At 37.8% G+C, this 72089-nt stretch overlaps 1 protein-coding gene and 1 pseudogene across 1 annotated transcript; both read left to right on the forward strand.

Annotated features, from left to right (window-relative positions):
• The first annotated feature begins 475 nt into the window (after positions 1 to 475).
• LOC131062333 (histone H2B-like) lies at positions 476 to 19563 on the forward strand (annotated as a pseudogene).
• Positions 19564 to 21867: 2304 nt separating this feature from the next.
• Positions 21868 to 30491, forward strand: LOC131076866 (enoyl-[acyl-carrier-protein] reductase [NADH], chloroplastic). Its single transcript, XM_058014202.2, has 12 exons — positions 21868 to 22275; positions 27224 to 27333; positions 27558 to 27613; positions 27745 to 27829; positions 27947 to 27994; positions 28161 to 28235; positions 28353 to 28464; positions 29124 to 29175; positions 29284 to 29335; positions 29523 to 29580; positions 29711 to 29809; positions 29965 to 30491. Exons 1-12 carry the CDS (start codon positions 21972 to 21974, stop codon positions 30132 to 30134), a joined length of 1221 nt encoding a protein of 406 aa, XP_057870185.2. The 5' UTR covers positions 21868 to 21971; the 3' UTR covers positions 30135 to 30491.
• Positions 30492 to 72089: the final 41598 nt, after the last annotated feature.

Genomic DNA, 72089 nt, shown 5'->3' on the forward strand with positions numbered 1-72089 from the left:
ATACTTGGGAGGATTATGATGAAATCCTTCAGAAGTTTCCCTATCTATTTAAAAACCACTGAGTTATTGTAATGAGAACTAAATGGATTTATTTATATGTTTGAAATTTCAAGAGCCGAAGACTGCAGTAACGATGTAGTAAGATGAGGATGTAGACATTGGTGGAGACACTGAGTCTATCAGTAGTGAGGATAGCGATGATTCTTTTGAATCATTGAGCAGCGAAAATGGGGATGATGGTGATGAGGATATACCGGAGTTGGAGGATGTACCTGCTGCGGAGGGTGGGATGGGACAGGTGGGTGAGGGGGATGAGCTGCAGACTCTTAAAGCGCAGGTCCAGAGCTTGGAGGATGAGGTCGCTAGATGAGATGTCGAGCGGGAGACCTACCGTGTAGATTACGGTGTCATCGAGGCTGAGAGAGATCATCTCCAGAGGGAGAGAGATGAGGTCGTGCATAGAGTTCAGATTACCATGAATGCCTTTGATCGGCTTTTTAGAGCAGGTACTGATGCACGCGACCAGGCAAAGAGATACTTCATTGCTACGCAGGAGGCTACTTATTATAGACAGGCCTACGAGAGAGCTGTCCCTAAGGGTCAAAGAGAGCCTAGCTTCAGTGCGTTCATGGGGAGGAGATCGAGTAGATCTACTTCATGGTGGACTAGCAGTGGTGGCATTATGGGACCACCTCGACATCGTGGGGCAGGATCTAGTGGACAGGATCCACCTGCCGACAGAGGCAGTGTTGGTTGATCATGTTATCTGAACCTTCGGGCTTATTGATTGTACACATTATCATTTTTGAGTTATATATATATGATATGCAGGTTTTGATGGTGGTCTATTTATGCTTTTCTTTTCCATGTACTCTTATATGATGCTATGAGTTTTATGATGCTTATCTATTTGATTCTATATGATTTTGAGATGTAATGGTAGTGTATGCATGTATTAATGATGCTAATGAAATTTATATGAATGCAAATGAATCTATAATGAATGTTTTCTTTTTTTTGATAATGGTTGAACCAACCTTAACTCAGATACACCTTGAAGAAATATTAGTTAGATGATAGAGGGAGAAATTGATGACAGAAAGAATGTTAAAAAGAATGTTAGAAAGAATATGATTTAGACCAAAGATGAAAAAAGAAGAATGTGAGATGAAAGATAGAAGAATGGTTAGTTGATTAGAGATAGAGATAGGTGATGTGAAGAGAACATTGAGATAGAATATGAGAGAATGGATTGATGAAATAAAATAATGAGAATTAGAAGCAATTGAAATGATTTAGAAAGAGATGATGAGAGAAAAATCAGCAAACTAGCAATAAGAAAATGAGAATGAAGATGAAAATGAAATTGAATGAATCACAAACTTGTGTCATTATTTATTGCGCAATTTATATTCATCACTGAGCCTTATTATTGAACAATGAATCTTAGGACATCAAGGTATAAGGAACCAAGATGCAAAGATATCTCATTGTAAAAACAAATACGTAGCAGACAAGCAACAAACAAAGAAAAAGATAATGCCCATCATAGCTTCTCTAGTCACTTGTAGACATCCTTGAGTGGCATAGGAACATAATCTATCACCAAATGATAAAAAGATAAAGACTGACCCAGACAAAATTCAGCAGCTATACTGACCTTGTGCCTTCGTTCTTAGTTGCTTGATGTGATGGTTGATAATGTCTGATCTTAGAAAGTTGCAGACCCCGTTTAAGACTGACCTATCTGATTTCGAGTGTATCCTCTTCTGTTTAAGACAATATAATGATCATGTTGATATGGATATGATACAATTGATAAGGTAGTTTGATCAGTTGATTGCAGATGTTTGACTGGATAGTCGTATCCTTTGTTAATTTCATGCGAAGTGTTTGTTGGATATTTGCTAGGGTATTTGTTTCTTACAAGACATTTTATTGCAAGTTTTTGATTGATTGTTTTTCAATTTTTAGTTCTTTTCCAAGAGCTTTTCTGATGTTTTTGGATTATGTAGATCGATATTTGAATGTTTTTTATTGTTATTTTCAGGACTTTTTCAAATGTTTTTGGTTGATTTTTTGAGTTTTCATTGTTTTTGGATATTTTCAGGACTTTATATGGATGTTTTTGGTATTTTTTGAGTTTTCATTGTTTTTGGATTTTGAGTTTTCCATTGTTTTTGGATTTTTTCAGGACTTTATATGGATGTTTTAAGGATTTTTTTTCAGGACTTTATCCGATTTTTAGGATTTTTTCAATTATGCCCCCAGTGTGCAAACCTGTATGACATGATGATCTGCAGAATGCATGTGGAGACAAATGAATTTTTGACATGACCTATGTGAATGCAATATGCATGATGAAGATGCATTTCCTATTTGAACAAGGTTGATTGTGTTTGTTTTTGCATTTGTAATACACCAATTGACTTGGAGGTGCAAAATGTTTCATAGATAAGCGATCAATCGATCCCTAAGATCCCTTGGAACATTCAAACCAACACACTTAGTGACTAGGATTTACAAATGGAGGGGCAAAAAACTTTTCCATTGGTTCTTGAAACTTTGATCTTCTTTTGCCCATGTGTGTGCATATGAGTTAGTTCCTTCTCTTGTGTTCACTAAAGATCCTTAGCATCCTATATGACTAGCTACATGGATTATCCTAACTTCAAAAGCATCTTGAATAGAGCCTCACTGCCAGCAAGCCTTGAGAGCTCTGACGAGGTTATAGACTGTAATTTCTCAAATATCACTCCATTGCCAGTAGGCATTCATAGCCCTGATGGAGTTACTTGCATGTTCCCATAGTCAAGATTTTTTATCACATTTGTATACATGATATTTTAGTTATATATCATTGCTCTTGTGCCTTGAGATGGATATTTGGCATAGCTATTATTTTTTTCTTTTTCTTTTCGTGCCTTGACTTGTAAGTAATGAAACCTACTTGGGTATGACCATTACAGTGCCACTGAAGTAGAATTTTAGATTTTTCACTAGTCATATGATCAACTAGGTGCCTAGAATGAATTAGAGATTTATTGTGTTTGAGATATAGCAATTGATAGATTTTGGGTTAACAAGTCTCAAATAGTGAAATCACTACCCAACCATAAGTAAAGCATCATCACAGGGTAATGTTGAAAATGAATGACCTTAGAACCCTAAAGACTTCATGTTTGAATATTTGAGAAAGGAGATGACCCTTGTTCCTCTTGAGTGCAAACAAATGATAAAAATAAACAGTTGTCTTGTTTTATTGATGTTGCAATATGAAAATGCCAAAACTTTTGTGAATGTGATGCATTTAAAAAAGACACTATATGTAATACAGTGTTTTGAATGATATGATATGCAATGCGGAAAGTAAAGCCTAAACTATACAGCCCTTAGGTATAATATCATTTAAGGTGCATTTTGTTCATAGGGTTAGAGAGTGGATCTCCCTCCATGGTAGCCAAATTATATGCTCCATTGCCTATGACCCTAGTTATGATGAAAGGACCTAGCCAGTTAGGTTCAAATTTCCTCGGCTTTTCTCATTCCGCTAGGTTCCTTTGATTCTCTTTAAGCACAAGATCTCCCACTTGAAAAGTTCATGGGCGGACTCTTTTATTATAACTTCATCTCAATCTATTTTGATATCCTTGCAGATGGTTGAGCATTGTTTGTCTTTTTTCATCAAGGGTCTTGAGTTATTGTAACCTTGCTACCCTGTAGTCTTCCTCTGATATGATGTTTTGTAAGGAAACCCTTAGAGATGGTATTTCTACTTCAATAGGGAGTATTGCTTATGTACCATAAACCAAGGAATATGGTGTTGCTCCTATAGGTGTGAGTACTCCTGTTCTATAAGCCCAAAGAGCGGGATTTAACTGGAGATGCCAGTCCCATCATGTATCAGTGAAAACCTTCTTGAGAATTTTCAATATTGTTTTATTTGTAGCCTTTGCTTGTTCGTTACTTTGTGGGTAGTATGGTGTGTCAAATCTCTATTGTATGTGAAACTTGTCACATATTTCCTTCACTTCCTGGTTTTTAAATGGATGCCCATTGTCTATTACAAAGCATATTGGAACTCCGTATCTGCATATAATGTAGTTGAGCATGAATTTTGATATTTTCTTTCCAGTAGTGCATGTAAGAGGAATTGCCTCAACCCATTTGGTAAAGTACTCAGTAGCTGTTAATATGAACTTGTGACCATTGGAAGAAGCGGGGTTGATTTTACCCACTAGATCTAATCCCCATTGTGAAAATGACCATGGTGATGTAATGGGTTGAAGATCTTGTGCTGGTGCATGAATGAGGTCTCCATGCATTTGGCATTGTTTACACTTCTGCACATATTTATAAGCATCTTTTTCCATGGTTGGCCAATAATAACCCATTCTCAACAATTTCTTTGACAATGGCGGACCACTTTGGTGATCCCCACAGATTCCATCATGGACTTCTTTTAAAGCAAGGTGTGCCTCATTTTCATCTAGGCATCGGAGAAGAGTTCCATCGAAACCTTTTCTGTACAAAGTATCAGCCATAATGGTATATCTAGATGCCTGACGAATAAATGTCTTCTTTTGATTCCTGGACAGATCCGATGACATGTATTGAATTTGTAAATATGTATATATCTCATTATACCAAGGTGATTGTGGACCTACAATTGTACACACATGTTCTGCTGAAGGAGTCTCATAAGTCGGTAGCATCAACTATTCTATGATAAACTCAGACCAAGTTTCATTAGTAGGCATATTGATTAAAGATCCTATGGTAGCCATTGCATCTGCTACCTTATTTTGTATCCTTGGGATTTGTTCAAAGGTGATTTTGTCGAAGTGCTCTTTGTAATCTTCCACTAGCTTCTTATAAGGCATGAGTTTGTCATCTTTCATGTTATAATCATCATTGACTTGGTTTACAATCAACTATGAATCACCATAGACCTATAATTCTTGTATTCTCCATTGTATAGCTGTACGAAGTCCTATGAGGAGAGATTCATATTCGGCTATATTGTTTGTGCATGGAAAATTTATCCTAGATGATTTAGGTATAAAATCTCCTTGAGGAGTAATGAAGAGAATCCCTGCTCCAAATCCGTGACTTGTATATGACCCATCAAATTATAATTTCCACATTAGGGATGTTGTCAATGTAAATACTGATTCGTCTGGAAAATCTATGAGTAATGGGTGACTGTCTTGTAACGGAGCCTCTGCTAACTAATCTGCTATGATTTGTCCTTTAATAGCCTTTCTGTCTATGTACTCTATGTCAAACTCACTCAAGATCATGACCCACTTAGCCAATCGCCCGGTCAATGTTGCTCTGCTTAATAGGTACTTGAGTAGATCAAAGTGTGCAATGAGTTGTACCTTATGACTTAGCATGTAATGTCTAAGCTTTTGGGATGCAAATATTACTGCTAAACATGCTTGTTCTATAGGGGTATAATTAAGCTCATAGCCAATCAAAGTCCTACTTATATAATAAATGGCTCTTTCTTTTCCTTTATCATCATGCTATGCCAGCAAAGCTCCTAGAGCTGAGTTTGTTGCTGATATGTATAACAATAGAGGCTTTCCTGGAGTTGGTGATATTAACACTGGTGTGTTTACAAGATAATCTTTCAAAGCTTGGAAGGCTTCCTGGCATTGTTCTGTCCATTTAAAAGTAACTCCTTTCCTGAGTAAATGTTGGAATGCATGGCACTTATCTGCCAACTGTGCTATGAATCTCCTTATGGATTGCAGTCTTCCTTGTAACCCTATGAGTTGTTTAAGTGTTGACAGGGGTGGCATATCAATGATTGCCTTGACCTTGGCAGGGTCTACTTCAATTCCTCTATTTGATACTATGAACCCCAACAGTTTACCTACTGTTACACCGAACACACATTTCTTCGGGTGTAATCTGACATTATACTGCTCCAACCGATCAAATATCTATGCAAGGACCATGAGGTGACCTTCTCTTGTTTGTGATTTAGCCAATATGTCATCCACATAATCTTCCATTATGTTGTGGATCATGTCATGAAACAATGTTGTCATGGCTCTTTGGTATGTTGCTCAGACGTTTTTAAGACCAAATGGCATGACATTCCAACAGTATGTTCCCCATGGGCATGTAAAGGCCATTTTATGTTGATCTTCTAGTGCAATTTTAATCTGGTTATACCCTGAGAAACCATCCATTAAGGATAGCATTTCTTTTCCAGTTGTTAGGTCCATTATCATATCAATATTGGGTAGCGGGAAGTCATCCTTAGGACAAGCTTTATTTAGATCCCAAAAGTCTGTAAAGATTCTTATTCCTCCCGTGGGTTTAGTCACAGGTACCAGGTTGGATATCCATTCTGCATAATCAATAGGTCTTATGAAGCCTACATCCAGCAACTTTTGTAGTTCTATTTTAACCAGTAATGCAATACTTGGATGCATTTTTCTCAACTTTTGCTTGTAAGGTTTAACTCCTGGTATTAGAGGTAAATGATGCAACACTAACTCAGGGTCTAAGCCAGGTATATCTAAATAGGACCAAGAAAAATTGATAGGTTGTTGCTTGAAAAAATGAATGAATTTGTCTTTTTCTTCTTTGCTTAGTGATTTTGCCAGATGGATGTTGTGTACAACCTCCCCTTCTACTATGTTTACTTCTTTTGTTTCCTCCATAAGCAATGTTGAACTTTCTCTTTCAAATTGGAAGGTTACCCAACTCACTCTTGCCATTATGGGTAGTTTGATCCTTATCTTCTATTGTAGAAGTACTTTCTTCTCCAAAGTATGTCATTCTATTCAGGTCTATAGCAAACCCTGCTTTATGGTCACCTTGTGGAAATCCTTCTCTGACCTCGAGAAATTCTATAATTGCTTCGTCATTTTCAAACCAATCCAGCATTGGTTTCCCTTCTTGCCCCCAATCAATCAAGTGTGAATGCAGTAGGGGTAAATCATTACTCCCTTCTTTAGTAGACTCTGATAGAATGAAGACTTGATTGTTTGACTGGCTTTATGTATCTTCATCCTGTATAAGCCTATTTGATTCCTTAATATTACACTTTCTTGTGGGCTAGAATCATGGAGTGATAAGAGCTCGTAGTCATGAGAGTCTGTCTCACTTTCCATATAGGTTTCATCATGTTAGCTATCATCACTAATTTCTTCTTGTTCCTACCTCTGATTCTGTTGTAGATGGACTGGTCTTCTTTGCATATTAGTTACCCTTCTTAAGCCTGGTATAAGCCTCTGTAATCTTTCTTCATCTGTTTCATTAGGTTGAGCCTGAGTTGTTTCTCATGGTAGAAGTAGTGACAATAACCATGGATGGGATGAGGGTGGGGGTGGTAAACCTGCATCTGTTGCAACATTAGCCTGTACTGTTGTGTCAATGACTGCATCATTTTGTAACTCAATGGTAGGTTCTTGCAAGAGTCATCTCATGTCTTCTCCATCTGATTCTGCACTAGGTGATGTAGGTACCTCATTGCTTGTTTGTGATGTAGATGGAAGTGCCCTTATGGACAGATCCCTTTGTGTTATATAGTCTGACGGTTTCCTTGGTCGATTTAATATATCAAGGGTACGTTGTCTTGCTTCTATGATCGGTTGTACATGATTGTATCCCAATCCTTGATTCCCTAGATTATCATTAGGAACAACAGATTTTATTCTTCCTTGTTTATGTGACCCAAGGCCTGTGGTATCATCATATCCATATCTTTGGAGTATTCTAGGTAGTGCCATATGATCTTCTTTTCTATATATCCAATGGTTAACATCTTCGTTTAGGGATTCATCTTGTAAGTCACCCCACCTAATGAAAGAGCATGAGTCTGTATATCTGACAATTTCTTTTCCTTTGTCCTACTTTTGCACTGTATTTTGAGATTTCCCAAAGGACTTAGGAGAAAGAGACAATTGTTTTCCATTTAAAGTATTTGCAATAGAATACTCTCCACAACCCATATCTTTTATTTGTAAGGAGGATGTTGTAGGGATATCCTTTTTTGTTTCTGTGATTTTTAATGCCTCCATTTGTGTAGTGAGAGGTGTTGCCTGATTGATAGGTACCTGATTATCGACACTTTCTTTCAAGAAATTGCAATGTTGGATGGGATTTGGATCACCCTTTATGGTGATTTCAATTCCATTGTATGGAAATTTGACACACTGATGAAATGTGGATGGTACTTCTTGCATGGTGTGGATCCATGGATGACCCAATAGCATGTTATATCCTAGTTCTCTATCCAAGACTTGAAAAGTGACCTTTGTTGTAATGGGTCCCACTTGTACAGGTAATGTTACAGTTCCTTTTGATGGATGTTCTTCGTCATCATATGCCTTGATGTTTATCCTCTTGGAAGAATCAATATGAAGTTCAAAATGTCCTAGTGCCTTAACCAGTTTTAAAGTATAAATGTTGAGACCAACTCCTCCATCTATGAGTACTCTTTTGATTCATCTCTTATGAATGTAAGCTTCCGGATGTAGTGGGTCATTATGAAGTAGTCTATCACTAGGAATGTCTTGTTCTTTGAATGCAATACGTGTGCCTTGTGTCAAATTCCCCACCATAGATTGGAAAGCATTTTCGTCTATATCTTTGTCCACTACTGAATCTTGAAGCGCTTTATCCAGTATAGCTCTGTGAGTGGGTGAGATACACAATAGTTCAAATAATGATATATGTGCTGGAGTTTTCTTGAGTTGTTCAACAACGTTGTAAGTCCCTACTACTAGTGGGTGATTTGGTGGTACCCCTTGTAAAGTTACCTTTGATCTGTGAGTAACCACTGCACAGTCTCTGCCTCTAGGAGTTATGATGATTGTAGCAATTGTATCGTTTGACATGCAAGATTTGCCTGTATCATAAGCCATTTTATCCAGATTTATGTTAAATCCCTCTTCATAGTCTTTATGTGAATATTTGACATCCATAATGTGTTCTATGATTTCATCTTCAAACCATCCGGAGTGATATGGTTGATCATGCCCCCAATCTCTGAGACAAAGATTTATGTCATCATTATACTTTGGTGCCTCTGATATCATGCAAACTTGATTACTATCTGTGTGAGTGTCTTGATATCGTTCATTTTGCTCAAATGTTTCTTGTGAATCATTGTTTGTTATTTCTCCTGAGCTAATAGCATGAATAGTGTAGTCATATGAGACTTTTGTGTAGTTAGCTGTATTGTCTTGGTTACCTGATGTGGTAGCTTTTCCTTTGTCATGCTTAACAAAAGGATCCTTAAAAATTGTATGGTTTGTGTTTGCTGAGGTTTTATCGGAATCAATTGTGATGTCCCCTTGGTCTATCATATCTTGGACCAAGTTTTTCAGTTTGTAGCAACTTGTTGTTTTATGACCTTTAGTCCGATGATAATCATAGAAGTCATTATCATTCCACCAAGTGGGTCTGAAAGGACCTGGTTCATACACTCTTACTTCAGGCAAAGTGATCATATTTGTCTGTATTAACTTTTTGAGTGCTGACTCAATAGGTTCTCCTAGAGGTGTGTAATTTCTTCTTGGAGCATTCACCCTAGGATATCTTGTGTTCATGTTTTGTGTTGCATTGACATTTGTGGAGGTCATGTTGTTCCCTATATGAGGATTAGATGACTGACTTGTTCCCAAAGATAAAATGGGTTGAGTTTTGTTTATTGTTCTAGCGTCCACAATACCATCATTGGTCACATTTTTGTTTTTCGACCAAAACTTAGATTTATCATTGTTATTGGTGTTGCCATACTTAATAAGTCCTTGTTCTATTAGTCCCTTCTCACATTTGAGAGCTTTTTCCGTGATTTGTTTGAATGTGGTTAAACATTGCATTTGTATTGGATATTTAATCTTGGGAATCAAGTTTTCTGTGAACATGTCTACTTGCTCTGTTTCTAGGATAATTGTCTTGCACCTTCTATAAAGAGCCCTCCATCGTTGTATGAAGGATGCAAATGTTTCATTCTCATATTGTTTAGCGGCACACAAGTCCATCAAAGTAACTGGAGTGTCAATGTTGTGTGAGAAATTTGCAATAAATTGTTCAGCTAACTCTCCCCATGATGTGATGGTTGGTGGTAAATGTGAAAACCACTCTAGAGTTGGACCTCCCAGACTTTTAGGAAATAGTCTCATTAGATACGTATCTTCTGAGGCGACTTCTATACATGCCATAAAAAATTCTCTAATATGATCTCTAGGATCACCCTTCCCTTGATATCTATCAAATTTAGGCGTTTCAAAATGTTGTGGGAATGATGACATGTATAATGTGTGATCAAATGGATAAGGATGCAAGTCTTGCATTGTGTAGCTCTTTTTATTGTTACCGGTCTGCATGGTTGTCATTTGTTGTTGCAAATTCTGTATTTGTTGTGTCAAAATATCATTTTGTGTCAAGGTAGACCTTGCATTTGTGTATGTCCCACAAAAGGATTAGCGGTTGCATAACTAGGAGGTTGTTGGAAGGTACCAAAATTGTAGCTTTGTGTGTTGTGCGTTCCACTAGGTACTGTAAAATAGGTGATATGCGAGCCCATGTTTGGTTGAATTGTACTTGTTTTATTGGGAATACCTTGATTTGCATTTTGTTGACTATATGTGGATCCCATAGAATAAGAAACTGGAGGTTGATTCACATTTGTTGCTTGTATTTGAATAGGTGCTGAGACACTTGATACGATTGGTATGCTCTGTGTTGGTAGACTAGTATTGATCGCTAAAGATGACACACTTGTTTGTAAGTTTGCATTTGTGTTAACATTTGTTTGGATAGGTACGTTTTGAGGAAAACTGGAGGTCATTGCTTGTATTTGTGTCATGGGTGAAGTTTGACTGTTATCTTGACCTAAAGTTTTTCCTGGTGGTAAAATCTTTGTAACGTCAAAACCTTCAAGTAGTTTTGCCCCATTTTGTATTAACAAGGAGAGATACTTGTCCCTATCACTATGTATAAGTGTGTCTAGGATCATGAGGACATGTGGGTCTTGTTGAGAAGACTCTATTTCCTCCTTTGTCAAATGTTGTTGTAATTCGTGTAGGGTAGACATTGCTTGAGTACCTGAGTGTTGACCTGTTGACATATCCATATTCCAAGTAGGGTTTTCAGACTGTGTGTTGTTTGGATCCATTATTCCTTTCGCTGCTTGTGACCTTGCGATGGGCATCTAGACTACTATATGAGATGGTTCTATGTAAGATGATGACTTAACACTAGACTGTAGATGTAAATATGAGGTATGCAAGACTATACTAGACTTTCTATTGAGGATTTTGACGTAAGAGCTGTTGAGCTTTTCTAGATTTCTCTAATGCAAGTCTTTCCATTTGTTGACGAAGTTGTTCGGCCTCAATCTCTCTATCAATTATACGGGAAATCCTAGACTCAATGTTTATTTCATGTATGACTCCTATATATTGAGGTGCGCTTCTTCTTAAGTCTCAAGCCAAGTTCACTAGACCATCAATGATTTCTCGTTGACCACCATTTGGAACAAGATTAGGTTGCTTAAAGGGGAGCAAACCATCACCTGGGAGACCCATGAAGGCACATGCTATAAACCTATAACTGTTAATGGACTTAGACGTATATGAGGTCTAGATGAAGACGTATATGATAATGTAGGACTATGCAACTAATGATAATGCAAAAGACTTAGGACTATAATGAGGACGTAAGTGGGAATATGCAAAAGACGTAGGATGATAATGAGGATGTAAGTAGGACTATGCAAAAGACTTAGGATGATAATGAGGATGTAAGTAGGACTATGTAAAGGACTTAGGATGATAATGAGGATGTAAGTAGGACTATGCAAAGGACTTCCTAGGGTCACAAGTGTGTAAGGACTTTTGAGTTTTGGTTTCAAAATGGACTTTATTTTCTGCAACTTCGTGTGTGGGACAATGTTTTGTAGTTTTCCAAATCTGAGAACAATTGGTGGGAGATATGTATAGCTAACTGACTCAATTTTCATACAATCTCAGAAAATTCGGAGATACGTGGGATAGGGCCTAAAATAGCCCAAAGGACTGAGTCAATACTGGTATAGCACAACGATACATAAAAAAGCACGGAAAACAATCTTAGGCTGGAAAGTGGACACCATTCAATGAGGCCCCCGTAGCAAAATACCGAAACAAGATGGACAGATAAAGAGTCTGGCAGCACTGGCTCCACTCCACGGCACATACTTCTTGGGCATGCCAGTCTCTCTTACCCCGAAGATCCGTAGATCTTATCACCGAGGGATTTCTGTCTCATAATGTAAGGTACATGAGGGGTATCTATGGGGTACGATCTACACTCCCGGAATCACTAAATGTAGGATTTTTGGCAACTAAATTGGTTCTTAGTATTAGGTTTCGAGGCGTCCCGATCCAATGACGAATTCTCAGAGCAAGCCACTTAAGACTTTAATTGAGCTTATTAGTGCAGGGAAGGCCGCCACATACATCGAATTCACTCAACAATCTAGCCACCTGACTAGTATATTTATAGAGCGGCTTGAAAAACCCGCTCGAGAGTACGCTGGGAGAGATGCTATCCCCAACGCATCCCAATTCGAAGTACCTCTGTGGGGTGATGAAATCCCCAGTCAAAGATACCCCTCACTACGTAGAATAAAATAAAAAATGGATGTCGTTGTCACCTCCTTTCTTTCTCCCAAGACCCCGAAGGCGAGTGGAAAGTCAGTTAGTACAACAGTAGGTCCACCCCAAACACAATAAAAGTTCTTTTACCTTAAGAAAAGGAAAATGATTTAATCTAATGCAGCCTGATTCACGTTTGTTTTATAGCCCAAATTGAGGTGTTAGATACACATGTGCATGTCCATTTTAAACACCAAATTGAAATATGAAGGCATACATGTCAATTTTAACTATTTGTTGATTTTAAGCACCAAAAACCAAGTGTGAGATACATGCATGTCAATTTTAACCCATGTTTATTTTAAGCACCAAGAATGAAGTGTGAGGTTACCCACGCATGTCAATTTTAACTGTTGTTGATTTTAAGCACCAAAATGAAGTGTAAAGTGTACATACAAAAATACTAATCTAATCCTCTCTGCAAATCCGCCACAGGCTATAAACAAAAGATTAGTAGTAAAACCAAACTAACAGAAAACAGAAACTCAAAACTTGACAGAGGCGAATGCATGATGCTTTTAGACCGTATGCGTGAACCTAACAGAGCGGATGCATAAATCTGATAGACCGAATGCGTAAATCTGACAGAGCGAATGCATAGCACCAACAGGACGATTGCGTGACAGACAGGCAGACAACAAAAAGTTAAATTTTAACAAAAAAGAAAATTAATCCTGATTGGAAACCTGCACAACCAATTGTGAAGCCCTAGCCAAATCTCTCATCATCCACTCAATATTGATTAGATCATATTTAACTTGATAAGAAAGAACTCAGCTATTATATCTGTCAAAAGCCAGTTGTTCTTCCGAATCCTGTATCAATTTTTCTGCCTGGAGTATTTTTTGATAGCATTTGGCTTCTCTCCTTTGTTGTTTCTTCCTTCTTGCACCTGAAATCCTAAACTGAACTTTTCTTGCCATAAACTGTTATAGTCAAATCATAAAATAAAAGCAATTTGATCCCAAATTAACCCAATTTGAGGCAGAATTAAACAGAACAAATAACAAATGGAAAAAATTTAAACAACAATTCTCCCTACGAATGCGTGTTCTAGAAAGGTCGATTGTGTGATGGGGATAGGGCAATTCCGTGACCCTGTCAGAATGAATGCGTGACCCCGAAGGGTCGAATGTGTGGTTTTGTCTATGCGATTGCATGACGGAAAATTATTTTCTCAAAATTCGTGCAACTTACAAAAAAAATAAAAAATCCGCACAATCTGCAAAAATCACACGAAAAAAATAGAAAAGGTTAAATTGCTATTGATTCATGTCGGGTTCACCAAAATGTCGTCGTAAAATTCATCTGAATCAAAACAATCAATTAGAAATCAATGGGAAATCATGGATCCCTATCTAATCAAAGAATTCTTAACAAACTAACAATGAAATAACACAATATCAAGAAATAGGAGTTATAAATTAAATCAATCAAAACTCCCTATCCCAAGATTGCATATGGCTTCCATTGCTCTTCTCCTCTTTGTGGTATGATGGCTCTCAGATATTACGCTGGTAACCTGCAAGTGACACAAAGATTCAAAGTTCATGATTATTGAGAATGGAGATTGGATGCTCAATTTATAGAAAATTGGAGAAGATTGATTGAAAGGTGGAACAAAATGATCAAGAGGTGGAACTCAGGTGAGTTTACATGCTGATTGATAGTTGAACTGTTGATTGTAGGAGTGAAACTGAATAGATTGAATAGATCAATTGAGTCAACTAATTGATGAAAGAGTTAACTGAAGGAAGAAAAAGAATTATTGGAGGAAATAAAGAGGATGACACAGAGAGCTTAATTTAGAAAAAGCTAACTGAAAGATGAAAATAGAGATTGGAGAGATAAATGATTTAATTAATTAATTTAATGAATTAATTAATTTAGCACGTGCTTGCATTTAGATTTAGATTTTCAATTTAATCTTTGCATGATATTTATTCAAATAATTGAATTTATTAATTCAATTTAGCATTTGAATATATTTAAAACTTGACTTTGATTTTCAATTTGGTTTTTGAAATCATGCACATGTAATTGAATTTGGAAGAAAATTAGATGAATATGAAATTAAATGAAATTAGAATTTGGGGGATTTGGAAATGGAAGAATTAATTAGTTAATTAAATAATTTAAAGAAACTATTTAATTATTTAGAATTGGACTTTAATTAAATAATAAAGATTATTTAAATTAAATGAATTAAATCACAATTAATTAAATAATAAATATTTAATTAATATTTAGAAGAAGATTTGAATGATTAGATGAATAGAGATAGAAATTGAATAATTAGTAATTTATTTAAATAATAAAGATTATTTAAATTGGGGAATTAATCACAATTAATTAAATAATAAATATTTAATTAACATATAAGAAATGATTAAATGATGATAGAATAAGAAATAGAATAATTAGTAAGATGGTGAGGAAATATGAAATTAGAAGAATATGATTAATTAACTTAATTAAAGAATTAAAGAATTATTTAACTAATTAGAGGAATAATTAGTACATGATCAATGAGACATTTTTAGGTGTCTACAAGAACATCAATAGTTTAGTTTTGATATAGCTAAGTTAGACCATTGTCAGCATAAGAGAGACTCCAAGCGAACAAACAACGAGGCTTCGCTAAAAAGCAAGTGTAAGAGCTTGACCTAACCCTAAGAGTACTGCCTAAGTTCTAAAACATATGATGCTATTAAATTTGCAAGGTTATAGGATTAATCTCGATTGTGACTATAGGAATTACACAATTGATTTCTTTCATGGGTATGTACCGTTCCAAGCCATTTGACAAGTGATGATCATCATATACTACCACTTCCATGCATACAACAAACTTTAATTTCTTTAGGTGACAGGCGTTGTGTAACAACATGGGAACTCTCGCATACCCGTCACTATCATTCTCCAGGATATCATCTGTGTTACTCTCCCTCTTTCTCTTCCTACCAGTTGTTTCCTTCTGAAAAACATATTGCAGGTACTCTGACTCATCATGTTGCTTTGTTGACACTATTTTCCACATCTGCTCTACTCATTAAAAACACATTTGAGAAGAATATTGCTGTAGGTTTCCTTGTTTGTCACGGTAATGCACCCATGGTTCAATTTCAAACCCTATTCCTCCTATTCAATATACAGACACAAATCCATTAGTCAATTTTGTTAGGAGAGCATACATGATAAAAATCAAAGAGGAAGTTGCAAAGAAGAAATAAATTCACTTACTTCTATAGAAGTGCAAACACATTTGCAGTGGGGTATGGAGGGAGGGAGGGAGAGAAGAAGAGAAAAAGGGATGGGGTATGGAGGAAGGGAGAAGGGGAGAGAGAGAGAGAGGGATGGGGTATGGAGGAAGGGAGAAGGGGAGAGAGGGAGGGATGGGGTATGGAGGAAGGGAGAAGGGGAGAGAGGGAGGGAGAGAGGGATGGGGTATGGAGAGAGAGAGAGAGAGAGAGAGAGAGAGAGAGAGAGAGAGAGAGAGAATACACTTATATATATATATATATATATACACACCATAGCGCGTACGCGCTGTTTATAGTAAAAAAACATGTACGCGCTTCTTACACCATAAGTACCTTGTATGCACTTTTTATACCATAAGTACCTCGTACGCGCTTTTGATTGTTTAGGCTTGGAAATAGGCTTGGATGACAAAGCTACGGTTTGGAAGTTTGATTTCCCTCCATTTCTCTCATTTTTGACGTGTTTTATTTTATCAACTTGGTTTATTGACTTTGTCATCATTAGGTTTATATTCCATCAAGTGGGTATTTCTAAAATTGCCACTATATTTTTACCCATCTTTTGAGCTTTCTAGCTATATATATTTTTTTTCAATTTGAACTATTGGTTTATCGACTTTGTCATCATTAGGTTTATACTTCATCAAGTGGGTATTTCTAAAATTGCCACCATATTTTTACCCATCTTCTGAGCTTTCTAGCTATATATTTTTTTTTCAATTTGAACAACAATAAGATATTATTATTGAATTTCTTTTACCAGTGTCTCCATAATTCTCACAGACATAGGTGCACCATTTTTTTAATAACTTTTGATATACTTATCCAAATTTTTAAAATATTACATATTATTGTAGTGCACTTGATTATTTACAATTTAAAAATAAATAAATTATATGTTCGATTTGTTTAGTGCAACTTATCCTTCGCGCACAAATAGGTACCTAATTTTAAGGATGTGCTTGATTGGAAAAATAATTTTTAAAAAAATACTCAACAAAAAATTACAAAAAAATACATATCTTTTAGTGCTCACTCTTTACTATCTTTCTACCAAAGGATTTGTTAAAATATTAAATCTAACTATGACTTTTTTGATGCGCACGTCAAACACTATGTTATGTTTTTAAGAAAAAATCAGGGTTTGTTTTTCGTGCGTGAAGGATTTGACCCCCTTAATCTTATCCAATTTTGAAAAAGTTTAGTAGTTTGGAAACTAGATTCAGAGTATTATAATATTTGTTCTTTGATTATCTTCATATCTTGAGTGGATGACTTTCAAATTTTTCCTCCAAGTTCAGGTTCACTTGATTTCAGAAAAAAGTGTCCACTTATACCCCCCTTTTTGACCGCCATCTTTGTGCACTTACCCTTATACGATATTGTTTTGTGAGGTTAGATTTGGGCAACAGATAGATAAGTAACTATTCTCGCCATAATTTTTCCTTTTTGGGTTTCCACGTACATCTAGTGTTCTCTTGTGTGAATGTGTTCATCTCTTGCATAGTTTCTTTTGGTGTTATTATTGATGTGACAATTTTATTGATGATGCAATATATTTTAAAGCTAAAATTGGTTTATATTGATTCACCCTCCTCTCAATATATTTGTTTGTCTAATAATATCATATGCTTGTCATTGTTGGTTGTGACACTTGTGTATTAGTGGTCTCACTTTTCTTGTAGATTCATGTGTTCAAATTTTCTTAGGTGTCTATATATGTTGGCACGTTTGTGGGCCTACAAGATCTAAATAGAACATTCTCATTGGTGTAGGGAAGTATATGATGGTGTGCAATTGTCCTAAATATTTTCAATCATTTCTACTTGGTGGTTTAGACTAATATGTGATATCATTGTAGATGTTCATATGCATTTCAAATAATAATGAGGATGTTAAATAGTTGTGACATGACAAATTTGGATCTAAGATGTTGGTGACTAATGATATTGGTTGTTTCTTAATGGTGCAGTGATGTTCTTAGAGTTTTGAGCTTATTTCTTGAGTGTTGAGCTTATTGGGGCATCTTTAAGCAGGTATTAGACAACACTTTTAAATGTGTACTTTTTGACTCTTGCGCGCATAACGAATCCCACAATGTGCATCATTACTACCCAGAAACCAAAACAATAGCTATAAATAGTTAAGTCACATGTAGAAACAACAAAAAAAATCATCAAAATCCAATATACCCTTTAAAATTTGTAGGTACGCAAAATTAGTTATAACGACCACGAATATGCTTCCCTTATAAGTTTTGCTCTTCTTAGATTAATTTCCTAGACAAGGAGGCTACCAATCCAATCTCTTATAACCATGCGATGGAACGATAAATATTTATTCATGTGTTGCAACTTAATTGATTCTAAGTGCTCTCAAATAAGCTATATATTTATTAATTAATTAAAAATTGTAATCATATTATATTCATTGATTTTAGTTAATTACGCCGAAGGCGTCTCCTACTATGGAATGCACCGAGCTGATTTTGTCTATCAACGATCTACGTTTCCCAAGAGGTGTGCAAGACGATTGAAGGCATCAGAGCCCTCCATTATCATCGGCGGATTTCGATTGTCGGGACACTGTAGCTACAGACCTATTAACACGTAAAAGCTGCAGTTTCGTCGTGGATAAGACCATATACTGCAGCGGCCCCAAAAAATATCATCAGCAGATTTGAAAATTTTCGGACAGTGCAGATTCAAATCAGTTTTCGTCCGTTAGATGTTAGATATTTTCGTTGATTGTACTATTTTGTTTCTTACAATTCTTTTAATGCAAACTAATGAAGTTCCTTCGCACGCGTCTCTTACGTTTTGCATCGACGGTTGTGCTTTTTAAACTAGCAGATACAATCAACTTTTATTGGCTGATTCACTCACGTTGTTCAATACCTTTGTCTGTCTTTTTTATTTGAAAGTTGTTCAGAAGCAAGGGCACCCAAGGCAGAGAAGAAGCCCGTCGAAAAGAAGACTGCCGAAGAGAGGAAAACAGTGCGGGAGAAGACTCCCACAACAGTAGTTGAGAACAAGCCTAAGGAGAAGGCTCCTCCCAAGACCTGTAAGAAGATTGCCAAGGTTGTTGGTGACAAGAAGAAGACAAAGAAGAGAAGGAGAGCTACAAAATATATGTATTTAAGGCCTTAAGGCAGGTCCACCCTGAGATTGGCATCTCCAGAAGGCCATGTCCATCATGAACTCCTTCATGAACGACATTTTTGAGAAATTGGTTGCAGAGTCATCAAAGCTCGCGAAATACATAAAGAGGGAGACTATCTCTTCGAGGGAGGAGCAGACAGCCGTGAAATCGGCCCTTCCAGAGGAGCTTGCCAAGCACGCTATGTTAGAGGGTACAAAGGTCATCACAAAAATCCTATACCTCAAAACTATTCTGCAATTGAAAACGGCTCGCCCTATAAAATTTAGTGTCATTTAACGGGATTGAGTGTTGTCAATTTGGTAGAGGCATCCGCTTTGGATTATTGGTTGTGACAGTAAACCCCTTGTCTTGCAGTTGGATCTGAGTTTTATTTTGTTATTTTTCCACTTAGATCTTGAAACCTCTTATCAAGTAGTTCCGTACGCATTTATTCCTATTTCTACTGGCAGATCTTGGGGAACATGATTTACAAGTGCTCTCGTGTTTATGGGAAAATTATCACCACTGACCGTTCACCGATAGTTGTCAAGCCATGTCTGAGTGAAAGATTGCAATTTTAATATTCTTAGAAATAAAGATGCTGTTACGAATTATTCTAAATTCTAGAAATTTGTGTTTATATATAGGTATTTATTTTTGAACTTGATATTATGTGAGTTTTATAGGGATTTAGATAATATTGTTGGCTATATTTTAATGTTTAAATGAAGAAACTTTTGTTTTGTAGTTCCATGTACATTTATTCTTATTTTATGCTATATAGCTTTCAATTTGGTGGTCACTTAGAATTATCATAATTTACAATTTTAATAATAGTTTTCTCATTTTTTTACATATATTATGTGTAATTTGTATTGGGATTTAAACATTTTGATGGTTATATATTTTAGAATTCTAAGTTAAATAGATTGGTGGTGATGTGAAAAATGTGTATAGGTGTCAACTGTATATTCTAATTGTAGGTATTATATCTTTGTTGAGTTAAAAGAGATTGGCAATGATATGGAAAATGTTTATATTGGTGTGAATTGTACATTATAGTTGTCGGTATGATATCTTTGTCGAAATCAAAAGAAAGATTTAATTGGTTTTTAATGTTTTTTTAAAATGAGAATGGAAATATCTTACAAGTCATGTAGGTTTTAGGACACCTTTTATGTGGAAAAGTTATATGAAATGATGTTTTAATATATTTATTTGAGAAAAACTTATTTGATAGTAGGATTAAATTTGTTGGAAGGGTGAACTTTTGTCCAAAAATAGAAATTTAATTTGGGAAAACAAATCACTTGTAATAAAAATTGAATTTAGGTTAGTTGAGTCTTAGAGGGAAAAAAAAATGTGTAAAATATGAATTGAACTTAAGACAAAATTTGTATATCAAAAGAGGTGAACTATTTAATTAATTCTATTAGACTTCCACAATCCATGTTAATATTGTATGCAAGTTTCTAGATTTGATTGAGTGCAAGATTTAAATGATCAACATTTCGAATCACACTCTCTGAATTATTTAGTTTTTGTAATGAAATTTATTATCTTCCATAAAAAATGAAATCAAGTTACTTTCAAGGAGTAAGCCCATTTACCACTCAACTACATTATGTAAGCATGAATTGACATTTAAAGAATAAGTTCTTATAATTGTGAAAATCGCATGCCCATGCTTCTTTTCTATATATATTTTTAACTACTCAACTTTCATATTCTTGCATGAAATTGGTTTAAGACATCCTATATCTTGATCCCTTCCATAATTGATTCCTATGGATTTATCTATGTTTCTTAGACGTGTTCTTCATTATCGATCAAATATGTGAGCGTGTACTTGAAACTTAATTCTATAGTCATGAATATGAAACTTAATTTTTTAAAATTTAAAATTTACATTATTGTCTTGTCAATCATTTACAAGTCATTAGTAGCTAACTTAGCACATGTTATGTTAGTTTGTGTTCTCTTTTCTTACATTTAAATGCATTTATTAATTCATTTGAAATCATTTAAGAGTTATCAAGGAGCATGCTAGAGTTTTATTGGTGGAGAATTTATGAGATAATATTAGAAGCATTTATTAGTAAGGTATCAAAGCACATCATCCTACATTTGTTACATTATTTCTTGTTGTCTTTAGACTTTCATTTGATATATGCACAAAGTGAATTCATTGAAAAGTCCTTGGAAAATTTCACAAGAAAATGCAATGAACACGTAAAAAAGTTGGTCTCAAAAAAGATCTATGCTTATCTTCTTCTTAATTGTACCAAAATAGAAGATCTATAATAGGATATGGCATCTACAATAAGATCATGGAAGAGAATTTTTTTAGATGTTACTTCCCTCTCTTTCTTATGTCCTCTCTTCTTTTTATTTATATCTCACTCTATTTTTTCCTCTATCTACTTAACTACCCCGCCTTTCTCTATTGCAAACATAACAAGAGCCTATTGGTAATGGATTTTGATTATCTTCCTCATTCAGAGGTTTTCTTCCAATTGTATTTCGATTTGTGTAAGAGTATGCATCGTTAATTTCAAACTATCGTTTCTTTAGTGAGACCTTTTTGCATAAACATCATTTACTAAATGTCCTACCAATTGACCTCATGTATTGCACAAATGTATATAAAAATTATACCATTTTTTCTTTATTTGACCTTCCAAACCTTTTCGGCGTACCCATTGCACACCAAGGTGCAATTGCTAGTTAATAATATAATTAATAAATACTGGCACATTTGCGCAGCTAGTCGCTTGTTTGTAGCCCTTGCGGAAAATCAAGTTATGTTATAAAGCCACAAGGCCTACTAATCTATCATCCTGTTCTTAAAGGAAATTGAACTGAGGTTATATGATCAGCAGGTATCTCAAAAACCATGACGGCGGCAGCAGCAGGACTTCAATCAGCAAGGGCTGCAATCTGCAGCCCTACCCTGACCTGTTCAGCCCATCTGCCCACTTGCTCCAGACCCTGTAACTTGGCACCCAAAGTAGTTCAATTTGCTTCCCTCCCTTCGTCTAAAAGTGCCCCATTGCAATCATCCTCTTTTTTCCCATCTACACTTCAGTTATCTAAGAGCATTAAAACAGAAGCAGTTAAGTTTAGCAAAAATGCCACTGTGGTTCATGCTTCTGCCAATGGACATGGAGCTTCCTCTGGATTGTCAATTGATTTAAGAGGTTTGGTTATCTTTTCCCACTTGTTTATGTTTTTCCCGTATCTTGAAGAGAAGAGTTTGCTAGGATTGGATGTGGGTTTCTGGAATATTTTGTTTTATGGATTAGAGTAATCTTAGATAGCTTTTCTACAATTATATTGTTGTAGTATAAGCCGCTAGGGTATCGGGACTTTTACTGGGGATTTCATTAGCTTTTAGGGTGTAGCAATTTTGGTATAAATGTTAACTTCATTGTATTTACAGGGATCGTGGATAAATTGGCTAAATTAGTATTGTTGTCCAGGCCTCCTTTTAACTGAGACTTGCGTTTGCAATTTTATCATACTATTTGGGTGTATGGATATGTTGTGTACTGTCAACTTTATTGGATTTACATTCATCTTAACTAACATGGTTACATTTATATTTTAGCTGAGGCCTGGTTTTAATTGGGTTATGCGTTTGGGATTTTATCAGCCTTTAAAGAATCATGTGTCTATTTTCTTTTAAATTGACTGTCTCACAAAATGTCTGTTTTAGCTGTGTAATGAGAACTAAAGAGAACAGGTTGCCAGTATTGATGTTGGTATGTGAAAATTCAAAATTGTTGTTTTAATAGATGTTGGATTTGTTATGTTTAGGGCGATCTTAGATGGTTTGTTAACGTTTATATTTATTTTAGGCCCGGTTTTTATTGGCATTTGCGTTTGAGGATTTGATCAAACTTTTCAATTCATGGATTTTAAAGTCTTTTAAATGAATTATGTCTGTTTTAGCTGTGGAGCCTTTTTCAACCAGTTCAATAAAACTGATGGATCATCTAGTTTATGTGAGTATACAGTTGTATATTAAAGTTCTACATTTTGGAAGATTGTAGAACCAATGCCGAGCCTCACACTACTGAGGCTGAGGGCTAGTTAGAGGGTCAGGTTTCGAGTGCAAAATTATGTTTATTAGGATGCTCTAGTGAAAATTTGGTCTGCAAAGAAATTTTCTGTAGTGGATATGCTCCAGTTGCCAAAGGATAACGGTGACTTGGGGATTACAACTAATTGCCATAGGAATCATCCCAACCTTGACAATTTCAATTTTCAACAATCTTATCTCGATGTACTTGGTGAGAGGGTTTTCCCTAAGACAATTTAATCTATTTAATTGTTAGTCAGAACTACTTTTGTCCTTGCAGCTCTTTGGCATTGGAAACTCAGGTTTTGATAAAGCAATTATTATTGGCTTTTTCATTTCTTTCCAATTTGTGAGACTGGTATGCAAATGTATGTCTCAACATTTTAAGTATCCAAAGTCCATTGTGAGTTGCAGATGTATATTGATGAATTAGACTCATCTAATGAACTTTAAGGATCAGGGGATTCTCCAAATCATGTAAATATGCATTTCAATGTATACACTAGGTCTATTTTTATCAGCACACCATGACGTTTGAAGCAACTGTTGGCTTATGAACAGAGTTGAATGACATGATGATATTGTATGTTGTCATTGATGTCAATATGCTGAAGTGTGAACCGATATATGATATGTGAACTGGTATATGTGAAAGTGTGAAGCGGTATGTTGGAATGAGAACCAGTATATGGTATGTTGGAATGAGAATCGGTATATGTGAAATGGTGAACCGGTATCGGGGTTTCATTTGTTATGGCTACCGGTTGGTATTCTCAGCTTCAGGGTTTCCGGTTGATGCATTTCAAGTTTGTGTGACTCAACCGACGACATTGTGAGATGAGTTAGCATTGTAATGAAGATCAGATCGTGTTGCCATGTCAGCATTGTGCACATGAAAAATCTTGCATGAAGAAGATTGATCCTATCTACCTCAGGAATGTGCGAAGTCCCTGTAAACGGTGGAGAGCGCGTGATGGGTTATCAGCTTCCTGAAGCGGCAAAGAATGAACGTTGGAGAATGTTTTGAGATCTGTTCAAGACTATTGTATTTGAAGCAATGTGATTGATAGTCAAGATTGAACCGACTGAATTGCTAAACCTAAAAGTTTAGGGTTTAGGGTTTATGCCACCGACCTATCTGTTTTCTACAAGGTCGATGATGTTTTTCATTTCGAAGTTGTTGGCAAATGCTATGTGTGTATCCAAGCGAAGTGATACCCGATTCTTGCCAGGCCGGAGATGTGTGTATACCTGCAGAGTGTGATTGCAGAAGTAAAGGAGTTGTAAAGGATCTGCCTTGGCATTGTGTGCTGTTTTTCAGATCAGTAATTTACTTGTTGATTTCTAACCAATTCAGCAGTTGGAAAATCCCTTAACCGGGTAGCTTTAACAGGCTTTTGTGTAAATCCTTTAACAGGGTGACTCAATTCAATGAGGTCTTAAAATCTTCTTGCGAGATAACCTTTGACAGGGTTCTAACCTTTAACCGGGTACTTAAGCTATCCCTTAACCGGGTAATCCCTAGCAGGATCGGTTCCTAGCAGAACCTATTGTAAAAGTCTTTAACCGGACTAGGCTCCTAACAGAGCGGACTTCAGAAGAGTTCAAACTTCAAAGAACAGCTTGTGGGTATTCATCCCCACCGTGGTTTTTCCCAGTTGGGTTTCCATGTGAAAAATCTGTGTGTCATGTGTGATGTTTTGATGTGATGCTTCAATATTTTCTGCTAAGTGGTAATGCATGTTAGTCTAGTGATCATTAGATTTCTGATGATGTATTACTTGTTTATGCATATGGGTGAAGTGAAAAGAAGATGTTAGGAGAAGTGAAGATCTAAGTGTTAACCGGTTTATGCTTGTCATAGTCATTCTGTGTTTTACCGGTTGTATCCTGCCTTAGATCGGTGATACTGTTTTCCGGTTAGTGCTGTTTTTGCTGTTTGAGTTGTTGAGAGAAGTTTTTGCCTGTACTAATTCACCCCCCCTCTCAGTACCGGTTTGGTACTAACTGTGCATCATTATTCATCAGCAACCTTATTGTGCCTAAAGGTTGTAAACACCAGACTATTTAGGTATCCATGTTCCATCCTTGTTTCAGGGACATTTGCTGGCCACTTAGGCAATTGAGTAGCTTCAGTGACTGGATGGTCCTCTAATCCATGTAAAATATTCTGATTAGCTTTTGTGATCAGAAAATCCACTAATTTATGTAAAGCTGTTTGATTAGCTTCTGTGACCAGAAATTCATCTAAATGATATAAAATTGCTTTTCCATATATCCACGAGATGCACATCCATCAGACACATGAATGTTTAAACATGATCAATATGCCCCGGGTTGTATAGTCCAGACCAATTAGGTAATAATGTTCAATCCTGGCTTTCCAGAATGTCCTCCGGCCACCTATATTACTGCATAAGATTCAGTAGCCATTGAATTCTCCTAATAATATTACTTTTCCATATGCCAATTTGATACACTACGATTACCACCCCATGAACTATAACAGCTTTCGCTGCCTTTAGGACATGGTGTGACATCTTCAGATAAGCATGCATCAATGGGACCTGCTAACCTATTAGGTTCTGTTTATATTTGTCGGAAGGAAAATATATGAAGTATTTTTGCACATTCATTCATCTTTTACATTGGTTTTCAGATTTGTTTAGAATTCTCAATTTAAATCATCTTGGTCCATCTGAGGTTGAACTGTCAACCTCCATAATGTTACAGAAGTGGCCTCTATGTTCAAATAAGATGGTTCACACATTAGAGAGATTGCAGGAAGATCCATAGCTGAAGCTGAAACAAGTTAAAAATCATGCATTTGATTAATCAAGGAAACTGACACTTTTACATACTAATCTTGGGCAATTCCTTCTCGGCTAAGACAAGAGGACAAGGACCAAACCCTACGAGAAAAATGTCATCAATAGGAGGTTCTGATATTGTTTAGAATCTAGATTACATGCTAACTTATCATGACTCTTTGAATATCACAACTAAGTTACTAATTCTTTTCGTTTTGCCTCTGGAAATATCCTTTCTGAGGATTGTGTCTTTATCATTTTTGTTTCTATGCTACTCATTGTTTGGGTTCCCATTTGGCACTGCCTTGGATTAAAACTATCAACTAACTATTTTTTTTTTCTTTGGTATCCTTATGTCATGTCCTGGGCTTAGTTCACATCATGGATCGCCCTGGAGTCTCAGTGTTTATCTTTCTCTCAGTGCTTCCATGATTATTTTTCTTCCTGCGTAACCTTGTATTCAGAGACCTATTTAAGGATGCCATTAAGCAGACCCGTGTTTCAGTTTTTAATGATTCTAAGGTTTTCAAAGTTGTTTGTTTTTATATTTCAAATTTTGTAGTTAGATTTCAATATCATCTTCAGCTTATTTTGATTTCATCTGAACTGGTTGATTCAGTCTATTTTTCAAAAATGCAAAAAAGTTTTTCATGTCAGAACTTAGAAAGCCCTTCTACCCCTAAATTCCTTTTTGCCTTGGTAAAGACCTCTAACCAAGCACTGATCTCTTGACTGCTTGAAGGGTACCTTGTGCTTGGATTCCCCACAGAACCAGATTTGGATGATGGTAATAATGCTTTCAAGATATATTAGAGTTTTTGGATACAAATTTAATATTCATTATGGGTAAAAAAGCTAATATTGCCCAAGGACTGATAACTCTGCACGATTTTGGCATACTGTTTCTCCTGATTTGTAGATCATAGATTTTCTCGCATGGAATGTTTTAGTTCTTTAAATTTGGTGAAAAAAGTGATTGTTGTATATCCATAAGTTTTAATCCTGATTCACTCTCTAACCAGCCATCTTTTTTGTAATTTAATAACAAGAGAGTATTGTGTGGTTTTCTCATTACATTTTTGAGTGAAAATCTAATTTAGAAGTCGTTTCTTTAAGTGTCAATCGTTCCAATTTTTGGGGTTTGCAGTGCCAGTTGCAAGCAAAACTTATGACTGATGTCATTCAGTGTTTTCCATCTAAAAGCTTAATATTAAGCTGATAGTTGTATATTGAAGTTTCTTCTTTTCCTTTCAGGTAAAAGAGCATTTATTGCTGGAATAGCTGATGACAATGGTTATGGTTGGGCTATAGCAAAGTCCCTAGCTGCTGCTGGTGCAGAAATTCTTGTTGGGACTTGGGTTCCGGTTTGTCATGATAACCATGAAACTGCGTTTTTTCTTACGAGGAGAATTAAATAGAGCAAACTTTGTCATATCTTAAAACACATTTCAATCTTTTATTTTAATTTTTTGTTTTAATAATCAAATAATCAATCTCTTTGTTCCTTGCTTACATAGTCACATCTGTGCTGCCTTAATCTTAACTATGCATAATTTATATTATTTTCTAAAACTGTTTAGCAACTCAGGCCATGAACATATTTGAAACCAGCTGGAAGCGGGGCAAGTTTGACGAATCACGCATGTAAGAACCCAATAGCTCTCTAGTTGATAAAACCTGATATAACGGATGCATGTGAATTGAAATGCTTTTATCTACTGATAAATGAAGGATTTCCCTGTAAATAATTAGAGGTCTGCCTTTTCTTAATGCAGATTGCCGAATGGATCATTGATGGAGATCTCTAAGATTTATCCAATGGATGCAATTTATGATACACCTGAGGATGTTCCTGAAGATGTAAACTTCATGTGATGCTATAACAATAATGAGATTTCTTTGTTCACATCTTTTTGTGTTTGATTCGTTTTTTGGTTGTATAAATTTTTGTGATATTTTCATTTTTTAATCCTACAGGTAAAATCAAATAAAAGGTATGCTGGAGCTTCCAATTGGACTGTGCAGGTATTTAGTTGAGGTATTACTTTTATGCTTGCTTATCTATTAAGATGCAATCCTAGGGACAAACAAAATGACATGTCATGTTTCTGGTGTTTAACTTGATACTTTAACACCTTCTATTTAGAAGTCTGTGCAGTGTAATACTAATTTTTTACATTCCATTCAATAGGAACTTGCAGATAGTGTCAAACGAGATTTTGGAAGTATTGATATTCTTGTGCATTCACTTGCAAACGGTCCAGAGGTAATAAGGACAAGTCGATAAATTTTTTGTTGCGTTTTACTTTTCTTGTGGTGTGCTAGCTTATCTTGCTTTTATTTGATTGTGTTTTAATGGTAAAATAATAATTCATCTTGACAGGTTGCTAAACCTCTCCTTGAAACATCAAGGAATGGATATCTTGCAGCAGTCTCAGCGTCAAGTTATTCTTTTGTGTCATTACTAAAGCATTTTATTCCTATCATTAATTCTGGTGAGTAAGATTCTGTTTGTTTTCATTAGGAACTCTCTTTCGGCTTCTCCTTTTAGTGATATTTGGGTTAGGGTGGCTCAATGTTCAGCTTGATTGAAATATTTTGTCTATTTTTTAGTGGTTATCTTTAAGAAATTTGTTCCCTAATGTATTATTAAATGAAAAAGAAAGTTTTCTCAGTGAGAAGGCACGCTAAGTGTCAAGCATGCATGTTGTGAGCCATCCTTGAAACAATTTATGCTCAAAATGGAATGTCTTTCCATTGTATCTATATGTAGTTAGTTTGCAGCTTGATTGAAATTTTTTATCCATCTTGTTTATATGGGCAGTCTATGTGGCTTTGTTGTCTATTTATTATTGAATAAAATTATAAAATGAAGGTTTGTTGATGATTAGGTATCCTAACCGTCAAGCATGTGTGTTGTGAAGAATAGTGATTCTCTAAATGATTTCTATGCTCAAAATGGATTTTCTTGGCCTTTTATCTTTTGTTTATATGGGTTTTCTTTGTTAATTTGTTGCCTACGTATTATCAAATCAAAATGAGGGTTTTTGTCTATGATCATGTTCCTCACTGTCAAACATGTATGTTGGGAAGAATAGTGGCCCTCTAAATAATTTCAATGCTCAAAATGTATTTCCTTGGCCTTGTAATGTAGGTGGTTCAACAATATCACTCACCTATATTGCATCAGAAAGGATCATTCCAGGGTAAGCATATATTGAATTTGTTATGGCTCCATTCTGAAAATGGTCTAAAATGGCTCTGGAACCTAGAAGTAAACTGAAGATGCAAGTGAATTGTGTGGTTACTTGCAGATATGGTGGTGGAATGAGTTCTGCAAAGGCTGCTCTTGAAAGTGACACCAGGGTATTCCAATTTTTTTGCTCTACTTCTCATTCAATAGCAATATAGTTGGTATGATGTGAATTGATTTATCGATTATATAAGTGTTTGCAAGGGAGTCATTTAGCTTTTGTACACAGGATAAGTGGGTTAATGGTTTAATATAGTTGCTCAATTCGAAAAGGCTTTGACTGATAATCTAATTCTGTAGGTGCTTGCATTCGAAGCAGGAAGACGCTACAATATAAGAGTAAATACAATTTCAGCAGGTAAATTTAGGAGTAACAGGCTTGATGCCATTAAAAATATCTATTTGTCAACTTCAAGTGAGGCATCACTCCCATTATTATCTTCCATTATAAGCGTGGCTGCTTTATTCTTTATCTTTCTACTGTGCAGGCCCATTGAGAAGCAGAGCTGCAAGGGCCATTGGATTTATAGATACCATAATTCAATACTCAATGGAAAATGCTCCCTTGCAAAAGGAGTTGCTCGCTGGTAATTCCATTTCACTGTTAACCGATTTTTTTCCAATTTGGAATGTGTAAAACAAATGCTGCATTTTTTATAGTTAGGCTGGATTTTTTATCTGAAAAAAGGTAAATTTAACGATGATACTTATTTAATATATGGTTTCTGAATTGATTTTTCAGATGAGGTTGGAAACACAGCAGCATTTTTGGCTTCGCCACTAGCTTCAGCAATAACTGGAACAATTTCCTACGTGGACAATGGGTTGCATGCTATGGGTGTTGGGGTGGATAGTCCCGCCTTCTCTGAATTGGCAATACCAAAAGCAGAGAAAAGAAAGGTTTCAGCGTGATGATTATTATAGATCAGTCCGTGCAAGTCAAGAGACTTGTCTTACTAGGTTGACATTGAAAGGCAATCATTTTCTGTTTGGTAAAGAATGGAAGAATGGGTGGTCTGTTTTGGTTTTTTTTACGTATTTTAGTTAGCTGGCAGCATGAAACACGAGAATTCAGGAATAGGAAGCCTTTCCTCTCTAAATAAAAATGTCATTTAGAATTGTATAGAGGAATTTTGCTCACATGCTACACTTGCATCTGCATATGATTGTTATTCGAGTGTGAATATTGAAGAGTGTTGCATCAACCATCTTTGTTGTTACTTTTTAAGATTTACTTTAAGATTATTGGATTGTCCAATTTACATTGAATCTTCTATTTAGAAATTATGGTTTGAGTGCACTAGAGGAACAAGAATTTAATTGTTCTTTAGACCATTCTCCAATTCTTTTGGTAGCATAAATAGCGCACTTTCAATTTGCTCTATTGTACTATCATCAGAACTCATTACAGCCCTGAATGTCACCAGCTCACAAATATTTAGATCCAGTTTCAAACCCAGCGAGCTCCTTGTCCTATAAATTAATACCAGTCACATATAGATTGGAATTTCATAAATGAAGGTGCTTTTTATAAGAGGCTATCTCGTAGTCATATTTTATACTACATAACTGGTTGGATGTAAGCGCTTCGTATGATTACTTAGGGTACATGATGGGAGCTATGTAATCATTAGGGGCTTTTTGATTTACAGACAAATTTTTTATTACAAAGAGTAGTTCATAAGAATGGTTGAAATTGAGTAAAAAAGGTATTTGGTTTTTCATGTCTCGAGGCCGGAACTTGGGTTTCATCCTAAGAGTCGTCCTCTGTTACCATAAGCCCATGGCCAAACCCTCTTATGCCCCTTTTTAACTATAGACAAAATTTAACAGTAATTTTTTCATTTGTCAACAAGCATCACTGTAATAGCAATGTGACACATGCATATAGGCTTAATTGCCTTGTGCAATGCCACTTAGTGTTGGCGATGCATTAAGTACATGCCAATGCGCACTTAAGAAAGAAAGGGTGAAACAACAAGATGATGATTCAGGGGACATGCATTACATGTGGTACAGAAAGGGTGAAACAACAAGATGATGATTCAGGGGACATGCATTACATGTGGTACACACCCTACACACAAAATACTACGTTTCCATTCACCATTGGCTATCAAGGAATAGATCCCTACAAACAATTTGCAATTTCAAGAAATTGGGTATGAACCACCAAGTGTTGTGGCTACTAAGTTTGAATGCAAATCTCCTATAGTGGTGCAAGTAGCTCTTGATATCAATAGTCCTAAGAGTGGTTACAACAAAAAATCTATTGAATATATTGCCAACCCTTTTGAGAACTTGCATATCTTTACCATTTCATCCACTCCTTCTATTTCCACTCTTTTCCTAGACTTGGATCAACAAGAATCACAAAAGCCTTTATTGGGGATCAAAAATCAAGCTTTGACAAGAAAAATCTAAAAGTTAAAAATAAAGAGAAGTTTTTCAATCAAAATCTCTTGGATTCTACAAAAATCAAAGTCAAGGATAAAAGTCCTATGAAGAAAAATAACAAGAGTTGATCTCCCCTATTACCAAAATAACTAGGGCAAAAGTTTCAAAATTTCAAGTCAAAAGGTATATTTATTGATCCTAAGTCTCCATCATGCCATGCTACTTTCACTTCTTTTTACAATCACAAGCCTTCATCCCTCATCAACTTGTTCCACACATCAATGGACCTTTTGGTGATATATCACATCAATGGACCTTTAATGGAACTTCCTTGAGGGGCTTTGTTATCAGGGATGTCCAAACCTCTTTACGTGACACACATATGGGCCAACATAGTTCACACATTAGTAATTCTACTTTAGTTCCTTCTTCAAGGAAGACAATCAAGGGAGCAACACATCATTCAGTCAAGAAACGAGTCTCTTTGCGAGATCTTATCAATGATGAAGACTACAGGGCCTCCCGCTTACAAGATTTGGAATTATTAGACGAGTGTAGACAAATTGCTTTTAATCGTCTCAAGGCATATCAACAATGTATGAGTCACAATTATAATCATAAGGTAAAACCTTGCACATTTGAGGTGGGTGACTTGGTCTTCAGAGAAAACCCTAATAAACAACAAGACAGAAAGAAGAAGGGCAAGTTTGAACCAAATTGGCTTGGACCTTATGTCATCATAACTGTATATGGATTAGGTGCATATCAATTATCAACACCAGAAGGAGAACAATTGTATGATCCTATCAACAACATGCACCTTCATAGGTTTTACACATAGCCTTTCAGAGTATCTCAATAAAAAATGCAAAAAAATCAAAATATATCAATAATTTTTTCTTTTTGAAAAATAAAAAAAAGCAAAGAAACGGGACTCGGACTCGGCTCGGACTCGGACTTGGGACTCAGAGTCAGACTTGGCTCGGACTCGGACTTGGGACTCAGAGTCAGACTCGGCTTCAGACTCGACTGGACTCGGGAAAGTGAAAAACTCAAGAAATTTAGAGATTTTTAAAGTTTTAAAACTTGTTTTAGGCACCCTTTATTGAATACACCTTAAAAACACAATAAAATCATCAAACTCGGCTCATTTGATTACACAAGTATACATCAATCACATAAGCATAAATGCAAATTGTAGCTAAAGGAAATAACAAACATAGATATATAAATATTGTCAAATGTATACAATATTACAAAACTCATGGAATAAAAAATCCATGTCATCATATGATCATCATCAAATGTTTCATACAAATACCAAAGATAAATACAACTACAAGCTTATGGCTCAGAGGAGCCAGCACGACTGCACCCTCCGGCCCCGACCCCCTGCGAAGGCGTTTAATGTAGGTCCTGGATGATTCGACAACCATAGTCGCTCCTCGTGACGCCATGCCATGCTCACCAACATCAGGAACATCCGTGTCACTATCTGCCTCTGAATCTCCTATTTGTGCTCGTGCTCTTCGCTCCTCCTCTGCCAGTGCTATAGCCTTAGGCTCTATATCTACCTGGTCGATCCAATCAGTGTCAGACTTGGAGGTTAAATTTTCCCTACTTCTATCGACGCAATTTCCCCCCAAATTTTTCGATGGGGGTTTGGGGGCAGTGCCCCTTGCGCGCTCCTTGTCGCGATACAGGGTGGGGTTGAGGGGCGCCCCGCGAGGCCAAAAAAACTTATTATTTAATAAAGGTGTTGGGTGTTATTTTTCTATTGGCTGACATGTTGTAACTCTATTTTTTCTCATTCTCAGGCGGAGGTTGTAGTGAACAAAGACGAGAGCATTCATTTAAAAAAAACTTGTTAAAATGTTTTTTTTTTTGTAATTTTACGTAACCCAACTAGTAGCCGAGTTTCAGGCACTGGACTCGTTGAGTTTGGCGAGTTTTTGCCAAACTCGCCAACTCGGCTAGTCTGGCGAGTTTGCTCGCCAGACTCGGACGAGTCCGAGTCTGAGTCCGAGAGACTCGACAAGCATGTCTCGAACTTGGACTCGCCGAGTCTGGCGATTTTCTGGTGATTTTCGTTTCTATGAAAAAAAGTAAAAAGATAAAAATTCATCCATCGGGGAAAATCACTTCGGTGGTGCCTTGGGCAAGTATCGTGGTGAAAATCAGGTTACTGACACCATGTGTAAAGACTTTTGCTCCTCCCTCCTTCAGGATTCAGTCTCGCCCTTTCACTTTGCACACACTCACAACTTTTTATTCCATAATAAAAATTGTTCATCCCATCATGGCTTGTTATTGATCTACCTAAGATTGGTTCACCATCCATAATAAACTTTTTTCCACCCTTTCCTTTCATAATAAATCAGGTCCAATCTTTAATTGGGGGCATATCCTAAACCTAGTGATGGAAGTGGAACCTGGGCATTACATGTTTTGAGGAGCATTGTCTCTTCATTCTTCCTTTTCACACACAATCTGCAATAAAAGATCACCTACATCGTCGATTCGTAATAAAGTTTTCGCTCTTCTTTGCAATAAGGTATCAATTTCATGGACTCAGTCAATTTCAGATGAGACATAAGCAACAACGCGGTTTCAACAAATCAATCTTTCGACAAACTCTAACTACAACATGATTTTTCAACATTATTTGCCCTCTGTCAAGATAACAACATTGTGATCAGATTGAACATGTTGACATATATGGCAAGACACACTAATAACTTGAGGATTTCAATTTATGTTGGTGTCGTCTTTGATTTTCTTTTGATTTTATCTTTTATGGTGACATGTCTTTTAGCTTTTCCTAGGATGTCTCCGACTAGAGATTCTATCTCTAGGATGTTTCTGACTAGAAAGATGAGGATGGTGTATGTTCACCTATTTTGTTGTCTGTGGATTGTCTCTTAGTAATACTATGGCTTGTCCAAGGATATGAGGACATTATGAGTTTAGTGTGAACTGCGACATTCCTTGTCCGCGACTGTCTGATCTCCATGCAAAAGGCTACAATGACTATCTAGGTCGAATCTATATCTAGATGGTCATAACTTATTTGCCATAATAAAGTTCAATGATGATAACGCACAAGAAGTTCATTTCACCTCCATGTCTTCTACCTTCCATCCCACTTTCTCGTTTGTCCTCCATCATTCATTCCATGTCCATGTATTTTGGAATTACATGACTGAGTATAATGACACACCAAAAATATCTGCATCTCATGTAGTATACACTTGCATTGCCACACGTTGATATACATATCATATATAGAAATTATAATAGCATCACATCCTCCACACACCACTTATTAGTACATCATATAATCAATCTAGATCATACTTATGCATCCATCATACATCATTACAATATCATTTGCATCATCATGCATGACATAAAATAAAAAGAACAACAAAAAATAAAATAATGCATTACAACATGTACATAGATTGCATCTCATAATCGTGTCACATCATATAGAATATAAGCATCATTTACATAGATTGCATCTCATAACCATCATAATCAACATAAGCATCATAGAATCAGATACATGTATCCATAATATAAAAAATCATAATCATCACATCACAATAGTAAAAGTATCACATAAATCATACATATTCTTATAGTCACCGCAAGGAATAGGTCATCTCATATATATCAAATAATCAAGTGTCATGATACAATGATGTCCAAAATCATATGGCTACAAAATCACCTGAAGGTATATACATCATCATACAAAAATAGATGTAAAAATGAACCCAAGAGAGCTATGATGAACTCCCTCCCTCGAAACTAGTAGGCCTCAACAGAATCTGAGCTCTTGAAGGCCCAACCCCTAGATACCCTCGTCAGCCCCTGCCTGTGGACCCTATTGGTGGTGCTGGTTGCCCCATCACACCTCCACTTGATGCCCTCTACCTATCTCACCCTATAGTCGTGGAGCGGGATGCCCATCTATAGCTACCGACTATCAAGTGAGGGGGAATTGTAGCCTCATAGGCTCCTCCAGTAGCTGATCTCCTCCCTAGTTCGAATACAGTAAGCATACCCAAATCTCGTGTCTCCTACCTCTATGGATGACCTCCTCAGCAGCTTTCTCGTAGCTGTCACCTCTCTCTCTCTTGATCATCGATCTCATCATCTCGTCCCTACGTGAGCTCCCTTAGCATGAGTAGCTTATCCTCCTCCTCAACTCCTCCCTTGACAGTCTCTGCCATCCTCTCATCCCTCTCAACCTGCTGTGGGGCATCGTGTGCAGGTATATCCTGTCTAACCTATCTTTGTCCACCCTATACCTGTGTTGCTGCTTCAACCTGTAAAGGTTGTCCCCCTCTCCCTCTAGGTGGCCTTAGTGGTCTGCCTTGTCTATCCCCACGCTTTCCCCCATCCCTCTGTCTCCTCGCTCCGCCCCTCCTTTGTCTCCTCCTCCTCCTCCTCCTCCTCATCATCATCATCATCATCATTATCATGTCCTCTCCTAGCACTGTTAGGAGTGGAAATGGACGTGTAGCAAAATATGCTGCATACTCTACTGCCATGCCTACATCAACAACATCCGATAACATATCCCAAGGCATAGGAACCATATCTTGAAACTGTGCAACTGCAACATCATATGACAAAATCGGTCCTTAGTGAACCTGCTCTCTCACAGTCAGTGCAAACTCACCTGAGCCACGTGGCATCTACTACACCTGGCCAAATTTCCTAGTCAGCCTATCTGATATATGCTTGTCCAAAATATATGGTGTCTGTCCAATGAGATACCTACTACAAAAACAAAATGGTAACTCTATATCATCCTTTGGCCATGCCTCATAGTCTAGATACAACCTCCATATAATTGCATCTATGTCATCTATAACTCGCTGCTAGTACTCTATCTTCCCAATCCTTGGCTGGGAAGTGATCATACCATACAAGTGTACAAAAGGCTATCCTTGGCCTCTAAATCTGAAGTGCATAGGCCATGTCACCGCTGTATGCTCATAGGCCCATACCTATAATAATGTGACTCTGCATCCTAACCCGCAACCACCGAGGTACACAAACTAATGGAGCTCATGGTACAAGTGAGCTAGCATGCAAGGTCCCCATGTGAATTGTGTCCTCTGAATAACCAACATCTCTAATGCTTTGCCCCAGCTTGTCACCAGTCCGTGTGTCACTCTATCAGGACAGAAACCCACTGATCACTCCTCCAACCATTGTAGCTAGTACGTGTCCACTACTATACATGGTCTCACAACTAATATGTCCTCCCCTGATCTCTAGCTTTGGGTCCCCAAAGACTCGTCGTAGAACATTAATGTCTCCCTCCTGGTCATAGACCACTAATTCCTTGGTGATAGGAATCTGCAAGATCCTGTAAACATCTTTTAATGTGACTAACATCTCGCCAATCGACAAATGAAACGTTCAAGTCTCAGAGTACCATCTCTTAGCTAAAGCAGTCAACAACCCTATGTTCGCTTGAATCTCAAACATGAATGTAATATGTCTCAAATCCATAGCCTCGATCACTACATGATCCTCTACAGTCGGGTTTGGCCATAGCCGTTGTGTCATAGGAATCTCTCATGTGGGTCCAACTATTCTAGATACTGCTACAATCGACCAAGCAACTGCGTCAATCCCAATAGTACTCAGGTCTATCAAATAATGTTGCTTATCTTATCCTATCCTAGCCTAGTGGTGCTAATATTTATCACATGGTGCTCCTCATCAGACTTTATCCTAGTGCTTATGTTTATCACATGACACTCATCTATTCTCGTGCTCATGTCTATCACATGGTATCCATCCTACCTAGTGTATATGTTTATCACATTGCACTTGATTCTATCATGCTAGAGCACTTGCTAGATTTTATCAATTTGACGACTTATCCATTTTCAGCTTAGCATCTTATCTGTTTAAGGGCACATGTTGAGTGAATCCTCTCAACAACTTATCCAATTGGTGATGCATGTTTATCACATGATTACCAATTCTAGCCTAATGTCAGCCTATCCTACCTGGGGCACCTGTTTGAGTGTATCCTCTCGACAACTTATCCAATTGGTAGCATATGTTTATCACAAAATCGCTAATTTTAGCCTTTTAAGATGTAAATGCATTTTTATCCTACCTCAATGCACTTTTACTGCATAAACATAATTTTATCATGCTTAGACGTGTTTTTGCACACAGACGTGACATTGTTATGCGCATACACGTCCCTACAACCTAGACATGACTATACAACGCATATGCATTTTTATGCTACATAGAAGCTATTACATTCACAAACACGCTCCTATTGGACCTATACACGCTTGTGTGCCACTGACGTGTGCAAAACTGACATAGATACGTTTTGAACCCTACAGATCGTTTCCGTGTTTTTGTTCCACCTACCTACATAGTGCAATAAATGCATCATAAATGCAAAATCACTGAGCAATATCAAGGTACATACTGACTTGCCCATGTTTGCAAGCCACTTGAACCATCAGACGCGATTAAACTGATGTACTCTTCCTGCCATCTCTCCTGGACTACTGACTGCTCTCTTAAGCTCTTTAAGTTCTCTATGCTCTGTGCTCTCTTAAATGTTGTGGATGTAAATGAGGATTTTTTCCCCTATGGCTTCTATATATAGGCTGTGAAACCCTAATTGGCCGTGCTCGCCTCCCATCGTTGTTTTCATACCCATTGATCCCTTTTGAGTCCAGTTTTCACCCATCTAGTCATCCTATCCTTATCCCTTTTATCCTTTCTTTCTTTTTGAGAGATTGTCTACATCTTTTTCAATATTTTCATTGAATCTCTGGAGGGGGCATATCACTCCCGTCCTAGGGAAACTATGTATCAATTTATCTTATCTTACTTGAGCCAACATGATAGGCTGGATTGTCTCAAAGAGGGCAAAATGTAGACACCCAAAATTGTCCTATCCAAATTAAATAAATATTTTATTTATTTAATTATTTATCCTAAGATTTTTATTAATTAAATAATTTTATTTATTTAATTAATTCACTAAGCCTCTTCTAGCCTTTCCCTATTTAAACAAATATTTTTTTAAATTTAAATTGTCTTTTCCATAAATGTGTAAAGTAGAAAAATCGAACCCTAGTTGTTCTCCCCTCACCAACTCCAAGGAGAGAGAAGGGAGGTCACTAGGGTTGATGGTTTTCACTTAGGAGAGACTTTACATTCAAAAGAGGGGTTGAAACCCACAAGATCCAATCCCACACAATGCATGATTGGATTCTAAATGAGTTTCAAGGGTTAAGACATCAAGGATACCCTCTTTTGTAAAGAATATAGATAGAATGATTGAACTAGGAATGTATGTAGAAGCAAGAAAGATTCGTTTGTAAACAGAGATAGGGATATGGGATGAAGCTGCGGACCTGGAATTAGCAGTAAAATGTCGAGATGATGCTATTCTGCAAATTTGAGCGAAAGTTGACGAGACGATGGCGCCCGACGTGCACACGGTCCTCCGAAAAATCCGCGAAACGAAGGGGGACCTGTTCGTCTCTGCACAAGGATTCCAGATCTTCAATTACAGCCGCGTACCTGCAACCTACACACAGAAAAGAGAGGACGATTGGGGGGTTAGGGATTAGGGGTTTGCCTTTAGGTCAAACCCCGGTTTTGGAATTAACCAAGAAATGAGAATGTTGTAAATGTAAATGTTTGTAATGTAAACAAGTACTGATACCTTGTTGTAAGAATGTTTGTATTCTTACATGCGAAGGTGTAATGTATGTTATGTGTTATGTGTTGTAAGTGATCTCCTCTTCAATGGTTGAATCCTTGTCTTGAATGCAACACCTAGCCTTGAATGGAGACTTAGAATGCTCAATTGCTTGAAGGAATACTTGAATGCTTGAATGTTTGAATGTTTGAATATCGCTTTCGCCTCTTGCTCTTGCTTATTTCCTTCCTCCCTTTCTAGGAGAGGAAAAGTAGTTTATATACTTGTCAATTAGGGCTAATAGACTGATTTTTCCGACCTTAGGCCGACCAGGAAACATTATTTCCCGAATTGCAAACTTAAAGACCCGATGCCCAAAAGAGACCGGGCCCAAAATAGGGCCAGGGACCAGGGCGCTGGGCGCCATGGTCCTGAGGGACTAGGGCGCTGGGCGCCATGGTCCTGGAGGACCAGGGCACTGGGCGCCATGGTCCCACCTCCCGGGACAGCAAGGTGCAAGGAGGGATCAGGCCAAGGTGCAAAAAGATGCAGTTTTTGGTGTTGTAAACAGGTTTCAGGGTCTCCATTCAGGTTCAACGTTGCGCCGCCATCATGAAGACCCAAATGCAGTCAAAATTGCAAGTGTCGCAATTTTAGGACGCTACATTTAGCCCCCACTTTAGCGGGAGTATAAGCGTACGCCCATACTTCCGGTAAAGTACAAGGAAACAACATTGAGAGACTCTCACCACATCAAGGAGGCAAGATACACCAAGCCCCCAGTGGACTAAGGATCTTACGACTTCGATTGACAAAGTAAAAGGGAAGATCACGAGGGAGAACCATGACTGTCAATAGTAAGGTTCCCTCACTATGAGTCATGCAAGAAAGATATCAAAAATTTTCAAGGCAAAGCTAAATTTGTCAAGAAATTTTCAAGTATCTTGAAAAGATATGAACGGGATGTATGCCCCCTTACGTTAAAGCGATCGCACACGCCTCATCGGGGGTGATTGCTTTAAGGTAGTGATACATATAAGAAATGAGAAAGGAGCACGTTATCACAAGGATTTAGCCCCCAAGTGTGAGATAAGCCCAAGGATAATAGACACAAAACACAAAGCACGAGGTGACTTCGCTTTCCTCGGGGTCAGTATGCTGTATGATAATTCATGTATATCATATGTATGTATGCATAATTGTTCTTCATTCCCCAATCAAGGAAGGTCACCTAGAAGAAGGGAACACATGTGTCTTTTGAGTCAACATGAGAGAGACCAAAAGAGATCTCAATGCTTTGCATCGTCCTCAAGTAGACAAAACTAAGGACAAAAAATAGAAGAATGAGAATAACACATAGAAGAAGTAACAAAAGAGGAGAGAGTCTGCTATGCTAATGAAACTAGTCTAGCACGTCATCTACCCCCCGATCTTGCTGATCAATATTTCAGGAAGGTAGGAAACACGCTAGAGGAGGAGTATCCAACACAGCAGATGGAGCTATCACAAGATCCAAACAAGGGCTATGTTCATGTTCCGAGCCACGTTGTTCTTATCTAGGAGCTAGGATAAGTGCTTTAGAAAATTTGTTAGATAAATGGTTATCAACATCAACATATTCATATTCACTATCAGAATGAACAGGAGTAACATTTTCATCATGAATAACATTTTCATCTATATAAAAATAGGATATTTAACTCGCACAGGATCAAGACCATCATGCATCTTATGTTTAGGAGATTTCGGCTCAATCTTCGGCTGAGGAGAAAATGGAATAATACTGGCTGAAGGTGTTTTTGGGGATTGCAAAGATTGAGAAGCAGCTGCCTGAGCTCTAAGACGACACTTTCGTCGGCGTGCATGTGCAGAACGATTTCGTCTAGTCTTAGTAGGAAGTTGAGAAGATTGAGGAGGAGGAATGTTCTCATCCTTTTCACTTGGGTGTTTAGGTTGAATAATAGGAGAAGAGGAAGGTCTCTTCTCTCCATAAGAGGAAGGAGGAGGAACTACTCCATATAAGGGAGGAATATTTGGTTTAGGAAGGAGACCAAGTCCATCATGACGAGGAGGTATAGGTCTACTTTTAGGAAGTTTATTAGTCATAGGCATAGTCACATTCATAGGGATGGGTTGGGAATCTTCTTGAGGAAAGACATTGGTTTTATCTGTCAAAGGAAGAACTTCCTTCTCAAGAACGATAGGAATATCAAGTTTGGGTGTTCTAGGTTCACTTAGAGATAGGATCATATCTTTTTTCCACCTTTGATAAGATTTAAAAAGATGATCACTTCGCGGAGGAAGAGATTGGAATTGTTTAGGCCAAAAGTAATCAATAGGAACGCTAGAAGTTCTTTCAGCTGGTTTAAAGAGGCTATGATTGACAGTAACAACTTCACCATTATGGGGAAATTTCGAACACTTGTGAATAGGAGAAGCAATAGCTTTCATGGAAGATAGCTAAGGATAGCCTAGCTTCACACGAAATTGTTTGGATGATGGAATAATAGCAAAGCTCACATCAAGGGATTTGTTATGGACCTCAATAGGTAATGTAATAGAACCAATTGCAGGAGAAGAAAATGCATCAAATAATTTCACAACCACATTTGTTTCGTCATAGATCACTTGATTCAATTGCAAAGTAAAAAGAAATTCTTCAGTAATGATATTAACCATACAAGAAGGATCAATAAGCACTCCACGGCAAGGTGTATTCTTGACTTTTGCAACTATATATAAAGGACCATTAGGTGCCCTGATAGTTTCACTGGAATCAAATGTGATGGAAAGTTCTTTAGGGATCTTCTGCTGCTCTACAAAGTTAATCACATTCGGAGTCATAGACACAAGATCATCAGGTGAGACAGAGGAATCATTAGTATCAATCGCATTAGAGGTATGAGAAGGCAATGGATCAGTAAAAATCTTAAGATTTTGGTTAGGAGGAGCTACAGATGTGTTGCCTTTATCATTCACACCAGAAACAGAGATAGTGTTATTATCAATCAAATCTTGAATTTTACCCTTTAAAGCAAAACATTTTTCAATATCATGCCCAAGTTGACGATGAAATTGACAAAAAGATTTGTTATCAAAAAAGGGTGAGTTAATCTTTGCAGGATCTAGTTGCCTTATAGGAGGAAGAGTAAGCACATTTTGTTCCAATAACTTATTCATAATACTATGCAATGATTCATTCAAAGGAGTAAACTTTCTTTCTTTCTTGAAAAACTTAGAAATAGGAGGCACACCTGATGCTGCATTCACATTGTTGTTGATGATGTTTTCATTGAATTTAATGGACTCTCTGTTCGGTTTAAACTTCCCAAATGGTTGTTGACTACTATCACCCTTATCACTCGGAGCCATAGGATTTGCTTGTTCCATTTGACTCACAGTCAGTTGATAATTGTGAAGAGTTGCGCACAACTGTTGGAAAGAAGTAAACTCAGAAAACAGAAGTTTTTCTCTAATATCTTTTTGTAAATTAGAAATAAAGATTCTTTGAATGTCATTGTCAGGTACTGGAAAAGAAATTTGAGCATACAAATGCTTATATCTACCAATGAAATCAGTCACTTTTTCTTTAACACCTTGTTTACAATGCATTAAATCAATCAAAGTAACTTTAGGACTTATATTGTTTTGAAATTATTGAATAAAAGCATTTGCAAGTTGTTCGAAAGAAGTGATAGAATAGGAAGGCAACGAGCAATACCATTGTAGGGCTTTATCTCTTAATGTTCTAGTAAACAGTTTTGCAAGCAACCTTTGGTCATAAGCAAAATCGGTACATATTGTTTGAAAGATCTTAACATGTGTTAGAGGGTCACTCTTACCATTATAAAGCTCCAAATGCGGAATTTCAACATGTTTAGGGGGAATAGCTCGAACAATGTCAAGAGAAAGTGGGCTCGCGACATCAAATATGGGCACACTAAACTTAGATTGATTCATAGAGGCAATTTGTTGCTGCAAAGAAGAGACAGTTTGTGCAAGATTGTTAATGGTCGCTTCAGTCGAAGAGTTCATATTAGACGTGTTAGATTGTGATGGAGGTATTATGTTATTGAAAGAAGGTATTGATTGAGAGTAAGGTGGTGGGACACTATGATAGTTAGTCATAGGAGATGATTGGAAAGGAGGAACACTACAAGGAGGAATGGAATGGTTAAATGAATTGCCCCCTTGCGTCATGTTCATTTGTGGAGATGTAATAGGGACACTCATTGAAGGAATGAATGAAGAAGTCAGATTGAATGAAGGAAGAGGGTTGATTGAAGAAGAGGGATTGCCCACATGACTGGTGATCATAGGTGGAATGTCTTGTATTGAAGTAGTCATTATGTTTGATGTAAAAGTAGGTATACTAGTGTTTATGGTGAAAATGGATAACAATAATAACAATATTGAAAGGCTAAATGAATTCAACCACTAAACCCTAGCCTAACAATCAACAAAGATCCACCATAACATATGAAGATTACCTAAGACAATGCAAAATAAAACAAAATCACAAAGATTATACCATCACATGTCCAATAGGGTTTTGATCTCCATTCTTCCTATCTCCATTGATCTTGCTTGATATATTTGCTCTCAGATTTTTGTATGCACAAGAGCTCAACAAAGAACGGAATGTGGTTGCAAGTAGGATCGTAGTGTAGCAAGTTGCATGAAAGATCATTAACATGAGTGATTAGGATGAGTCATTAGGAATGAATGATTAGGGTTTGACAATGAAGAAAGCATCTTCTTAAATAGAAGACACAATATGAAATGGAGGGTTAAGATTGAGAGGTGTAAAAAGGAGGTCGGCTAGGATTAGAGGGTAGGTAGAAGAAATAGTAAAATAATGAAAGGGGTAGGTAGTGTATGAGTTAAGAGATGAATGACATGTGTCATGTGTAGAAAAAGCTAATGAATTAATTAAATAAATAAAGATTTATTTAATTAATAGAAGAAGTAGGATAATTAAATAAATAAGATATTTATTTAATTTAGGAAAATGATAATTTAAATAAATAAATGTATTTATTTAAATGAGAAATAAGGCTAGAAGAGCATAAATGAATTAATTAAATAAATAAAGATTTATTTAATTAATAGAAGAATTGGGCTTAGATAATTAAATAAATAAAATATTTATTTAATTAGACATGACAATTTTGGGTGTCTACATTTTGCCCCTCTTTGAGACAATGCGGCTTGTCGCGTTGTTTCAAAGAAGATAAGATGAACTGATACAGAGTTGCCCCAGAATGGGAATGATATGCCCCCTCGAGAGATTGGATGAAAAAGTCTGGCAAGATTGCAGACAATCTCTCGATAAGAAAGAAAGGCTAGAATGGACTGACCAGATAAAGTGACAAAGTCACGGGATAATGAAGACTGACTCGGAAAATGAAGGCAAGGGCTAGGGTAGGCTATAAGATAGACCACGGGCAAAAGACATCCTCATTGTCATCTACACCCTCACAAGATCACAGTGCAGAGCGAGAAAAAGAGCAGCAGCAGTCAGCAGCGATGGCTTTCGTACACAGATTCGACCGCGTTCGCCGATTTCAGAGGCCAGCAGAGGTAGGAGAGTCGGTAAGTACCACCAAACCTCCTCGTACTTTGACGCATTTGCTTTTTTGTCATTAATGCTTAGTAGGTAGCAATAAATGCGCTAGGAATAGGGTACCAAAAAAATGCAAAAAACGTGCAACCGCGTCTGTGTCGGTGCCAGGCGCGTCTGTGTCCAACAGGCGCGTCTGTGTCGGTGCCAGGCACGTCTGCGTTTGGAACCGCGTTTGTGCTTGATGCGGGCGCGTTTATGTCCTGTAGGGGCGTTTATGTTCCAAAGTCGCGTCTGTGCACAATTTAGGCACATTTATGTCCAGAAGGTGCGTCTATGTTGTGTAAGCGCGCTTGTGCAGTCTAGAGGGGCATTTGTGATGTAAAAACGCGTTTATGTCTATGCATGGTTTGGGTCTTCTAGGTCAAATCGGCAGTTCTGTGATGAACATACGCTGTCGATTGGATAAGCTGTTGAGAGAATACACTCAAGCAGGTCCTCTAGGAAGACTAGGATAGATCAAGGCACTTTGTGATGAACAGGGAGCACCAAGATAGAGTACTTTGTGATGAATAGGGAGTACCCAAAGGATGAGCAGCACTTTGTGATGAACAAGGAGTGCTAAATGTGAGTAACACTTTGTGATGAACAGGGAATGTCACACACGTAGTACTTTGTGATGAACAGGGAGCACTACTAGGATAGATAGCAACACTTTGTGATGAATAGTGAGTGTCACTAGGATAGATAACCATATGCAATTAGATAGCAAGTAGCATTTTGTGATGAACAGTGAATGCCATCATGACTGACATGATTGATTTGTTTGACTGTAGGAGTATTTGCCTATGCTGGAGTCACGGGAGAGGTTCCCGTCCACACACAGATTGCGACCAGAGTTGTCGTTTGAGGACAGAGCTGCTATTGAGGAGATGGGCCTCAGACATGTGCTATATGTGCCTGAGTTTCAGACAAACATGGGTTTGCTGACTGCGCTGGCGGAGAGATGACACTCCGAGACTTGCACTTTCCACTTGCCGATGGAGGAGATGACAGTGACCCTCGAGGATGTATACAGAATTTTGCATATACCGATCGATGGAGAGCTAATCCCATACGATCGAGATGGAGACAGAGAGGCGCTGAGACGGGTGTTCCAGGATCCCGGGCTAGAGATGAGAGCAGGGCATGTGGCATGGGATACCATGACCGCGACAGAGTTAGCTTTGCCAGCTGTGATTGGAGGAGTTATCAGTGGGTTCTTGTGTCCAGACAGGGCTACACGGGGGTTGGCAGTGGGCTGGGGAGGAGCACTGGAGACATTGGTGACTGAGCACGCCAGGTATGCATGGGGTCCATGTGTCTTGGCCCACCTATATTATGAGCTTCACCAGTTCGTCTACCATGGATCGGTGGGACTAGGTTGCAGAGTGACACTGCTACAGGTGTGGGCATACGAGCATCTGCCTATCACACGGCCGATACACTTCAGAGGCAGGGGTCACGGACAGAGTTTTGTTCATTTATATGATATGATCACTTCACAGCCTCGGATTGGTAGGTTAGAGCACTCGAGGCGTGTGATAGATGACATTGATGTGGTCATCTAGAGGCCGTACCTGGGGTGCGAGGAGTGGGAGGATGACGCAGTGGAGCTGCCGTATACATTCAGGAGCAGATATCTGATTGGGCGGACGCCTTACATACTGGAGAGACGGCTTGTGGACAGGGTAGGCAGACAGTTTGGCAGGATCCAGAGGATGCCACGAGGCTCAGGTATGTATGCCCGTATAGTGAGGCATCAGGCGCAGTTTGGACCGCTGTTGTCATATGATCAGGCAGTTACACAGCTGGCAGAGATGATACCCCTACCCTGGGATATGTGGCCAGAGATTGAGGACGCAGGTATGGATGCAGAGTACACAGCTTACTGGGCCGAGCATCCATTCCCTCGCCTGACATATCCAAGGGAGCTACTGGATGGAGATGGAGGAGGAGATGATGATGATGATGGTGGAGGTGATGGGGGTAGAGGCCGACAGCGGCGGAGGGGAGTAGTTGGGGAGAGGAGGGTGGCACCTCGGAGAGAGGGTGGACAGGAGGGACAAGCCCAGGTGGTGAGGGGTCGCGGTGGAGTGCCCCTGCAGGTACCAGCAGCACAGGGTCCTAGAGCACAGAGACCGAGACAGGGATAGGTGCCAGTATAGGCACAGGGACAGAGACAGGTGCAGGTACCCAGGCATGCACAGAGACAGGTACCTGTTCAGGCACCGAGACAGGTACAGGGGCAGGCACCCGCAGAGGGAGAGCCACAGGTAGAGGCTGAGGGTGGGGATCCTGAGGAGGATGAGCTGCTAGAGCTGAGGGAGATCTGCCAGGGCTAGGCAGACGAGATTCAGGAGTTGGAGAGGGAGAGGGATCGGCTTAGGATCAGGCTCAGAGATACTGAGCGGGAGAGAGACCAGGCTATCCAGCGTTATACGGAGGCCGAGACAGCTCTGAGGGCGGGGAGACAGGCGGCGGAGGACACAGGAGCAGGCTACGCATATGTGTTGCGGGCCGGAGAGGAGATCGCCTACTCGAGGGACCTGTATTATGGTGTCGTGCCAACGGATCAGCGGGCGAGGAGCTTCCATAGACCATCGCGCACAGCGACGGCTACGGGAGGGAGTCGGAGGAGGCAGGCATCTAGTGGTGGGGTCATGGGTCCTCCACCACCACCAGACAGGCAGGGTGATCCTGGAGCAGGTTCGTCTAGAGCTCAGATTCTGTCGAGACCAGGCGGCTCCGAGGAAGGGAGTTCATCATAGCCATAGAGGGCTCCCTTGTATCAGTATTTGTACCATTTTTTTTGTATTGCAGACACCTGCGGGTGATTTTGTAGCCATATGATTCTTTTGACATCATTGTATCATGACACATTTGATTATATATGAGAGATGATTCATCTTTGCGGCAGCTATATGCATGTGTACCTTATGCAATGTATGTTTCTATGATGTATGTTTTATGTGATGGATGCAAATATGCATATGATGCAATGCAATATTTTTGTTCTTTTATGTTTTATATGCGATGCATGATGCCAATGTGAATGTATGTAATGCAAATGATTATTTACATGATGAAAATGTAAGATGTACTAACATGTGTTGTATGCAGGACGTGATGCAATTGTGATATCTATATGTATGTATGAGATGCTTATATGTGGTAATGCAGGTGTAACTATATGAAATGCAAATGTTTTTGGTGTGTCATTATACTCAGTCATGTGATAGCGGGCTACGCGGACTCAAGAAGGATGGTGGAAGTCAATCAAGAAAGGGGGGATAGAAGATAGAAGATATGAACGTGAAAGAGCTTCTTGTGCGTTATCATCATTGAACTTTATTATGGCAAGTAGGTTATGACAATCGAGGCATATGTTCGACCTAGAAAGTCATTGTACCTGTTTGCATGGAGATAAGACAATCACAAACAAGGAATGCCCCAGTTCATACTAGACTCTCAGTGTCCTCATATCCTTGGACAAGTCATAGTATTACTAAGAGACAATCCACAGACAGCAAATGCAAATAGGTGACGATACCCCATCCTCGCCTTTCTAGTCAAAGACATCCTGGAAAAGCTAAAAGACATGTCACCAAAAGATAAAATCAAAAGAAAACCAAGACTCGACACCAACATCCACTGTAGTCCTCAAGTTTAGTGTCTCTTGTCACTTGTATAAGTCATGTTTTATTGTGGTCACAATGTTCACTTTCACAAAAGGGATAGATTAACACTAAACCATAATGTTGTCTAAATCTGTTGAAATATTTGATTTTGGTTAAACCCATTGTTGCTGCTGTGTCTCATTTGAAACTGATGGAATCCATGAAACTGATACTTTATTGCGGAGAAAACGAAACTTTATTGCGGATCTGTGATGCAAATGTTGCTTTATTGTGGATTGTGCGCGAATAGACTGAAGAAAGCTGGAAGAAATTTTACTCCTTGAAACATGTGATGTTCTTAGTTCCACACCCATCACTAGACATAGGATTTGCCTTAGCCACAGATAGGATCTGATTTATTATGGATGAAAAGGGAGGTGAAAAGGGATGTTTATTATGAATGGCTAACCAATCTTGGGTAGATTAATAACAAGCCATGATGGGAATGGGTAAGTTTATTATGAACGAATAGGTCGTGAGTGTGTGCAAAGTGAAATGATGAAAGAGAATCCTAAAGGAGGGAGGAGCAATGTCTCTACGCATGGCGCTGGGAACCCAGTTTTCACCATGGTACTTGCCCAGGGCGCCACCGAAGTGGTTTTCACCGTTGGACGAAATTATTTCTCTTTACTTTTTTTTTTTTTTTTTTTGTATTTTTGAAATTTTTTGATTTTTTTGGTATTTTTGAATTAGGATATTCCAGAGAGCTATGTGTAGAACCTGCGAAGATGCATGCTGTTGATAGGATCCTCCAAAGGTTCACCTTCTGTAGTTGAGAGCTGATATGCCCCAGATCCATAGGCTGCTGTAATGATATAAGGACCAAGCCAGTTTGGTTCGAACTTGCCCTTCTTATCTCTGTCTTGTTGATTCTTGGGGTTTTCTCTGAGGACTAAGTCACCTACCTCAAATGTGTGAGGCTTGACTTTGTGATTGTAGCTGCGGCTCATTCGCTGTTGGTAAGCCTTAAGATGATTAAAAGCAGTTTGTCTCTATTCATCCAGCAGTTCTAGTTCTTGTAAGCGGGAGACCCTGTAGTCTTCATCGTTGATGATGTTTCGCAAAGAGACCTGTAAAGAAGGTAACTCGACCTCAATAGGCAAGATGGCTTCAGCACCGTAGACAAGTGAGTAGGGTGTAGTTCCTGTAGGTGTGCGGACACTTGTGCGGTAGGCCCAAAGTGCAGGATTGAGTTGGATGTGCCAGTTATGGCCAGCGTCGTCGACTGTCTTTTTGAGGATTTTAAGAATTGTTTTATTAGACGCCTCAGCTTGGCCATTACCTTGGGGGTAATATGGTGTGGAGAAACGATGGGAGATATGGAAGCGCTCACAGAGTTCACGAACATCCTGATTTTTGAATGGACACCCGTTATCAGTAATAATGGAATCAGGAATACCATATTGGCAAATGATGTAGTTCAGGATGAAGGTAGCAATTTGTTTCCCAGTGACTTGTGTGAGAGGCACGACTTCAATCCATTTTGTGAAATACTCTGTGGCTGTGATAATGAATTTATGACCATTGGAAGAAGGAGGGTGAATCTTGCCTATGAGATCGAGTCCCCACTGACAAAAGGGCCAAGGAGATGCAAGTGGTTGTAGTTCTTGTGCTGGTGCATGTATGAGGTCTCCATGAATTTGACATTGCTTACATTTCTTGACAAACTGATATGAGTCTTTTTCCATATTGGGCCAGTAATATCCAGTCCTAATGAGTTTCTTGGCCAAGGTAGGACCACTAGTATGCGGACCACATATCCCTTCATGCACTTCACGTAACGCAATCTGAGCTTCGTCGCTTTCTAGACATCTAAGAAGAGTGCCATCTAGACCTTGTCGGTATAGGATATTAGCTAGAATGACATATCGAGAGGATTGGCGAATGAAAGTGCGGCATTGGTTGTTTGATAGATCAGGAGGTAAGATGTTGTCGCAAAGGTATGTGAAGATGGAACCATATAACTGGGATTCAGGACCAACAACGCATATCATTTTAGTAGGAGTGATCTCATATGACGGAACCAACAGGTTGTCTACTAGGAACTCATAGCAGGTCTCATTCTGATGTAGATCAATTAGTGAAGCGATTGTAGTCATGGCATCTGCAGCACGATTCTGCTCTCTTGGTATCTGCTCAAAGTCTATCTTTGTAAAGTGTTGTTTCAGACTATCCACCATTTGTTTATAAGGCAGTGATTTTTCATCTTTTGTTTGGTAATCATCAGTTGCTTGACGGATAACAAGTTGGGAGTCTACAAAAACACGAAGTTCTTGGATCTTCCATTGAACTGCAATTCGTAATCCAGTTGTTAATGCCTCATATTCCGCTATATTGTTGGTGCAAGGAAATGATAAGCGGTATGATTTTGGTATAGAGTCTCCTTGAGGAGTTATGAAGAGGATACCAGCGCCTGCCCCATGCTGTATGTATGAGCCGTCAAAGTATAATTGCCATGGCTTTGCATGTGATATTGTTAGAATGGATTCATCTGGAAATTCTGAATTTAGAGGAGCATTATCTATCATGGGAGCATCTTCTAATTGATCCGCGATTGCTTGTCCTTTTATTGCTTTTCTGTCCACATACTCAATGTCGAACTCACTCAGGATCATTACCCATTTGGCCAGTCGCCCAGTAAGTGTAGCTTTGTTGAGAAGATATTTTAATGGATCAATTCTTGCAATCAACTTAGTCTTATGAGTGAGCATATAATGGCGTAATTTCTGTGAAGCAAAGACCACAGCGAGACATGCACACTCGATCGGTGTGTAGTTTAGCTCATATCCCACCAATGTGCGACTGATATAGTATACTGCTTTTTCCTTGCCGTCAGCTATTTGTTGTGCTAGGAGTGCCCCTAGTGCTGTTGGAGTAGCTGATATGTATAGTAACAAAGGCTGATCTGGAACTGGTGGCATCAAAACTGGCGGATTTAAAAGATAATCTTTGAGCGTCTGAAAAGCTTGTTGACAGTTATCATCCCATTTGAACTTGATGTTTTTATGTAGCAGGTGCTGGAAAGGATTACACTTATCTGCAAGTTGTGCTATGAATCTTCGTATAGACTGGAGTCTCCCTTGTAAGGATCGAAGTTGACTGATATTTCTGGGTGGCGACATGTCCAAGATAGCCTTGACTTTTGCTGGATCGGCTTCGATTCCTCTTTTGGACACAATGAATCCTAGGAGCTTCCCGGAAGTTACTCCAAAGACACATTTTTTGGGGTTTAATCTTACCTTGTATTTTTCCAACCGATCAAAGATGACTGAAAGTATGTCCAAATGTGTATCTCTATCTATTGATTTACCCAAGAGATCATCAACATAATCTTCCACGGTTATGTGCATGAGATCATGAAAGATAGTGGTCATTGCTCTTTGATATGTAGCACCTGCATTTTTTAGCCCAAAGGGCATGACATTCCAATAGAAAGTTCCCCATGGACAAGTGAATGATGTTTTGTGTTGATCTTCAGGTGCAATCCTGATTTGATTATAACTAGAAAACCCATCCATTAATGATAGCATTTCATGACCTGCTGTGAGATCAACAATCAAGTCAATGTTTGGTAATGGGAAGTCATCCTTTGGACAAGCTTTGTTGATGTCTCTGAAATCTGTACATATTCTGATGCTGCGATCTAGTTTGCTGACAGGTACTAAATTAGAGATCTATTCGGGATAATCAATTGGGCGTATGAATCCGACATCCAATAATTTCTCCAGCTCTGCTTTGACTAGTAATGCCACTTGTGGATGCATTTTCCTTAATTTCTGTTTTACTGGCTTTGCCCCCGGTTTGACTGTCAAATGATGCATTACCAAATCCGGATCTAGTCCAGGCATATCAGCGTATGACCATGCAAAGTTGACTTGTCGTTCCTTGAAGAAGCTTATGAATTTTCCCCTTTCGGACTCTGTCAAGGATTGAGCCAGGAATATGTTGTGTGGAACTTCTTCTGTACCAATGTTTGTCTTTATAGTCTCCTCTACCAACATGGATGATTTTTCCTCATATGATGCTGGGAGAATGTCGAGCCTTCCATCTTCGGGTGCCTCAGAGAGGTTTTCACCCTCAGATACGTCCTTTCTTTTTACTTTTTTGGAGTCAGATAGCGCCACAGTGTGGTTTTCGCCATAAGACCCTTGTTTTGTTCTTATTTTCACATTTTTGCGACTGGAAGGTCTGACACCCTCACCAAAATATGCCACGTTGTTGAGTTCTATGGTGTATCCTGCTTTGTGGTCCCCAGGGGGAAGATCATCGCGTATGCCAAGATAGTCAATAATAGCTTCGTCATTTTGAAATGTGTCAAATTGTGCTGATCCTTCATAATCCCAGTCAATGAGTTGGGGATGAACAAGGGGAAGGCCTTTAATGTTTTCAGAGTTTGCAGGGCTAAGAGTGAAGATGTGGTTATATTCGGGTATATCGAGGCAATTGTCGAGGTCATCGATGGCACTCTCCTCATCAGTTTCGATCGCAAGCGAATCCAAATTGTCATCACTAGTAGCGTTTTCCGGGACAGGTGTCCTCATCCTATGTGATTTCGACCTAAGACCTTGAAACGAAGACTGTGGGAAATCCCTATGAGTTGTTTCTTGACCAACTCTTAATTTTTTGTAAAATTCCTCTTCTTCTGTGGTTTCATCTGGCTCTCTGAATGTCTCAGTGAGCTCATAGTCACTGGAGGATTTGTCTGAACCCCATTCCCATTCGTTGGAATCTGTGGAATAGTAATCTTCTTGTTGAACTTTGGCAACTTTGCTTTGCGATGCCTCTTCTGTCCTTTTAGTGTGTATTTTGGAAGTCAGAAAACCAAGTCCCTTTGAGCGTTCCCTTCTTACAGTCAATTTAGGTTGTAAGGGTTCCATGACGCCTTCTTTGCGTAACCCAAGAGGGCTTTTTCCATCATACCCGAATCTTTGTAGAATCTTGAAGCCTTTTCCATAGTTCTCACAAGGTATATTGATCTGATCATGTGTGTCCTCTTCAATGTCTTTGTAGAGCATTTTGTATAAATCTTCCTCTTCCAGTTCGCCCCATCTTTGAAAGGTAGTAGGATCCCATTTGAATGCCATGATGGAGATTTGTTTGTTAGGATGTGGCCTTCCATATTCTTTTGGAGAGCTCACGACTTGTCGTAAATACATTGTCTGATTTAAAGTGTATTCTCCCATGCCTTTGTCTTGAAATTTGCCTTTAAGTTCACCTTGTTTTGATGTTGAAGGTTTCAATGACTCAGGGTCAATGTATGCCGAAGAAGGAACAGCTTCACGATTACTAGGAATGATGGTCTCAGTATGTGATCTCAGGTTATTGCAATATATGAACGGATTTGGATCACCGTTGACTGTTACCTCGACTCCATTACGAGGAAACTTAATGCATTGATGATATGTTGATGGGACTGCCCTCATTTCATGAATCCAAGGACGTCCTAGCAATATGTTGTATGTGAGATCTAGATCTAGGACTTGACAAACCACATCCTTTGTGACTGACCCAATTCTTAGAGGTAGGGTGACCGTGCACTTGGATGAACGCTCTTCATCATCATAGGCCTTGATGGTGATTTGATTTGTAGAATTCACAGCTTTGTCAGAATATCCCAATTGTTTAATGGTGCTCAATGTACAAATGTTTAGACCAGCTCCTCCATCTATCAGGACTCGCTTTATTCGATGTTTGTGTATGAAGGCTTCAATATGTAATGGTGCATTATGTGGCTGACTTACGGAGGCGTCATCGACTTCTGTGAACGTAAGGGAATGTGGAATGGAAAGGTATCCCACCATGGCTTGAAACTGGTCCATGTTCAGATCAGTAGGGACGACAGTGTCTCTCAAAATTTTGTCAAGAATAGCCTTATGAGCAGGGGATATGCGTAAGAGCTCAAGGATGGAGATGAGCGCGGGTGTCTTTCCTAATTGTTCTACAAGGTCATACTCAGGTTTGGTTGACGAAGAAGTGGTATTCTTAGTGGAGGCACCTCGCAACGTGATTTTACCTCGATGAGTTGTAACATGACATTCAGAGGTAGGTTCGGAAGAAGATCCAACACCTCTTAGGACAATCTTGGGTCTCTGAGGAGGATTCTCAGGGTTTTTGTTCTTGATGGTAATAGTAGAGATATGATTGTCCATCGAGATATGATTGATAGTTGAATCATAGTTGTAAGGTGCTCTAGTATAGTTGGCCTGATCATCTGTGACTTGGGCTTTTCCTTTGTCATGCTTTGGGAATGGTTCCTTAAACATCTCATGTTCTTGATTAGATGAATGTCCCTCAATCTCAATGTCACCTCTATCAATGAGATCTTGCACAATGTTCTTCAGTCGATGGCAATTTCCTGTCTTATGACCCTTGCTCTTATGAAACTCACAATACTCGTCATCATTCCACCAATTTGGTTTGACCTTTGGTTCATATGGAGGAAAATCTGGAACTGTGATCACTTTGTTTGCCACAAGCTTTTTGAAGACTGATTCAAGTGGTTCTCCCAATGGGGTGTACTTCCTTCGTGATCTGGAAGTTGTTTGAGTATTCACTTGATTGTTTGTAGAACTTGATCCTGAAAAGATGAACTTGGGTCTCACTGTATTGGCATCAACAACGCCATCGTTGACTGTGTTCTTGTTTTTATTCCAAAATCTTGGCTTGTCTTTTCCTTTAAAGTCATCTTTGTTTTCCTTGAATAGCTTGATGACTCCTTGTTCAATTAGGACCTTTTCTATTGCTAAGCCCTTTTCAATAACATCCTTGAAGGTGGACAAACAAGCTTTCCTGAGATCATAGCCAATATCCTTGTTAACGTTTTGAGTGAACATTTCTACCATTTATTTCTGTGGGATTTCACAAGAGCATCTGCTAGCTAGATTTCTCCATCTTTGTAAAAATGACGCAAAAGATTCTCCTTCCTTTTGCTTAGTATTGCATAGAGTAGTGACTGAGATATCTGTTTCTATGTTGTAGGAGAAATGTTGAATAAATGCCTCTGCTAAGTCGCCCCATGACTTAATACCGGGAGGTAATTGAGAGAACCATTCCATAGCTTGATCTCCTAAGCTCTGCGGGAATAACCTCATCAAATATGTTTCTTCTGCCGCTACCTCAATGCAAGCTGTGAAAAATTGTCTTATGTGTGCCTTGGGGTCTCCTTTTCCTCTATACTTATCAAATTTTGGTGTCACAAAGTGTGCAGGAAATGGAGGCATTGGGATGCTCTTATCAAATGGATAAGGACATATATCTCTCATAGTGTATGTTGGTTTTGGTGTACTCATGTCCTCCATTTTTTTTTGTAAATCTCTTATTTGTTGCTCCAAATTGCTCTTGGGAGGAGATCTATTTCTTGTAACATACCCCGTGTTTGAAACACCCATTTGAGGAGGAGCTTGTTGCATGTATGGATGATACTGATCGTAGACATGTTCGTATGGAGGAGGTCTATATTGATGCGGCATATAGGGAGCACTTGGCATAGCTTCATGTTGAGGAACCCCATATCTATTTTGTGCATATATACCATATTCAATAGGCATTTCATTTTCCATTGTGTTGCCCCCAAATTTGACATGAGGTTTCCTTATGTCCAAATTTTGAGGATGCCTTTGAGTATCCACTTGTTTTGATTGATCCATAGCTGGAGCATGTGATTGAGCATATCTATCTGCATAAGGCTTCCATAATGGTCTTCGAAGGTAAGTATCATATGTTTGACCATGTGTATGTGGGACCTCTGGTTTTTGAAGCAAAGCTGATGGTGATTCAGGTACCATATGCGGTCCTCTATTTCCTCCACTATTGGGTCTCCTTTGATCCATATTGGAGTGAGGTTGTTGCGAGGGTCGATTTTCCATAAGTTGAGACATGTCAAAGTCATGAGGTATTTTAGCTCCACTTTGTGCCATCATGTGTAAGAAGTTTTGTCTATCTCTCCTCATTATCTCTTCAACCAATCTATTGAAATGAGGATTCATTATGGATTCTTCTATATCTACTGATTGTATTGAAAAGTTGTCCACATTGTCATTGTGTGTAGCCTTGTTGTTTGTAGTGTCTGCATTTTCCACATTTGGAATGTGTCTATAAACATCCATGTCAGGCAATGTAGTGTGCTCAGGATTGAAAAATAAATCATTGTCATACTCATAAGAACTCATGTTTGCGGATTCTTGAGCTTCTTTAGCTATTCTCCTAGATTTTTTAAGACGGGTTTCAACCATGAACTAGGTATGTGACCAAGATGTGAGAGACTAGATGAAAAATGGAAAGAGTATGGAAGACCAAGAGTTGTATGGAGTGTAAATGAATCTGAAGTTTACTTGCAATGTCCAAAGTGTAAGACCAAGTATGTAAGTAGTAGAGTAGGTGTGACTTCCAAAGAGAGGATAGTTTCTCTTGATGAGGTAAGCTGACCTTGACCCTAAGTAAGACCAAATGAGACCCAAAGGTAAGAAACCTTGATGAGGGACCACTTAGCAAAGTGTAGTTGTATGTAGTATGTTGACAAAGTATGATGAGGACAAGCAAGTGACCTTTTGACTCAAGTTTAGACAAATGTGAACGTAAAATGAGATGTGAAGCAATGATGGACTGTATGAGACCTAGAGACAGGTTGAATGCTAGATGAAACCTGAAGAAACAACCTAGGAAGCTCAAGTATTCCGAAACTGATTTCTTGTTTGTTGGACTCTGAAATTTTCTTGTAATTTTAAACACAGATGCGACTGTATCCTTCACAGACGCGGTTTCCGGACACAGACGCTACTCTGTTAAACACAGACGCGATTCTGAGATTTTCTTGTTTATGTTTACTGGACTGTAAAGTTTTTGCAATTCTGGACACAGACGCCTCTGTATACTTCACAGGCGCGATTCCCAGACACAAACGTGTCTCTATTCGACACAGACGCTTCTAAAAACACAGACGCTATTCTGCCCTTCACAGACGCGCTTAGATTACCCAGACGCGGTTAAAACAGACACAGACGCGTTTCTGTAAATTTCGTGCAATTTTTCCAATCTGTGAAGTTGTTTTTGTTGTGACCAAATCTAACTGTTTGACTGTTTTTCGTGACAAGAGGACACAATGTTGATGAGGACTCAATGTTTGCAAGTGTTTAGACTCCAAAAGTGTGTTGTTTGATGTAAAGTTGTTTTGCATACACTTGAAGACACAAAAGACACAATGTTTTGTTGTTTGGTCTTGAATGTTTTGAATGTTTAACATAAGTCAAGCACAATTCTTATGGCTGGCCAAGACAATAGTTGTTGATCCCACATAGGGTTTTACCCCCGAGGCTACGCTATTCAGAGCGGATACTTAGATGCTTGACCTCACTGGCTCCACCCTCGGCACTCACTTCTCAGGTCAGCCAAGCATCAATCCCCATGAAAACTCCCCATGGCGAACTTTGTATCTCTACTAAGAACCGTATGTGTGTGGGCCGCTACCAGAGGTCCGACCTCCTGCCCCAACAACTAGAAGGATTTGGGCCTCTAAAACAAAATGGTGCTAGTAAGGGCATCCGCTCGTGTGGCCATACATGCGACACTTTCAGCTCTGTAAATACAGAAGGCTCCCAGCCGGTAGGGGTTACGCCCTACAAATGATCAAATAAATTTGATCAAACGGGTTTATGGGGAGACATAGTGTCGGTATGAACTAATCAGCACACGTTATCCATAGTTTTCACCATGAATACATTTGATTATAGTGGTTCGGATGAGGTGGGTTTTCCTCGCTACCACTTGGGTCGTTCTCTTCTCACTAGTAGTCCTAATGACCACACGGGAAGACAGGCCCTCTAAAGATTAAACAAAAAGAGCTTATTGCTCAAGACACAAAAGACAATGATTCAATTTTAGTGCACCAATGGAAGTGTTTGCTAGTCTATGAAAACAAGGCACACAACAAAATTTCAAAACCCTAGCCAAGGACCTGCAACAAAATTTGTTAGTAGTTTGGGTTGTTTCAAATGATCACCCCTTCCTGCAAGCACACAAGTTAGGTAAATTTTAAAACCCAAAAGACTTTGTGAAAATAGGGGCCTTCAACCAAACGATTTTGCTTTCAAGACAAGCTGCACCAATTTTGGTTAGCTAGATCTGCAAGGGTTAGTCCAAAAATAAACCAGATCTGAAACTCTAAGTACGAAATCCGAAAATTGAACCAAAGAAAAATTTAAAATTCCGAAACAGTAAAACACAAACATTGTTATACCAGACACAGACGCGTCTGTATGACACAGACGCGGTTCTGTGATACATAGACGCGTCCAAAATACATAGACGCCTCTCTCGGACACAGACGCAGGCAGAAACAGCTCAGACGCGGTTCGGAAACACAGACGCCCCTTTCAGAAACCTGCAAAATAAAATTTGGCAGAAACACAGACGCGATTCCAGACACCGCAGATGCTTCTGAAAATCAGAGATGCGATCCGAACGCTTGCAGACGCGGAAAAACCTAAAATGCCCTCGAAAAATGTCCGATCTGCAACTTCAAAAATGCAAAATCTGCAACAAAAAGGTTAAATGCAAAGGGACAAGAGTCCCACCGGGCGTGCCAAAATGTTTATGGTGAAAATGGATAACAATAATAACAATATTGAAAGGCTAAATGAATTCAACCACTAAACCCTAGCCTAACAATCAACAAAGATCCACCATAACATATGAAGATTACCTAAGACAATGCAAAATAAAACAAAATCACAAAGATTATACCATCACATGTCCAATAGGGTTTTGATCTCCATTCTTCCTATCTCCATTGATCTTGCTTGATATATTTGCTCTCAGATTTTTGTATGCACAAGAGCTCAACAAAGAACGGAATGTGGTTGCAAGTAGGATCGTAGTGTAGCAAGTTGCATGAAAGATCATTAGCATGAGTGATTAGGATGAGTCATTGGGAATGAATGATTAGGGTTTGACAATGAAGAAAGCATCTTCTTAAATAGAAGACACAATATGAAATGGAGGGTTAAGATTGAGAGGTGTAAAAAGGAGGTCGGCTAGGATTAGAGGGTAGGTAGAAGAAATAGTAAAATAATGAAAGGGGTAGGTAGTGTATGAGTTAAGAGATGAATGACATGTGTCATGTGTAGAAAAAGCTAATGAATTAATTAAATAAATAAAGATTTATTTAATTAATAGAAGAAGTAGGATAATTAAATAAATAAGATATTTATTTAATTTAGGAAAATGATAATTTAAATAAATAAATGTATTTATTTAAATGAGAAATAAGGCTAGAAGAGGATAAATGAATTAATTAAATAAATAAAGATTTATTTAATTAATAGAAGAATTGGGCTTAGATAATTAAATAAATAAAATATTTATTTAATTAGACATGACAATTTTGGGTGTCTACAACTAGCAATAGGAGCTGTCAAAGGAATAGAATGATTAACTTGAGTAGGAGGTTGTGTATAACCTAAAGTTTTGGCACAACTCTTCATAGGCATCACATTCGAATTCACAATGTGTGCAATACCACACAAAATATCAATTCCATTCTTATCACTTTGAACCATACGTTTTAGACCCTCAATTAATGAAAGAGCTTCACTATCAGGGTATTCTTGAGACATCCATTGTCGAAAATCATCAAATTGGTTATCCAATTTCGAAAGTTGTTCTACAGAAACCTCATGGAGAGCTTCTTCATCATTAAGAGGATTAAAGGAATTACCCATGTCCTCGTTAAAAAGGCCATTCAAATTAGGTTCCATCTCCTCAGTAATTAAACCTTGGAAAGACTTAATTCTAAGGCTTCGTCTAACGGGAATAGTGTAAGTAGGGCTTATTGTTGTAAAACTCATGCACTAAAGAGAGATAGAAGATTTTGAATTTTTAGAGGAAGTAAATTTCAATAAAATCAGCCAATCTCCTAGATTTAAGCTATTAAATGCAATCAGGACAATCTCCCAAAATTTCAGAAAAAATGTCCGGGACCGTGGCGAACAGAGTGCACACGGTCCTCACAACTTTTTTCGAAATTTTCAGGGATGAAAGTTATGATGATTTTAAAGCTAATCTGAAAAAATTGAGTGATTTTACGATCTGTAGATAGGCCAAATTAAAGTTGCAATCTCAAAATTGAACCCTACCAAGATTGTTGAAAAATGTAAAATTTGAATTTTCAAAAAGAGAGGGAAACTGAAATTTTGAATTTTATGATTTTAGAGGGAATACTAAAAGCAATGCAAGTTTTGAAATTTTAAAAATTGACTCATTTTCACGCAAAATTCAATTTTGAAAGTGGAAATCAAGGTTGTTGCAATTAAACACTTAATTTCAAAAGTCACAAACTGCAAAAATTTGAATAAAGCACTGAAATTTCGAATGAATGCCAACACACTTTTCAGATTTATGACTATAAGAAACACAATTTTGATATGAATTTCAATTTCAATAATTTTTGAATGATTATAAGCCTTTATCCGAGCAATCACTAGACCAACTTTGACTTTAATTTTGAAAGTGTTAAAATTGATAAAATCAGCCAAAATTCTGGATTTTAGTAGAAAAATACAGTAAGATCTAGCTCTCAAAATTTTGGAAAAAATGTCGGGGATGATGGCGCTCGGGGTGCACACGGTCCTCGCAAGTTTTTTCCAAATTTTCAGGGATGAGAGATATTGTGATTTTATTGCGGAATCCAAAGTTACAGCCGATTTGGAGGTGTTTTGATTAGTGAAATTATCAGTCAAAGGTTGAATCAAGAAGGTCTTAAAAATTAGGGTTTTGACATTTAACCACTTAATTTTCAGAATTAAAGCACAAATATGAATTGACAATTTGCAATAGAAGGGTAAATCTGAAACAAGCATTAACAATTAAACATTCCACAAGTTTAATTACTAAAAAGAAAATTTTAGGGTTTTTATGCAATTAGCCTCTAAAATTTGCAAAAGATCAAACATGGAAATGTAATTAAGGAAACAAAATTTTCAGATCTAACCATGAATAATCAGAATTAGGATGTTCACGTCGGGTTCACCAAAATGTAAAGCGGAAAAATCGAACCCTAGTTGTTCTCCCCTCCCCAACTCCAAGGAGAGAGAAGGGAGGTCACTAGGGTTGATGGTTTTCACTTAGGAGAGACTTTACATTCAAAAGAGGGGTTGAAACCCACAAGATCCAATCCCACACAATGCAGGATTGGATTCTAAATGAGTTTCAAGGGTTAAGACATCAAGGATACCCTCTTTTGTAAAGAATATAGATAGAATGATTGGACTAGGAATGTATGTAGAAGCAAGAAAGATTCACTTGTAAACAGAGATAGGGATATGGGATGAAGCTGCAGACCTAGAATTAGCAGTAAAATGTCGAGATGATGCTATTCTGCAAATTTGAGCGAAAGTTGACGGGACAATGGCGCCTGGCGTGCACACGGTCCTCCGAAAAATCCGCGAAACGAAGGGGGACCTGTTCGTCTCTGCACAAGGATTCCAGACCTTCAATTACAGCCGCGTACTTGCAACCTACACACAGAAAAGAGAGGACGATTGGGGGGTTAGGGATTAGGGGTTTGCCTTTAGGTCAAACCCCAGTTTTGGAATTAACCAAGAAATGAGAATGCTGTAAATGTAAATGTTTGTAATGTAAACAAGTACTGATACCTTGTTGTAAGAATGTTTGTATTCTTACATGCGAAGGTGTAATGTATGTTATGTGTTATGTGTTGTAAGTGATCTCCTCTTCAATGGTTGAATCCTTGTCTTGAATGCAACACCTAGCCTTGAATGGAGACTTAGAATGCTCAATTGTTTGAAGGAATACTTGAATGCTTGAATGTTTGAATGTTTGAATATCGCTTTCGCCTCTTGCTCTTGCTTATTTCCTTCCTCCCTTTCTAGGAGAGGAAAATTAGTTTATATACTTGTCAATTAGGGCTGATAGACTGATTTTTCCGACCTTAGGCTGACCAGGAAACATTATTTCCCGAATTGCAAACTTAAAGACCCGATGCCCAAAAGAGACCGGGCCCAAAATAGGGCCAGGGACCAGGGCGCTGGGCGCCATGGTCCTGAGGGACTAGGGCGCTGGGCGCCATGGTCCTGGAGGACCAGGGTGCTGGGCGCCATGGTCCCACCTCCCGGGACAGCAAGGTGCAAGGAGGGATCAGGCCAAGGTGCGAAAAGATGCAGTTTTTGGTGTTGTAAACAGGTTTCGGGGTCTCCATTCAGGTTCAACGTTGTGTCGCCATCGTGAAGACCCAAATGCAGTCAAAATTGCAAGTGTTGCAATTTTAGGACGCTACAAAATGAAATAAATATTTTATTATTTAATTGGTCCTACTTCCTCTTTTAATTAAATAGATTTAATTTATTTAATTAATTCATTAACTTTTTCCCTCCATGAAATTTGTCATTTATCCCTTAATTTTCCTCTAACCACCTTTCTTATATTTAATTATTTTCTCTACCTACCCTTTAATCCTAGCTGGACATTTATCCTTTTACCTCTTAATCCTATCCCTCCATTTTCTAAGGTGTTTTCTATATAAGAGGATTCCTTCATCCTTTTATAACCCTAACTAATCCAGCAACCCTAACACTTTATGCAATCTAGTTTTCATGCAATCAAATGACTTCACAACCACAATCTATTCTTTGTTGAGCTCTTGTGCACAATACAAAATTCGAGAGCAAATATATCAAACCCTACTAAGCATGTGAATGGTATAATCTTTCTATTTTTGTTGTGATTAGCATCTTTTAGGTTCTTCATTGGTATATGGTGGATTCTTGATTGTAGAATTAGGGTTTATGTGGTTGGATCTTTTATGTGTTTGCAATAGTTTTGATCATCCATTTTCATCGTATACAAGAGTTAATCTCTTCCTTCCTTTCATAGGACAATGAATTACTGGTGATTTATAGAACACTGTCCTTCTTCTCCTTGACCTTACTAAAATATAACGCTTTCTCCAAAACAAATCCATAACCCCCCTGCTTGGCCAAGGAATGTATATTAATAATGTTTGCATTGAGGAGGCTATCACACCAAGAAGAAACACAAGCCCAAGAAAAATTGACAAATAGCTTGCTCATGAGGTAGTAGCACTCTTGTTACAAAGAAGGATTCAATAAAATATAAACATAAGATTCAAATAAAATGATCCCTTCCGACATGCTTGTTGGTGATTAATTAAAATAGAATCTGCAACCAAAGGCATCACCCGCACTAACATTTGCTTCATTAATATGTAGAATGGAGTATAATACATATTCATACATGTGAGTTTCATCTATGTACGTGTATAAATATGTATATACTCCTTAAGTAATAATAAATAATAAGGCACTTAATGATTAGGAGCTCTTATATATATATATATATATATATATATATATATATATATATATAATTTAATTCATGTATAACTTAACAAAAAAAAGAATAATGGTTCTTAACAAAGATGCTTAACCACTTAAGCAACACTCAAGACGACAAGATAAACATTGACTAATATCAACAAAAAGGGCATAACAGACACTTCTCAACTAAGGTGGTGATGCTCTAGGAAAACAACCTATTTCCCCTGCTCAAGGTTCAATGGCAATTGTTCTTTTCCAAAGTCCACGATCCTCTCCTTGATGATACTCTCCCTCGTTCCTGAGGGTGTTGTGAATCCCGCATCCACTTGGTTATATGAAAAATTAGTTAGTCACATCTTAACTATATTAACGGATTTAATAAATTATTGATAACAAAATAACTTCATCATTCATTTTTCAATAATTAAGAATTTCCTTTCGTAGTAAAAGAAAAAGCAATTTAATTGATTAGCTAAACACAAAAGCATAATAAGAATTTTTCCAAACTTAGGAAAGAGGGATGTAACATATTCCCCCCTTTGTGAATCATCGTCCTCGATGATTATTTATTATATGCCAAAAATTTCAAACATATAAATAAATCCATTTAGTTCCCATTACAATAACTCAGTGGTTTTTAAATAGATAGGGAAACTTCTGAAGGATTTCATCATATCTTCCCAAGTATCATTATCTTCTGCATATTGGTCCCATTAGACTTTTCATTGCATAACCTCATGGTTATGTAAGCGCAATTGATGCTCCTTGAGTATTCTTAGTGGTCTGTGTAGACACCTAAAAATGTCTCATTGATCATGTACTAATTATTCCTCTAATTAGTTAAATAATTCTTTAATTATTTTATTAAGTTAATTAATCATATTCTTCTAATTTCATATTTCCTCACCATCTTACTAATTATTCTATTTCTTATTCTATCATCATTTAATCATTTCTTATATGTTAATTAAATATTTATTATTTAATTAATTGTGATTAATTCCCCAATTTAAATAATCTTTATTATTTAAATAAATTACTAATTATTCAATTTCTATCTCTATTTAATCATTCAAATCTTCTTCTAAATATTAATTAAATATTTATTATTTAATTAATTGTGATTTAATTCCTTTAATTTAAATAATCTTTATTATTTAATTAAAGTCCATTTCTAAATAATTAAATAGTTTCTTTAAATTATTTAATTAACTAATTAATTCTTCCATTTCCAAATCCCCCAAATTCTAATTTCATTTAATTTCATATTCATATAATTTTCTTCCAAATTCAATTACATGTACATGATTTTAAAAACCAAATTGAAAATCAAAGTCAAGTTCTAAATATATTCAAATGCTAAATTGAATTAATAAATTCAATTATTTGAATAAATATCATGCAAAGATTAAATTGAAAATCTAAATCTAAATGCAAGCACATGCTAAATTAATTAATTAAATCATTTATCTCTCCAATCTCTATTTTCATCTTTCAGTTAGCTTTTTCTAATTTAAGCTCTCTGTGTCATCCTTTTTATTTCCTCCAATCATTCTTTTTCTTCCTTCAGTTAACTCTTTCATCAATCAGTTGACTCAATTGATCTATTCAATCTATTCAGTTTCACTCCTACAATCAATAGTTCAACTATCACTCAGCATGTAAACTCACCTGAGTTCCACGTCTTGATCATTCTGTTCCACCTTTCAATCAATCTCATCCAATTTTCTAGAAATTGAGCATCTAATCTCCATTTTCAATCCTCAATTTTTACTCTTAATCACGAACTTTGAATCTTTGTGTCACTTGCAGGTTACCAGCGTAATATCTGAGAGCCATCATACCACGAAGAGGAGAAGAGCAATGGAAGCCATATGCAATCTTGGGATAGGGAGTTTTGATTGATTTAATTTATAATTCCTATTTCTTTCTATTGTGTTATTTCATTGTTAGTTTGTTAAGAATTCTTTGATTAGATAGGGATCCGTGATTTCCCATTGATTTCTAATTGATTGTTTTGATTAAGATGAATTTTACAGATGACAGTTCTATTGTATGATGTTTTATTCATAACTTTAAATTTAATATATCATTTTATTAGCCCACCATATGACCCCTTAGGTGTCATTAGAGGTTGTATTGTTTCCTAAGAGGTCATATGGTGTCCTGTGACCCCTTAGGACACCAATGACCCATAACAACACCATATGGTGTTCTAAAGGATCATATGGTGTTCTATGACCCATTAGGACACTATTTGGTGTCGTTATAGGTCCTATAATGTGCTAAGGGATAATATAGTGTCATATGACCCCTTAGGACACCCTATGAACCCTTAGATTTTGTTAGGGGTCCTATTGTGTTCTAAGGGTCATATTGTGTCTTGGATTCAATCTCCCTCCCTCTTTCTCCATACACCATCCCTCTCTCACTCTCTCCCCTTCTCCCTTCCTCCATACACCATCCCTCTTTCTCTTCTTCTCTCCCTCCCTCTTTCTCTTCTTCTATAATTTCTATAGTCACAATCGAGATCAGTCCTATAACCTTGCAAATTTAATAGCATCATATGTTTTATAACTTAGGTAGTACTCTTAGGGTTAGGTCAAGCTCTTACACTTGCTTTTTAGCGAAGCCTCATTGTTTGTTCTCTTGGAGTCTCTCTTATGCTGACAATGGTCTAACTTAGCTATATCAAAACTAAACTACTGATGTTCTATTGTATGACATTCTATTCATAACTTTAAATTTAATATATCATTTTATTAGCCCACCATATGACCCCTTAGGTGTCAATAGAGGTTGTATTGTTTCCTACGAGGTCATATGGTGTCCTGTGACCCCTTAGGACACCATATGACCCCTTAAGACACCATACGACCCATAACAACACCATATGGTGTCCTAAGGGGTCATAGGATGCCATATGACCCCTTGGGACACCAATGACCCATAACAACACCATATGGTGTTCTAAAGGGTCATATGGTGTTCTATGACCCCTTAGGACACTATTTGGTGTCCTTATAGGTGATATGGTGTGCTAAGGGATAATATAGTGTCATATGACCCCTTAGATGTTGTTAGGGGTCATATTGTGTTCTAAGGGGCATATTGTATCCTGGATTCAATCTCTCTTCCTCTCCCTCCGCCCTCCTTCCTCTCTCTCTCTCTCTCTCTCTCTCTCTCTCTCTCTCCCCATACCCCATCCCTCTCTCTCTCTCTCTCCCCTTCTCCCTTCCTCCATACCCCATCCCTCTTTCTCTTCTTCTGTAATTCCTATAGTCACAATCGAGATTAGTCCTATAACCTTGCAAATTTAATAGCATCATATGTTTTAGAACTTAGGCAGTACTCTTAGGGTAAGGTCAAGCTCCTACACTTGCTTTTTAGCGAAGCCTCGTTGTTTGTTCGCTTGGAGTCTCTCTTATGCTAGAAATGGTCTAACTTAGCTATATCAAAACTAAACTATTGATGTTCTATCATATGATGTTCTATTCATAACTTTAAATTTAATATATCATCTTATTAGCCCACCATATGACCCCTTAGGTGTCATTAGAGGTCGTATTGTTTCCTAAGAGATCATTTGGTGTCCTTTGACCTCTTAGAACCCATATGACCCTTCGGGACACCAATGACCCATAACAACACCATATGGTGTTCTAAAGGGTCATATGGTGTTCTATGACCCCTTAGGACACTATTTGGTGTCGTTATAGGTCCCTCCCTTCTTCTCTCCCTCCATCCCCCTCTTCTCTCCTTCTCTCCCTTCCATCCCCCCTCTCTCTCTCTCTCCCTCTCTCCCTCTCCCTCCTTCTCTCTCTCTCTCTCTCTCTCTCTCTCTCTCTCTCTCTCTCTCTCTTCCCCTCCTTTCTCTCTCCCTCTCCCTCCTTCCCTCTCTCTCTCTCTCTTCCCCTCCTTTCTCTCTCCCTCTCCCTCCTTCCCTCTCTCTCTCTCTCTCTCTTCCTCTCCCTCTCCCTCCTCCCCTCCTTTCTCTCTCCCTCTCCCTCCTTCCCTCTCTCTCTCTCTTCCTCTGCCTCCCTCCCCCCTCTCCTCTCCCTCCCCCCCTCCTTCCCTTCTGCCCCCCTCCTCTCTCCCTCCCCCCTACTCTCCCCCCTCTCCCTCTCTCTCTCTCCCTCCCTCCCTTTTCATTCACATTTTTTCTACTACCAATGGTGCGTACGGGGTACTGAACCTATTAGTTCACTACCCTGCCATAACTTTTTTAAGGTGTAGGAGCGCGTATGCGGTACTTATTACTTGTAAGCATGTACGGGGTACTGAGCCAATTATTTGCTACCCTATGATAACATTTTTTAGGCTTAGGAGCGCGTATGCACTACTTATTAGTACAGAATGGGAAAAAAATACCATTGGGCTTCCCAAAATTTTATGGACTAACAACGCGTACGCAGTTATTAATGTAGTGCGTACATGGTACATAGACATAGTTTGAGTTGTCCAAGAGCTTGAATGACCTCAAAAAAAGTTTTTGAGGTCGTTGAAGGCCCCATTGGAACCGTGTCTACACTTCTATCACTATTTTATACATAGAAGTAAGTGATTTTTTTGTTTTTGCATGATTTCAAATAATTGAATTGCTTTTCTTATTAGTTTTGTCAATAGTATTGTGATTGGTTAATAGTTTGATTCCAAAAAATAGTGATAAGATGCATATTTATGGTTATTTGTTTGTTTATGAACTTTTGTTTACATATATATGTAATATGATTCTATTTAGGACAACTGATATCAACCATGAGAAAGAACAAGCGAGGAATGATGGAACAATGAGAGGTTGAAAAGGAAAGACAAAGGCAGCGTATGAAGAAATTATGTGACATAAGAATAATGGGAGAAGGTATGTCATCCTCAACATCTCAATTCTATTTACCAAACGAACATAATGCACCTAATGCAATTGAAGAAGAGACATTTGATTTACCGTATGAACCTAATGCAATTGAAGAAGATACCAAATTGAATAATCAATTAAATGATGAACATACACCTCTATTTGATGAATTGAATGTACATAATGCACCACTATTAACACCTCCTAGAATCATTCGTAGGAAACCAAAGTATCTAATTGACATTGATGAGAATATATTGAAACCAATGCCCAATAAAATGAATGAATGAACTTGTAGGAGAATGGTTAAAAGAATATGGCAAAACTATTTTGAAAACTTAAATCAAACCACAAGATGTCAATTAATTGTTCAAATGATTAAAAATTTGAATTTTAGAGAGACAATGAAAATTCTAGGCCTAAGATCATCTGAAAGTAACAGTGAAAGAACTATTGTGAGAAATCTATTTGATGCATATCAAGCTATTGGTTCAAAATCACATACTAAAGATTCTAATGCTACTCGACATGTCATTACATCAACCATAATGAGTAAGAAAATAAAAAAAGATCATTTGATAAGCAAAACAAGTAAGTCATTAAACGTTAGTGGAACAACATTAAGTAAAGCATTAAAGAGGCTGGAAAAAATAGAGGAGCCTAACAATAATTCTCTTTGGGCATTCTCGGGTAGACTACCACGCAAAGACAAGGTTGTTGTTGATGCACTAAGAATATTAATTTAAAAAATTTGGCATGACAACACAAGAGTTTTGCCCAACCAAAGAGATGTCATTAGAAGGCGAATTGGGTCTAAAAATCACGAGCCACATGCCAAACACTATTTGGATATGACTCAAATTAAATTTTACGAAAGATTCCTTGAAAAGTTTCCTCAAATAAGAATTTCTCAAAGATTTTTTGAAATGACAAAACCTTTTTATATTAAGATTAATCATGTATGCACCACATATTGTTGTAGGATGCATATTGAATTTTCCATGCACTATGATATTTTTTGTCATATTTATTCTACTTTGCACACTAACAATGTTATGTAGGAATGCAATATACAAGCACCTCCTAAGTCAGTAAGAGAATTTATTTCAAGTGTGCTAGGTAATAGACATGATGGTTGCATTTATTATAAGATGCCTTGTTTGGAAGGTTCTTGTGCTATATGTGGTGGTTTGCAACGTTTACCAAGATACGTACATTTGGAGAGCACACATGAAATTGGTACGAAACTAGTTTCTTTTGGAAAATACAAGACAGTCACATATGGAGTTAAAGATGAAAAATATTTGAAGAGATGTGAGCTAGTAAAAAATGATATATGTGTAGTTGAATTTATGAAAATGTTTCAAGAGAAACTAGTTTATGAGTACATAATTCATACACATAGAGCTCGATGGTTAGATGAGCAATTCATGTTATGTAAGGACACATTTCCTCTTGACACCATTGTCTCTATCGTTGATTTCACTAAAAATTATACACTACAACCTCAAAATGAAGTGCAATCTATGTATTATCACTCTACACAAGTTTCTATTTTTGTACACATAGCATTCATGCATGCAGATGATAGCACAAAGGAGGATAGAAGGATTGTAAGAGAGTATCACTTCTAAATAAGTGATGATCATACTCATTCATCAGAGTTTGTACAAGGATGCTTTAAAGTTTTTTGTGATAGTTTAAGGGAAAGGAACATACGATACAACCGACACTTAATGGTCAGATAATTGCGCCGCACAATTCAAGAATGCAAGGATGTTTTATTGGTTGACAAGGATGCATATGACAAGTGATGTACAACATTTTTGGAATTTCACTGAGGCTGGACATGGTAAGGGAGAGCACGATGGTGCAGGAGCATGTGTGAAAAGAGCCCTAGCTAGAGAAGAATTGAAGTACGAAGGTGGTGTTGAGTTGATAGATGCAGAAACAATTATGCAATGGTGTAAGTCTACGATGGGTCCACGTAATCCAGGTATGTCAATGGTTCATAGATATTTTTGGTTGATCACTGAATCTAACATTGAAAACTATCTAGATTGTTGTACAGTTGCAGGATCAAGTGACATGCACTCATTTATGAGTTCAAATTCTAGTTCACTAGTAATTTATACGAGACAGATGGTATGTTTTTTCTCTTCATGCATGTATTGTTTGTGGGAAGAATGTGAATCACAAGAGTGGGTTGACAAATGGTCTTGTAGACTGTTGGTTCCCATTGATTCATATCAAATTCGCAAAGCACTACAATTGAGCCAAATGGAGACATCAGTGGATTTTGACCATGTATCTGACCTAGTGGATTCAGGTGATTTTTTGAGTTAATTTTTTTGCAAGTATTCTTTTTGGTCCATTTTGTTGTACATAATACTTTATTTTTGGTATTAATTAACACTTTATAAAATGCAGGTCATGTGTATGCAGTTGTTGCAGAAGAGAACAATGAAGAAGGAACAAATTGTTATTTGTGTCATTGTGTTGAGCCAAAAAGAAAATTGACAACCACAATCATTGACAGAGAGGGTATTGAGTACCCAATAGGGTCTGTTGTCATGACAGGAACATGGCTTCAGAGATATCCTATCAAGAATTCTAATGTTTGGTTGTTCGAGGACTTTGAAACACACAAACATATTCTTCATTTCTCTAACCTTGTTGTTGCAACAAATATTCATTTGATGAAGTATCGTGGTAGACCTCATAACAAGATTTTATGGAAGGTTCGTGAATCTGACCTCGAGGCAATAGCTGACACAATATGGGTTAGAGTCAATCCTAAAGGCTCACTTGATTGATTCTATGGTTCAGAGTAAAATGATTTTGAGAATTTTGTATAAATCATCGACGAATTGTTCTATATTCATTTTTTGTATATATAAATGCCCATGAGCTGATTTTTACATGTTTAGGGGCATAATTTTGTATATTTAAATGGAAATGAGCTAATTTGTACATATGTACATGCCAAATTTTGTATATTAAAATGACGATGAGCTAAATTGCACATATTGTAATGCCAAATTTTGTATAAAATCCCATGAGATGATTTGTATATTAAAATGACGATGAGCTGAATCGCACATATTGTAATGCCAAATTTTGTATAAAAGCCCATGAGATGATTTGTAAGACATTTTTTTGTATAATCAAATAGCCAAGAGCTAATTTGACCATATTTAGAGGCAAATTTTTGAATAATATGTGACAATGTTTTGTGACTATGTTTTGAGTATATGTGATGTGTCCTTGGT

This window comes from Cryptomeria japonica, chromosome 10 (genome assembly GCF_030272615.1).
Source record: "Cryptomeria japonica chromosome 10, Sugi_1.0, whole genome shotgun sequence".
NCBI classification, from domain to species: Eukaryota; Viridiplantae; Streptophyta; class Pinopsida; order Cupressales; family Cupressaceae; genus Cryptomeria; species Cryptomeria japonica.

Bases quoted from the DNA above. Each gene is read 5' to 3' on its own strand.
- LOC131076866 (XM_058014202.2), top strand. From the start codon at position 21,972: ATGACGGCGGCAGCAGCAGGACTTCAATCAGCAAGGGCTGCAATCTGC. The intron at 28,236-28,352 runs GTAATAAGGACA...TCATCTTGACAG, and splicing joins CACTTGCAAACGGTCCAGAG to GTTGCTAAACCTCTCCTTGA. The intron at 29,581-29,710 runs GTAAATTTAGGA...TCTACTGTGCAG, and splicing joins AGTAAATACAATTTCAGCAG to GCCCATTGAGAAGCAGAGCT.